This window comes from Dipodomys merriami, unplaced genomic scaffold, assembly GCF_024711535.1.
Source record: "Dipodomys merriami isolate MVZ:Mamm:240054 unplaced genomic scaffold, mDipMer1.0.p SCAF_150, whole genome shotgun sequence".
In the NCBI taxonomy this organism is placed as follows: domain Eukaryota; kingdom Metazoa; phylum Chordata; class Mammalia; order Rodentia; family Heteromyidae; genus Dipodomys; species Dipodomys merriami.
Window position 1 is genome coordinate 547,268 of NW_027202827.1, and position 72,047 is coordinate 619,314.

General features: G+C 45.7%; 3 long non-coding RNA genes across 4 annotated transcripts; 2 read left to right on the forward strand and 1 right to left on the reverse strand.

Annotated features, from left to right (window-relative positions):
* Positions 1 to 10,407: 10,407 nt before the first annotated feature.
* On the forward strand, positions 10,408 to 11,873 carry LOC138827086 (uncharacterized). Its single transcript, XR_011371950.1, has 3 exons — positions 10,408 to 10,548; positions 10,978 to 11,263; positions 11,651 to 11,873. It is a non-coding gene; the product is annotated as an uncharacterized lncRNA (long non-coding RNA).
* A 28,178-nt stretch (positions 11,874 to 40,051) lies between these two features.
* On the reverse strand, positions 40,052 to 46,367 carry LOC138827087 (uncharacterized). Of its 2 annotated transcripts, none has more exons than XR_011371952.1 (3): positions 46,153 to 46,367; positions 41,905 to 42,140; positions 40,052 to 40,362 (listed from the first exon to the last, which is right to left on the reverse strand). It is a non-coding gene; the product is annotated as an uncharacterized lncRNA (long non-coding RNA). The 2 variants fall into 2 exon arrangements; XR_011371951.1 differs by having other exon boundaries at positions 41,872 to 42,140.
* Positions 46,368 to 46,721: 354 nt separating this feature from the next.
* Positions 46,722 to 49,825, forward strand: LOC138827093 (uncharacterized). The gene is made up of 3 exons (XR_011371958.1): positions 46,722 to 46,854; positions 49,078 to 49,196; positions 49,724 to 49,825. It is a non-coding gene; the product is annotated as an uncharacterized lncRNA (long non-coding RNA).
* The last annotated feature ends 22,222 nt before the right edge of the window (positions 49,826 to 72,047 follow it).

Consider the following 72,047-nt stretch of genomic DNA (forward strand, 5'->3'; position numbering starts at 1 on the left):
GAGCTTAAATGCCCAAGCCAGGAACAGCGCCCCTGGGTCAAGACTACCAACAGTAGAAGAAATTTGAACTGTGTCCCCCAGGCTGTATAACCTAGGTGGTATACACATCAGCACAGGCCTAACGAGTGCACTCCAGGCTGCATAACCTAGGTGGTATACACATCAGCACAGGCCTAACAAGCGTGCTCCAGGCTGGGGCCGGAACCAGGCCCGGGGATCTGGCGCCTGAACAACACAACCAACTCCTCCCAATTGAAGTAAAAAGCTGAGCATACGCCTCAACAGAGGGGAGAAAACCAGGAAACAACACTCCCCCGGGAAGCACGCCTGTGACAACAAAAGACCTGGAGGCCCAGGACAAGAGAAGCCCAAACCCCACCAAAACTCCACCCATATACCCTAGACTGGGAATTGGGCAACACAGGCTGCCAGCACCTGATAGTAAGCAGGAGCTCAGACTGTTAAGGCAGCTCAGCAATAGAGTGATAGTCTTGGATGTATGAGGCCCTGGATCTGATTCCTCAGCATCACAAAAGCAAAAAGGGTCAGAAGTGGTGCTGTGACTCAAACGGTAGGGTGCCAGCCTTGAGCTGAAAAGCTGAGGGACAGCACCCAAACCTAGAGTTCAAGCAAACAACCAGCCCAAAACAAATTAACAAAAACACATCAGGAGCCCATAGCAGACTCCAGCATTTGGGAGAATGCATCCAGAGCATCTGTTCTTCACAAGAGCACCCGTAGGAGCAAACACAAGCAGTCTAGGCTGCTCAACCCTTCCAAAGGCGGGAACTGCCAGCAATGTACAGCAGAGAGCTGAGAATCCTAAGTAAGTCAGAATAGCAGCTAGAAATAGGCTCCCAACAGGACCCAGATCAGGCACAGACTCTCTCTACCAATACAGAATCAGCAACCAAGCAAAGACAGACACACCAAAACAAAATTGAAGAGCAGTCTCCTGAACCTCCATGCGAAAATCACAGAGAAAAATCACAAGGTTTACTATCACCCAGGACAGCAAGCTCACCTCAAAAGCCAGCAGCCACACAGGGGAGAGCCCCAGTGGGAGCAAAGCAGAAATGGAAGACAAAGGCTACTTCCAAGGGTTGCTGGAGGCAATGACTCAAGAAATAAAGCGAGAAATTGAACAGAAATTGAAAGAGCACAAGGATGAACTATCCAAAGAGATACAGGGTATCAAACAAGAGATGCATGCAAAAATAGAAGCTGCACAAACCTCAGTAAGAAGTGAGATAAACGCCAAATTAGAGGTAATGCATACCTCATTGAGAGGTGAGATCAGTACTCTGAGAACCAACATTGAATCCAGAAAGGGATCCATTTCCTCCATGCAAACCACAATAGAAGCCACTGTCAACAGAGTGAATGAAATGGAAGGTAGAGTGTCAGATACAGAAGACAGAATACACCAACTGGCCCAAAAAGTGACAGATATGGAAAAATCACTCAAATTAAACCAAAGGGATATTCAAGAGCAAGCAGATAATGCTAAAAAATTTAACCTTTGCATAATTGGAGTGGACGAAGGTGAGTAATTCCAGAGCTAGGGAATGCAACACCTGTTTAACAATATAATCAATGAAAATTTTCCCCACCTCAAAAACGACCATCTTAACTACATCACAAAAGCTTATCGAACACCCAACAAGCAAGACCCCAGGAGAAACACTTCTAGACACATTATAGTAAAAATGATAGATCTGAATAATAAGGAAACAATCCTGCATGCAGCAAAAATGAAGAAGGAGCTATACTACAATGGGAAAAAAATAAGAATTACTGCAGATCTCTCCACACAAACAATGAATGCAAGAAAAGCCTGGGAAAGCACCATACGAGCCCTGAGAGCCCATAACTGCCAACCCAGACTGATCTACCCTGCAAAGCTAGCATTCACATTTGATGGAGAACTGAAAACTTTTAATAGCAAAGAAAAACTAAATGAATACATAAACATTAAGCCAGCATTACAAAGAATTCTAAGAGGGGGGGGGCACAACCTGAAGAAAGCAGCCAGGAATTGGGGCCTGCCCCAAACAGGCGTTACTCAAAGTCTAACTGAGCAAGCACAGGAGGAAAGGAAAGAAGAAAAACTTAGGAAAACGGAATGGCAGGGACAACAATGCATCTCTCTATACTTTCTCTTAATATAAATGGGCTGAATTCGCCAATTAAAAGAAAACGAACTGAGGACTGGATAAGAAAACAAGAACCATCCATCTGTTGCCTTCAGGAGACCCACCTCTCAGCCAAACATACAAACAAACTCAGAGTGAAGGGGTGGAAAAGGATCTACCAATCAAACGCCCCCAGTAAGAAAGCAGGTGTAGCTATCCTGATATCTGACAAAATAAACTTTTCATTAAAATCAGTACAGAAAGACAAGGACGGACACTACATATTAATAAAGGGAACAATCCAAGAGGAGGATATAACCATCATCAACTTATATGCCCCAAATATTGGTGCACCCAGATATGTCAAACAAATGCTCTCAAACTTACAGAATAAAATAGATCCCAATACGATAATACTAGGAGACTTTAACACACCATTCTCACCAAAGGACAGGTCTACCAACCAGAGGATTGGCAAAGAAGCTACCAAATTAAGAGAGGCCATACTCCAAGCGGAATTAAGTGACATCTACAGAGTATTTCACCCTAAAACAACACAGTACACATTCTTCTCAGCAGCTCACGGAACTTTCTCCAAAATAGACCATATCATAGTTCATGCAAGGAACTTAATCAAATACAAAGGGATCGACATAATCCCCTGTATCCTATCTGACCACAGTGGAATCAAGCTAGCTCTCAATAACAAAGCATACCGCAGAAATTTCTCCAATACATGGAAATTGAACAGCACACTCCTTAACAATGCCTGGATAACAGAAGAGATCAGAGAAGAAATAAAGCATTTCCTACAACTCAGTGAAAATGAAAACACCTCACAAAGAAACTTGTGGGACACAGCAAAAGCAGTCCTGAGGGGCAAATTTATTGCCCTCAGTGCCCACATCAAGAGAATGGAGACAGACCAAGTAATTAATCTCATGTTGCAATTAAAACAGCTAGAAAAACAGGAAAAAATGGGACCTAAAGCTACTAGAAGAAGCCAGATAACCAAATTAAAAGCAGAGATTAACCAATTAGAAAATCAGAAAACCATAACCAAAATAAACCAAACAAAAAGCTGGTTCTTTGAAAAAATAAACAAAATTGATGGCCCATTGGCTAGATTAATTAAACAAAGAAGAGAGGAAACCCATATTAATAGGATTAGGGATGCCACGGGAAACATCACCACACGTACCCAAGATATCCAAACAATTCTAACAGACTACTTTCAAAAGCTATACTCTCTAAAGGAAGAAAATCGGGCAGAAATGGATGCATTTTTAGAGAAATACAAGTTGCCCAAACTGAGCAAAGAATAAGTTAACCAATTAAATAAGCCAATATCCTATAATGAGATACAGGAAGCTATCAAAAGTCTTCCAACAAAAACAAGCCCAGGACCAGATGGATTCACAGCAGAATTCTATAAGACCTTTAAACAAGAACTAATACCCATACTCCTCAAGCTCTTCAGAGAAACAGAGAAGGAAGGAGCTATCCCAAACTCATTCTACGAAGCCAATATCACACTCATCCCCAAATCAGGCAAAGACCCAACCAAAAAGGAGAATTAAAGGCCAATCTCCTTGATGAACACAGATGCAAAGATCCTTAACAAGATTCTAGGTAACAGAATCCAGAAACACATAAAAAAAATAATTCACTATGACCAGGTAGGCTTCATCCCAGAGACACAGGGATGGTTTAACATACGTAAGTCAATAAATGTAATCCAACATATCAACAGAGCCAAGGTCAAGAATCACATGATTATCGCCACAGATGCAGAAAAGGCCTTTGACAAAATTCAACATTCATTCATGCAAAAAGCTCTGGAGAAAATAGGAATAGAAGGAACATTTCTAAAAACAATAAAAGCCATTTATGACAGACCAATAGCCAATATTATACTTAATGGGGAAAAGCTACAACCAATTCTCCTAAAATCAGGAACAAGGCAAGGATGCCCACTGTCTCCACTCCTCTTCAATATAGTCCTAGAACCCTTAGCCAGGGCAATAAGGCAAGAAAAAGACATTAAAGGGATCCGCATAGGGAAAGAAGAAGTTAAACTATCCCTTTTTGCAGACGACATGATACTATACCTCCACGATCCCAAAAACTCCATCCCCAAACTCTTAGAAATCATAAATCACTTCGGCAAAATAGCAGGATACAAAATAAACCCACAAAAATCAGTTGCCTTCCTATACACTGATAATGTACAGGAAGAGAGGGAAATAAAGGGAGCAACCCCATTCACAATAACCTCCCGAAAAATAAAATATTTAGGAATTAACCTAACCAAAGATGTAAAAGAACTATTTAATGAGAACTATAAAAAGTTAAAGAAAGAAATTGCAGAAGACACTAGGAAATGGAAAGACCTCCCATGCTCCTGGATAGGCCGACTTAATATAGTAAAGATGGTAATACTTCCAAAACTAATATACAAATTCAATGCAATTCCTATTAAAATCCCAATGACGTACATCACTGAAATACAGAAAACAGTCCAAAAATTCATATGGAACAACAAAAGACCTAGAATAGCCAAAACAATTCTATTGGATAAAGACAATATGGGAGGGCTATCCATGCCGAACTTCAAACACTACTACAGAGCTATAATAACAAAGACAGCATGGTACTGGCACAAAAACAGACCCGAAGACCAATGGAACAGAATAGAAGATCCAGAAATAAATCCACAGGCCTGCAGCCAGCTGATATTCGACAAAGGAGCCAAAGACATACAATGGAAGAAACACAGCCTCTTCAACCGCTGGTGCTGGGAAAACTGGGCAGCCACAAGCAGAAAACTAAAAGTGGACCCCAGCCTATCACCATGCACCAACATCAACTCAAAATGGATTAAAGACCTTAACATTAAACCTGAATCTCTGAAACTACTGCAGGACAGAGTAGGAGAGACACTTGAACTAATAGGCACAGGAAGGAACTTCCTGAACAGAGTCCCAGGGTCACAACAAATTGGAGAGAGACTCGACAAATGGGACTACCTTAAAATAAAAAGCTTCTGCACAGATAAAGCTATCGCAACCAAGCTAGAAAGACAACCAACTAATTGGGAAAAAATATTTACCAGCAATATATCAGACAAGGGGTTAACAACCTGTATATACAGGGAACTCAAGAAACTAATCCCTCCCAAACCCAACAAACCAATTACTAAATGGGCAAGGGAACTAAAGAGGGACTTCTCAAATGAAGAAATAAAAATGGCAAAGAAACACATGAGGAAATGTTCATCATCCCTGGTGGTGAAGGAAATGCAAATAAAGACAACCCTGAGATACCACCTTACCCCAGTCAGAATGTCCCACATCCACAAATCAGCCAATGACAAATGCTGGAGGGGATGTGGAGAACGAGGAACGCTATTACACTGCTGGTGGGAATGTACACTCATACAACCACTTTGGAAAGCAGTCTGGAGGGTCCTTAGAAAGCTAAAGATTGACCTCCCTTACGACCCAGTCATACCACTTCTAGGCATCTACCCTGAACAACAGGAACCAATATACAAGGACACGTGCACCTCCATGTTTATTGCAGCACTGTTCACAATAGCTAGGATATGGAAACAACCTAGATGCCCCACCACAGATGAATGGATCCAAAAATTGTGGTATCTATACACAATGGAATATTATGCAGCCATTAGAAATGACAAAATAATGGCATTTTCAGGGAAATGGATGGAGCTAGAAGGAATCATGTTGAGCGAGGTAAGCCAAGAACGAAGAGACAAACAGTACATGGTCTCCCTGATAAGTGGATGATGAATCCAAAATGTTAGGTGATATGACAAAACTAACAGGACTTAAGAAACAAAGAACTCCCACTCATCTGGTTGAACCACTACTAAATATCCCAATGCTGCTGATCACATATATGGTATATAACATATGAGCACCGTTATATATTATAGACTGTGATAGACAATTTGCTCCAGGAAAGTTAGAATGAACTTGTGACTTTAAATGAGCATCATTATTCCACAATACTGTGAATTTCCGGAAATTAAGTAACCACTTAATCACAATAAAAAAAAAAAAAAAGAACCTTGGGGAAGGGAGGGCGGGAGGGGATGGTAGGGGGAAAACAATGGAGGGGGTAACAATGTTCAAGAGGAAGTGGAAGTATACTCATTACCTCACTCATGTAACTGTAACCCTCTGTATAGTATCTTTACAATAAAAAAAATTTAAAAAAATAAAATAAAATAAAAAAGCCGGAAGTGGTGCTACGGCTCAGGTGGTAGAGCGCTAACCTTGAGCTGAAGAGCTGAGGGACAGCGCCCAGGCCCAGAGTTCAGGCCCCATGACCGGATCAAAAAAAAAAAAAAAAAAAAGAAATGTACCAGTTTTCTTGCCCATGTAATTGTAACTCCTCTGTATGGTATTCTCACAATTAAAAAAAAAAAGAAAGACTGAAAAGCTCAGAAGACATTTTGCTTTTACAGGCATGGTTCAACTAAAACCAGAAAACAGTTCTTTACATTTATATAAACTATTATATCTAGTGAGGATTTAAAAAGTTTTAGCATATATATTTTAAATTTTATGTCAAAATATTTGTTTATTTTTAATTTTTGTCAGTTGTGGGGTTTGAAATCTGGGCCTGGACGCTGTCCTTCAGCTCTTCACCTCAAGACTAGTCCTCTACCATTTGAACCACTGCCAGTTTTCTGGTGGCTCATTGGAGATAAGAGTCTCACGGACTTTCCTGCGTAGGCTGGCTTTGAATCATGATTCTCAGCTCTCAGACTCCTTACTAGCTAGGATTACAAATATGAACCACTGGCACCTACCTACATAATTATATTTTGCACATTTATGAGGTATGGTGTGGTAATCCCATTCATTTATATCTTGTGCAATTATCAAGCTATATCATATCCATTAGTTTCTGTGTGTAACATTTCTTTTTAATGAGACTGCTCAACCCTTATCTTTTCACTGTGATGAAATATATATTCTTAACTATAATCACTTTGCTTCTTGTGGTATACAATTAATATATTTACTTTTAGTCATGGAAGTCCGCTAATTAAGGTTATATAAAACATGAATTGTAAAGTGAAAAAAATGGTTCCATTACTTGTTTTATCAAAACAATTATGCCCTTTTTCAATTATATTTCTGTGGGAATGTGTAATATTCATTGATTTAACAGTTAAAATTGATAACAGTTGATTCAAACTTGTATTTGAAGATTGCACACAACAAAAATATACTTCCACTTTCTTCTACCACATAATTAAAATAACAGTATAGCAAAGCTTGGTGTTAGAGGCTCATGTGTAGAATCCTAGAAACTCAGGAGGCTAAGAACTGAAGATTTTGTTTCAATGTCAGTCTAACCAGACAAAATTTGAAAACTTGACTCAGACATATACTAGATATAAGGGAAACCATGGGACCTATGCATCTTTGGGCCTGGCTTACTTCACTTAATATAATTTTTCCAAGTCTTTCTATTTCCTAAAAAATGGGGCAATGTCATTTTTTCTGATGGAGGCATAGAATTCCATTGTGTATATATACCAATTTTCTTGATCCATTCATCTACTGAGGGGCATCTGGGTTGGTTCCATATCTTAGCTATGGTGAATAATGCTGCAATAAACATAGTCGTGCTGGTAGCTTTAGTGTGGTCTTGTTTGTGATCATTTTGGTAAATGCCCAAAAGTGGGATTGCTGGGAAACAGGGGAGCTCCATGTGGAGTCTTTTGAGGAACCTCCATACTGTTTTCCAAAGTGGTTGAACAAGTTTACACTCCCACCAACAATGCAGTATAGTTCTCTTCTGTCCACATCCCCTCCAGCATTTGTTGTCATTAGAATTCTTGATTATAAACGCACTCATTATCTTGCCCATGTAATTTTAACCCCTCTGTACAATATTTTCACAATAAAAAAATAAAAAATACAAAAAAAATGTGAAAACTTATCTCCAATTATCCAGCAAGAAGGAGAAGGTAAAGATGTGGCTCAAGGAATAGTGTCATCACCCATGAGCAAAAAATACAATGGAGACCATTAAACATAGAGTTCAAGCCCTAAAAATTGCATATACACAGAAGACAACAATAAAAAGTACTGTGAACATCAATAATGAAAACAAAATAGTAGAAAAGATAATGAGAAATGTTGTGTTAACATCTGGAGGACAGAAAGCATTTGACAGAATTTTGTTTCATGAGAGGGAAAAATCAAAGTCTCATTTGTACAATCTCATTGTATCTATTTGTGTTGAAACCTGGCTATTGGGTAACATGTGAAAGTGTAGATTGGATTACCTGACATAGCAGACATTGCCTGTGACTATACACCTTCCCACTCTGCAAAAATCTAAACTTGTGCTTGTTAATTTAAATAAAACCTCATGTTAGAGACTGTTTGGTTCACATAGACAAGGGTCCTTATTTTGAGGCTTCAGACCAGTGCTTTTGTTTATAACAACTCCTGCTTTACGCCCTTCTTAGCTGGCACCAAGCCAAGACTTTGAGCTATAGACCCCACTGCCTTAATCCCTCCCTTTCTCCAGCTAAAACTCAATTCACATGCTATCTATGTCTTTCTAATCCCCACCAGAAAACTCTTATATACATGTAAATCTACTATAAATAACCTAGGTAGAAAAGGTAGTAAGTGTTTAGCATTGGCTGAGGCTCTCATCTGTAGATTTGCTCCTTAATAAATCTGTGCTACACTATCTCTTCTCCATGGCTTTTGAGTCTGACAACTGATTGGTTTGGTTTGATGTAATCCCATTTATCCAGACTTACTTTGATTTGTTGTGCTTCGCGATCTTTGGAAGTTTTGACCTATGCCAAGGGGCCCTCGTGTTTCCCCTAACGCTTCCTATAACATTTTCAAGGAATCTGGACTTACAATGAGGTCTTCGATCCATTTGGAATTGATTCTGGTGCAGGGGGATATATAAGGATATAACTACAGTTTTCTGTGTACAGCCAATTCTACCAGCACAATTTTTTGAAGAGGCTGTTGAGGAGCTTGAGGCCTGAGTGACTCCATCTTGAGCTAGATGTCATCTTCTGAAGTATGAGTTATGCAGCTGACCATGAGCCCAGCCTGGGAATGAACAGAAGAAGCAATTCCTTGGCAACTAGGAACATAAACTATCCTTGGGGAAACCGCAGGCAGGCAGGTGCTGGAGGGCATGGTGACCCCCACAGTTAGGCCACAGATGGTGTTTGTTTAAAAAAGGAACCCTGCAGTTTAGCAAGTGTGTCCTTGAGACTCCCTGTGGTGCAAGCCAACCAGTTTAAAGTACTTCAACCCTCTGATCTAACCAACAACCTGTTTCTGCTTTGTAGTGCGCCAATCATACTATAAAATTGTATTAAGAGTTTCCCCGCGATGTCTTATAATTTGTTGTAAGATGCTATGATGTATACAAAGTCCCTGCCTTCCCTAAAAATTGTATAAAAAGTACTATAACCCTGGTCTTGGGGCCTCTTAGCGTCATGGGCTGTGGGGGGACCAAGTTCCAGCTTGCAATAAAGACTCCTTTGCTTTTACATTGTTGATGGTCTCTGGTGGTCTTTTGGGTAAGGATTTCCAAATTCAGTTTTACATTTGGTGCATTGGCCGGGAATCCCCCCAAAGCCCACCCAGACGCCTTAACCAAGGAGTCATGAGAAGCCCGGCAAGTAAGTAGAGGCATTGCCATTCTGAAATCATCTGGTATTTGAGTTCCCTGCAGGTTCTGTATTGGGGTTGGCAAGAGGTCTTGGCGGACGTGCTATAAGACAGCCAACGGGGCCAGTGGGAGTTGTCCCTCAGATCTCCTGGGGGGTAAACTATCCACTAGTGCAGAAGCTTGAGTCTGGCACTTTCTGACTGATAGTTTACAGGGTAGGCTATCCACTAGTGCGGGGTCCGGCACTTTCTGACTGATAGTGTACAGGGTAGACTGTCCACTAGTGTGGACATTTGGGCCCATTTGTAGTCCAGCACATTCTGACTGACAGTCTACAATGCACATGCTGTGAACATGTCTTGTCTCAGGGTTCAGTGTTTTGTCTGTGTGTCTTTTGGAATTCTTGGAATGTTTCTCCTCCCAGATTCATCCTGATGCAAGGGCTCAGAGGAGACTGGCTAACACCCCCTTAATATCTGTTTCTCTGTAGCTCCTTCTTTTTTTATGAAACTGCCACTGACCACCTGCAAGTGGCACCAGCAAGATCTGGCCTTAGCCCAGGGGGTCTGAGTACGGGGGAGAACCTGTCAGTCTGAGGGGACAGCCACTAGGAACTTCTTTCCCTTGCCCCAAGATGACTGGGAATTCTCCTCTGCCTTGGAAGGCTCCTGGGTCAATGTTTGCAGGAATCTAAAAGAAAAATCCTCCCGAGGTGAGTAGAGGGGGTCCGAGTCCCCTGGTAAGTGAGTGGTGTTGAGATGTTGCCCCATTCACTGAGACCTGATTTCGTCTTTGTGGCCACTTGTCTGTCTTGTTTACTTTGGTGTGTTTTCTGTTCTATGTTTTCTGAGGTAGGGAAGTTCTGGGTGAGAGTGGCAGGCTCACTCAGCAAACTCTGGATTCAGCTTGAGAACAGCACAGATTTCTGGGGGCCCATTAGTCCCCAACTCAGCCTTTGGTTGTTGTTTTGTCTAGTTCCGTTTTAGAATTGGTACCAGTTTTAAATGTGAATCCTTGGTTTTTGTGTTTATCAGTGTTTTTGATATTTATTTGAACATCTCTGGGGGAATAAAAGTCTCAGCCTCTGGCTGGGCTTGGTCACAGACCTGCTAAGTCTCCCTCCCCCCTTCTTTTGTTACAGCAGCCAAGAGGAGGGGCATGGACAAGCCTCAGGTGCACCTTCTCCTGGTGGAGGCTGCTGGAGAGGTTAGGGTGTAGATAGCAGTGAGCCTGGTCTGGACTTTCAGCTGCTCCAGACAGCTTAACAATTTGTAAAGTGCTTTTGTCAAAATTGGGTAAAAATCAGGCCCGTTCAGTTTCAGGTGACCCCCTCACCCAGCCCTCCTCCAACAGAAGGGATTCAAAAGACTGATTAGTGAAATACCTTGCTAAACAAGCAAGCCCTGGAAAAATGAAGCTCAACAAAGGTACTTCGTTTAAAAGAAATATTGTCTTAAAATTTTTTAAAAAACTTTAGAAAATGTACGTACAACTGATTTTGATTTTTTGTGTGCTTTAAGATCTGTGTGAGTGTTTTGTATGTGTTTATGAACATGTTCAAGGTAATAGTTGTCAGCATGCTGTAACAATGGGAGAGTTTAAGTTTAAAATTCAAAAGGTTATGAGGTTTGGACATAACCAAAAATTTTAAGGAATCTTCACATTGTTTTTAACGGTTTTTAAAAGATTCTTTAACTTAAAAATTAGAAAATCTGGTGTTGAGTTCTAATTTTATTCCCTTGTGGTCAGAGAGAATGCAAGGTTTCTGAATTTGGACAAGTTTGCTTTGTGGCCTAAAATGTGGTCTATTTTAGAAAATGTTCCATGTGCTGTTGAGAAAAACGTGTATTCTTGTGGAGAGCTGCGGGAGCCACGACCAAAGACAGCCAGGCAGTAAGGCGTGGCCACAAAAGCAACATTGTAGCTCCTTGGTAAGATGGCGCTGGCTCCCGCCTTCTGTCTTCCCGGTGACAAGTGCTCTCTGTAAAAACAACTCCTTATATGGCTATGACTTGGTTCCTAGTTTGCTTCCGTGTTTGCGACCCTATCGGTATATGCCAAGTGGTGCTTCAGGATTGGCCATCCAGGAGACTTATAACCAGAGCGTGGGGGCGGGGGGGGGGGGACAGAGAAGCAGGAAGAAGCGGGCAGAAGAAGCAGGAGAGAAGATGTTGTAAAAGGTCCTGAATAAACCACATTGAGAAGAATCCCGGGTCGCGTCTTCCTTGCTGGTCCAGGTGGTCGCGACATATTCTTATGCTGCTGGGTGAAATTTTCGGCAGATGTCTGTTAAATCTAGTTCATCTTTGCAGTTGTTTAGATCTGCGGTTTCTTTGTTGAGTTTTTGCTGAGTTGATCTATCTAGTTGGGAAAGTGGTGTGTTAAAATCCCCAACAATTAATGTCTTTGGATCTATGTAGGATTTGAAGGAAAGTAGTGTTTCTTGGATAAATTTGGGTGCTCCGTTGTTTGGTGAATAGATATTTAGAATTGTAATATCCTCCTGAAGGAGAGATCCCTCAATTAGTATGTAGTGACATTCTTTGCCTCTTCTCACGAATTTTAATTTGAAGTCTATTTTATCTGATATTAGGATTGCAATTCCTGCCTGTTTATGGGGGCCATATCACCTTGCACCAGAATCAACTCCAAATGGATCAAAGACCTCGATTCAAAGCAGACACTCTGAAAACATTACAGGATGCAATAGGAGAAACGCTAGGTCTCCTTGGCACAGGCTGAAATTTTTTTTTTTAATTTAATTTTATTTTATTTGAGAACATACTGTACAGAGGGGCTACAATTACATGGGCAGGATGATGCATACATTTCTTACCAAGCATTGCAGCCTCCTCCTTTGTTTACCCTTCACCTCCCTTCCCCGCCTCCCCCCTCCCCCCACCCAATTATACCCCCTCCCCCCCCCCCACACCGACATTGTAAAGCTGGTTTTGACATGACATTTTGTACTTCTCATTGTTGCAACAGGTCCACCTGAATCCTTAAACAACTTGTTTGTCCCCATCTCCTCAACATGTTATACTGACATCAAATATAGTGAAAGCAGGGATTACACTGTGGGGGAGGGACATACAAAGCAACAAAGAAATAATCTTATAAATGCGTTAGAAACACATGCATGAAAGAAACGAAAACATTAAAATACATATTTAAGGGTTCATTTTCCTAACATCACATTATCTGACCTTTTCCGCTTGACTCATACCTATACTATATATTGCAAATAAGGGAAACCATGGGAACTATGCTTCTTTGGGCCTGGCTTACTTCACTTAATATAATTTTTTCCAAACCTTTCCATTTCCTAACAAATGGGGAAATGTCATTCTTTCTGATGGAGGCATAGAATTCCATTGTGTATATATACCACATTTTCTTGATCCATTCATCTACTGAGGGGCATCTGGGTTGGTTCCATATCTTAGCTATGGTAAATAATGCTGCAATAAACATAGTTGTGCTGGTAGCTTTAGTGTGGTCTTGTTTGTAAACATTTGGGTAAATGCCCAAAAGTGGGATTGCTGGATCATAGGGGAGATCTATGTGAAGTCTTTTGAGGAACCTCCATACTGCTTTCCAAAGTGGTTGAACAAGTTTACATTCCCACCAACAATGAAGTAAGGTTCCTTTCTGTCCACATCCCCTCCAGCATCTGTTGTTGTTAGAGTTCTTGATTTTTGCTGTTCTAACTGGAGTGAGGTGATATCTCAATGTTGTTTTGATTTGCATTTCTTTTATTGCTAGGGATGTTGAACATTTCTTCATGTGTCTATTGGCTATCCTTCTTTCTTCTTCAGAGAAGCTTCTCTTTAAGTCTTTCGCCCACTTATTTATTGGGCAGTTGTTTCTTTGAGGATTTGTTGTTGGGTGGTTTAATTTTTTGAGTTCCAAGTATATTTTAGATATGAGACCCTTGTCCGTTGTATGGCTAGTAAAGATCTTCTCCCAATCGGTGGGCTTTCTATTGATCTTGCCAGCTATGTCATTTGCCCTGCAGAAGCTCTGCAATCTTATGCAATCCCATTTGTCTAACCTTTCTTTGATTTGTTGTGCTTCCGGATCTCTATTCAGAAAATTTCGGCCTGAGCCAAGGAGACCTAGGGTTTCTCCTATTCCATCCTGTAATGTTTTCAGAGTGTCTGCTTTGAGTTCAAGGTCTTTGATCCATTTGGAGTTGATTCTGGTGCAGGGTGATATATAAGGATCTAGCTTTTGTTTTCTACATGTAGTTCACCAATTTTGCCAGCACCATTTACTGAAGAGGCTGTCTTTCTTCCATTCTATTGTTTTAGCTTCCTTATCGAAGATTAGATAGCTATAGGTCTGTAGGTTCATTTCTGGGTTTTCAATTCTATTCCATTGGTCCTGAGGTCTGTTCTTATGCCAATACCAAGCTGTTTTGATTACTATGGCTTTATAGTAGAGTTTGAAATTTGGTATTGATATTCCTCCAGCAGTGTTCTTTCCGTTGAGGAGCGTTTTTGCTATTCGGGGTCTTTTATTGTTCCATATGAATTTTTGGATTGCCTCTACTATTTCCTTGAAGAATGAGGGTGGAATTTTGATAGGTATCGCGTTGAATTTGTAGATAGCCTTGGGAAGTATTGCCATTTTCACGATGTTAATCTTGCCAATCCAGGAGCATGGGAGGTTTTGCCATTTTTTAAGTTCTGTGTTGATTTCCTTTTTCAAGATTTTAAAGTTTTCATCATAGAGGTCCTTCACTTCTTTGGTTAAGTTAATTCCTAGGTATTTTATTTTTTGTGGGGCTATTACAAATGGAGTTGCTTTCCTAATTTCAGCCACACTTTTCTCATTGTTGGCATATAGAAAAGCCATTGATTTTTGGGGGTTAATTTTATAACCTGCTACTTTGCCAAAGTTTTGAATCAGCTTGAGTAATTTGGGAGTGGAGTCTATGGGATTCTTTAAATACAAGATCATGAGGCTGAAAATTTTTTAATAGAGACCCAGAAACACAACAAATCAAAGAAAGGTTGGACAAATGAGATTGCATGAAGTTAGAGAGCTTCTGCATGGCAAAGGACATAGCTAGCAAGATCAATAGAAAGCCTACGGATTGGGAGATCTTCATTACCCATACAATGGACAAGGGTCTCATATCTAATATATACTTAGAACTCAAAAAATTAAATCCCCCGACAACAAATCCTCAAAGAAACAACTGCCCAATAACTAAGTGGGCTAAAGACTTAAAGAGAAACTTCTCTGAAGAGGAAAGAAGGATGGCCAATCAACACTTGAAGAAATGCTCAACCTCTCTTGCCATAAAAGAAATGCAAATCACAACAACATTGAGATACCACCTCACTCCAGTTAGAATGGCTGAAATCAAGAACTCTAAAAACAACAGATGCTGGAGGGGATGTGGACAGAAGGGAACCTTACTGCATTGTTGGTGGTCATGTAAAGTTGTTCAACCACTTTGGAAAGTAGTATGGAGGTTCGTCAAAAGACTCCACATAGAGCTCCCATATGACCCAGCAATCACACTTTTGGGCATTTACCCAAAAGTATACAAACAAGACCACCAGCACGACTATGTTTATTGGAGCACTATTTACTATAGCTAAGTTATGGAACCAACCCAGATGCCCCTCAGTAGATGAATGGGTCAAGAAAATGTGGTATATATACACAATGGAATTCTATGACTCCATCAGAAAGAATGACATTGCCCCATTTGTTAGGAAGTTGAAAGACTTGGAAAAAATTATATTAAGTGAAGTAAGCGAAGCCCAAAAAGAAACATAGGTCCCATGGTTTCCCTTATTTGCAATATCTAGTATATGTCTGAGTCAAGCAGAAAAGGTCAGATCAGGTGATGTTAGGAAAATGAACTCTAAGATATGTATTCAAATGTGTTTTTTTCTTTCATGCATTTGTTTCTAATGCGTTTATAAGATTATTTCTTTGTTGCTTTGTATGTCCCTCCCCCACAGTATAACCCCTGCTTTCACTGTATTTGATGTCGGTATAATTTGTGGAGGGGAAGGGGAAAAACAAGTCGTTTAAATAAGGATACAGGTGGACCCTTTGCAACAATGAAAAGTACAAGTTTTCATGTGGAAAACCAACTTTACAACTTTGTTGCGGGGGGAGGGGCGGGAAGGATTGGGTGGGGGGGTGGGGGGAGGCTGGGAAGGGATGGAAAGGGGAAACAAAGAGGAGGCTACAATGCTTGATAAGAAATGTACTCATTATCTTGCCCATCTAATTGTAACCCCTCTGTACAGTATTTTCACAATAAAAATAAATAAAAATTAAAAAATTAGAAATCGTATTTTAAAATCTAATATTTTAAAATGCATAAGGCTGTTTATACTGTAATCAAGATATCTGGCTTAACACAAATACATTGGCTGTTTGGAATTTAGTTCCTTGGCTAAAATTTGGGGATAAATATTAGAAATTTAAGTGTAAAGGTTAGTTTAACACTGTCAAAGATGTTACCTGTTCTGTCTGTCTAAAACTGTGTCTTTCATTCGAGAACCAAGAGATAAGAAAAGGGAAAACTTAGAAACCAACAGAAGACCTGTCTTTAGGGGTGAGGAGTGAACAGGCAGAAGCGCAGTTCAGCTGGTCATGTATGGTGGGACAGGCCCTGAGGAAGTCCACAGATAATGGGACAGGCCCTGGAAGGAGTCCATGCATGGTGAAAGGGGGCAAACTGGCACAAAGGCAGTTCACCTAACACTAAAGAGTTGGCTTAGGTACGTGCCCATTCCATAGGAGGGGCCAAGTGGCCCATCTTTGTTCTGTCCCTTTTCCCTACAGATTGACACTGGAAACATGATTGTTAAAATGAGTGATGTGATGATCTGATTAGTATTGCTAAAACTGCCCCTTGGACTTAAAAAAAGGATTAAAAAGTTTATTTGTATAATGTGATTTGCTTTCAATGATGTTCTACAAGTAGTATATGTTTCTAAAAGTCATAAGGGTGTTATGTCTAGCTTCTTGGTACAGTGATGGTGATTGTAATTCTTGCATTAAGGAAAAATTGACATTTAAGTTTAAAAGTTTTAGTGTGTATCTGTTTTAAAACAAGCAGCCAAGAGACAATGAATGACACTTTGCCTCAAGATTTTAAGAGATTTTTTAAAATGCAACTAAAAACTAATGTATAGAATATTAAAAAGGAGATTAATAGGAGGCTTAAAAATTAGGAATGGATTTTTGGATATAAAGTTTAAGAGTAAAATTGTTAATATTTGCCTCAAAGTGCACAAAGGAAAAATTAGGATTACCAAAATAATTGCTATTCTAGTTTGCTCTTAAAGGTTTTTTTAAACAGTTTCCAGCAAGCCCAGAGCAAAGTACAAAGGATTCTTACAAGTTTGTTAGATGTAATTTTGGCTTTTATAAGTTCCAGGTAAGAGCATGCTTAAAAGCTACTTCTATGTTGACCACCTTGTTGCTTTTAATTGGAATAAAGTGGCCTTCTATAAGACTCATTGATCTGCAAACTAGTTCGAAGTCAGCCCAGGGAAGAAAAAGGTCCCTGTGAGACTGTCACCTCTAATCATCCAGCAGAGTGCTGAACGAGCAAGCAGAGTTGCTTTGGGACTCAAAGTGGCAGAGTGCTAACCTTGAGCTGTAGAGCTGAGGGACAGCACTCAGGCCCTGAGTTCAAGTTCAGGACCAACTAAGGGAAATGCCAATGAGGCATTTTTTCCAGTGTGGAGAAGACACTCCTGGAACGAAAGCAATGGTGGAGCATCCAGAGGTAGTAAGCCACTGCTTGGATGGCAGAAATGTCAGATCCTAGAGTCATTTGTGCATGGCCCTTCAAGAATTGATCAGAGCCAGGAGGTCATGCGAAGACAGTTTGTAAGCATGCCTAATGTCCATGACTATTTACCTCGTAAGGGACAGGAACTTGCCATCCTGTGACAGTAGTAAAAAGCTAAAGTTATAAAATGTGGGGGATAGTTTAAATCCCAACCCTTGTATGTGCCAAAAATTCTAATTGGCAATAATTTTTGAGCTGACACCAGCTACATGAAATTCATCTCCTCAGGAAAAAGTTTGTAAACCTGTAAGTGTGTTTCTATTGATATCTCTCTGAAGGTCTGCATAAGTAACTGGGGCATCATTAGAGACCACATTCCTAAGCCATCCAGAAAGATGCTTTTGCAAACCAGAAGGCTTGTTTACAAGCTACACTGCTGTAGCCAGAGAAAAGGTTTGTGCATTTGCCAAAAGTTAAAATATTGTTCTTTGTAAAATAGGCTAAGGTTATAGGTTCCTGGCTAGGTAGGATCAACACCCCTGAGTCAGCTTAAAGAAGTTACAGAAGATGAATATTCACCCATCTTCTGCTTTTAAGAACAAGGGACCAGAGTCACTTTAAAAAGTTGTGTCCAAATAGACAGAAGGAAAAGGCATGGGAAATAGTTCAGGCCTGAGCCCTCTATATCTGCCTAGAAAATCAGCCTTATTAAAAGAACTATCTAGTTTAAAAAGTTGTCATCTTGGTAAATTGTCGTGGGCTATTGTCTAAATAGTCTTAAAAACTAGTGGGGTCACAGCCTGCCTAGCCTATGCAATGTATCCTTAACCAGTCTGTGTAGGAATTTGCAGCCCAGCAGGAGGTGTGACAGTCCCTTGAAGCCACTGAAAGACCCTGCTGCTGCTGCTACAGCTTGACAGTCCCCTGGAAGAAATCTACATTGTTACCCTGACCACCTCCACTGTGAAAAAAGTAGAGTGAACTGCCTGATTCCATCACCTGAGACTGCATCCTGGTTGAAAGCTGCTAAAACTAAGATCTTGTGGGACATTCTTTTGGGTGATATCCAGAAACCTTCTCTATTCCCACAGTGGATATTGGGGGCAAGGATATCACTGGCTTGCTTGCCTTAGGCACTTCAGTGCATAGTGACTGAAAATCCACTCTATAGTCACAGCCAAGTTTGGCTCTGGTATGGTAATAACCTGAGTTTGTTTTCAATACAGGTAGTAATGAGACCCAGCCCTGCTCTTAGACTTAAAATCTAGCAAGTTTCTGCATCCCAGTGGTGACTTGAGGCTGCTCTGAGATAACTTGGTTCTGCAAGCCAAAGGAAAAATGGGCATTTTAAAACTCTAGCCACAAAGAAGTTCAAGGAATTGCAAACAAGAGGAGGGTAGTAAAGAAAGCCTTGGGAAAGGAATTGGGAAAAAATTAGTATCCTCTTTGGATAAAAAAGGATTTGAAAAGTAAGGATTGTCTTAAAACATTAAGTCATTGGAGTAAAGAAGACAAACCTCAGACAGTTTAAGTATGTAGTAAATGGTATGAATATGTCTTAATATTGGAGCTTCATGAGTACTGCTGGTATAAAATTAAGTTAACTGATATACAGAGTCAGGACTGGTGGAAAAAAATGTAAGGGCCTTTGGTACTGTTAATTTTGTTACTCACAGTCGGGTCCAGTGTTGTAAACCGGCTAGGGATGTTTGTTAGAAAACGCATTAACACTGTACAGCTGATGATCTTAAAGGCTCAATATCATCTGGTACCCAATGGAGAACATGATGTGTGCCCATAAGGACCATGATTGGCCCTTAAGGCCTATCAGAAAGGGGGAAATGAGGAGCCTGAGGCCTGAGTGACTCCATCTTGAGCTAGATGTCATCTTCTGAAGTATGAGTTATGCAGCTGACCATGAGCCCAGCCTGGGAATGAACAGAAGAAGCAATTCCCTGGCAACTGGGAACATAAACTATCCTTGGGGAAACCGCAGGCAGGCAGGTGCTGGAGGGCATGGTGACCCCCGCAGTCAGGCCACAGGTGGTGTTTGTTTATAAAAGGAGCCCTGCAGTTTAGCAAGTGTGTCCTTGAGACTCCCTGTGGTGCAAGCCAACCAGTTTAAAGTACTTCAACCCTCTGATCTAACCAACAACCTGTTTCTGCTTTGTAGTGCGCCAGTCATACTATAGAATTGTATTAAGAGTTTCCCTGCGATGTGTTATAATTTGTTGTAAGATGCTATGATGTATACAAAGTCCCTGCCTTCCCTAAAAATTGTATAAAAAGTACTATAACCCTGGTCTTGGGGCCTCTTAGCGTCATGGGCTGCTGCCATGTATGTGGTGGGACCAAGTTCTAGCTTGCAATAAAGACTCCTTTGCTTTTACATTGTTGATGGTCTCTGGTGGTCTTTTGGGTAAGGATTTCCAAATTCGGTTTTACACTGTCTTTCTTCCATCCTGTTTCTGGCTCCCTTATCAAAGATTATGTGCCTGTAGGAGTGGATTCATTTCTGGATCTTCAATTCTGTTGTATTGATGGAATTCTGTGCTTCTATCGGAAAGAATGGCACTACCCCATTCCTGAGGAATTGGAAAAACTGGAAAAAATGATATTAAGTGAAATAAGCCAGATCCAATTAAATATATACTGCATGATTTTCCTCATTTATAATAACTAGAATATGCCCATAAATCTAAAGTTAATCCAGTATGTAGTAAAAGACAAATAATTATACTTGGGCATGAATAACTAACAGCAATCTAAGCATTCACATGGTGAAAACAAGGGCAGCTATTTTTAGGAGAGGATCACAATGGCTCAATACCTATGTACATATGACCATATTGCAATGAACTCTAAGAATCAATCATGCATATGAAATACATATATCTGTATATAATTTAATAGATGTCATAAAATAACCGACTTCCCTGTAATCTCAAAGCAAAATTGTAGGTTTAGAAGATAAAATTGAGGAATGTTTTCAAAACAAAAACTAAAATATATAGAGGAAAAAGTGGGAGAGAAAAGATAAGATGAAAAGTAGAGTAGCTATCTATTGAAGAATTCATAAAAAATTTCCAAAACTATACAAGAGAGCTGGGGTACAGCTCAGTTGTAGGACTAGACTAATATATACAAAGCCATGGGTTCAATCTCCAAGAAGGCATAATAAGGTAATAAATAGTAATAATAAAATAATTACTTGAAATAAATGCTTTCATGTTAGAGAGGCCTGATTCTTAAAACAGTATACAAATTACTCTCAATTCTTGTATCCAATGACATAAAACCACAAGAATGAAGAGGAAATAGTTTTCCTTTTCTATCCTTTCATTTAGTTTTCTGTTTTCTTCTTTTCTTTTTTCCTTTGGCACTACTGGTGCTTGAAGTTGCTAAGGCTCTGACCACTATTTTTCAGATGAGGTCTTACTTCTTGGCCAAGCCTCCTTTGAGCAATAATCTCTTACCTATTCATTTGATGACTGATGATGCTTTTCTTGTGCTTATTTTTCACAACATGTATTTTGCTGGTTTCTAATCGATTTTTTTTTTAACATTAGGTTTTGAGCATTTTATGTAGAGTCTACATTTGAGGCATTCTTCAGGTACAGGATTTGCAAATATGTTATCCTTGACTATGGGTACCCTTCATCATCATTACCACCACCATCATCATCATCACTATTAGTATTACTATTATTAATTTTGTACATGTATGTATGGTCCTGGGGATTGAAATCAGGGCCCCTGAGATTTGTTGCATTTTGTTAACAATTTGCCATTTGAGGGGCTGGGAAGGTGGCTCAATGTAGAGCGCTTGCCTTGCATGCATGAGGCCCTGGGTTCTATTCCTCAGCACCACACAAGCAAAAAAGAAAAAAGCCAGAAGTGGCACTGAGGCTCAAGTGGTAGAGTGCTAGCCTTGAGCTGAAGAGCTGAGGGACAGCACCTAGGCCCAGAGTTCAGGCCCCACGACTGGACCCAAAAAATAAAAAATAAAAAAAAAAATTTACCATTTGAGTCATGCCTCACTTCTGGCTTTTTTGCTGATTAAGCAGAGATAAGATTCTCAGGGACTTTATTTTGTGGGCTGCCTTCAAACAGTAATACTCAAATCACAGCCTAGCTGTGATGAGATACATGAGCACCCTGCTTCTAAATTCTATTCACTATTTGTATACGAGACTAAATTATTTTAGACTTTTATTGAGTTTTATTGAGTTATACTATATCAAGTTTTCCTTTCCAATAATTTTAATGCCATATTTAAGTATTCTTAAATTGTCAAGACATCTTCCTTTGCTTTATATTTACATCACTCTTTTGTTTTATATGCCACTTTCAAAACCTGCTTGAAGATAATATTTGAATAAATTGTTATATTTAAGTCAACGTTCACTTTTTAATTCTCCCCAATACTGTCTAATCTATCACCACTTATTAAAGAGAATGTCATTCCACAAGTGTTTGGTTTTAAACTCTTATTAAATATTCCTTGATAATATGTATGTGGCTCTAATCTGGTGCCGTCCAGACCCATTGAGCTTTATAATCTTTCCTCTACAAATATAACAATTTTACACTAACACCTTTAATATTAGACAGAGAAATATATTCCAGTTTATTTTCTTTTGTCAATGAGTCAAGAGTGCTGGTCAGGTGTTTCAAGAAATTGTCATAAACTTATAAATAAAATTGTGAAGCTGGGCACTGTCAGCTCATGCTTATAATCCTAGCTGCATAGGAGACTGAGATCTGAGGATTGCGGTTCAAAGCCAGCTGGAACAGGAATGTCTGTGAGACTCTTATCTCCAATTAATCACCAGAAATCCAGAAGTGGCACAGTTGCTCAAGTGGTAGAGCACTCACTTTGAGCTGTAGAGCTGAGGGACAGTACCCAGGCCCAGATTTCAAGCCCCAAGAATGACCAAATAAAAGGAGGGGGATGAAGCAGGAGACAATTAAATAACTTTGCTCAAATGTATCCTCCAATCCACAAAAATTATATGTCTGTATTTACTTAGATTTTTGCCTTTATATTCAGCATTTCATAATTTTCAATGATACTGGGTGAACAACACTGAAATACATTTTGACGATGTGTGGAGATTGCACAAAGACATTAACAGAAAACAGTTGAAAAATAAGGGGCAACGGGAATGGAGAAAGACAGAAACAGGTTAATCAGGCCTTTGATCAATATGTGCATGTGCAAAATATTTCAATAAGATTTCTTCGTACAATTAATATGCACCAATTAATAAATATCTTCCAAAGGCATTGGTATTCATGTATGACATAAAGGATAAATACAGATTCTCTGGTGAAATGAAACAAAGATAGACGCGAAAATACATAATTATAGTAATTGTGTAAACGAACTAAGAAATTTGGTCAACATTCTGAGGGCTCATGGTTCATTAGACTAGAAGGCCATTGGTGTCTAAGATAATACTAAAATGTTAGACTTGAGCCTATCTTTAAGAATGCTTAATGCTAAAGTAAAATCAATAAAGGACATGTTTGGCAAATAAAGTAAAATGATCGCTTATGGACAAATGAAAATAATAATATACATATATAGTTATTTGTATATATACACATATAAATATGAAATATGCATAGGTACACATAGTATGTATAGATATACACTTATTTAAAGAGATTTGAATCAGAAATATATTAAGAGCATATTAATGCCAATGAAAAACTTTAACCATCCTGAATATGTTATCCAAAAATCCAAATACATATCTCTGTAATAATATACCAACAACCAAAGAACATATTAAAAGATCATAGCATACCTAGACATTGCATACATATAGAGATTAGTGGAAATAGAAACAACAATAAGATAGCACTGTACAACCACTATGTAGAAACTGGAATCCTTATACATTGTTGCTTAGCACTTAAAATGATATAGTCAGTTTATTAAACATACTGGCAATCTTTAAGATACTACACATCTAGTTGCTCTATTATCCAGCATTTTAAGTCATAGTTTTATATACAAAATAGATTTCAACACATGACCAATGAGACACATGTACAAGAATATAGATAGCAAAACCTTTTACAATAATATATAATAAAATATTGAAATGCCCATTGAGGACATTATATAATTCTATACATGTATACAAAACAATATGGCCTATCTGTCAGAAAAATTTACATGAACTTACTTGGGAAACACTAATATTACATGGGAGAAATGGATAAAATAGACTGCATTTTCTAATTAAATGAGCTTTTTAAAATTGGTACATCTGTAGTGGTAGACTATGAAGTAATGTTTGGTCAAGTGGAGGGTAGGTTGAAATGATGACAGGAAGTGACTACTAATAAATATTGGAGTATTTTGAGGGGGTAGTAATGATAAAATGTTCTAGAACTGAAGGTGATATTCATAGTCCAACTCTTAACTTTCTATGAATCATTGTACTTTATCGAAGAATTACAGATTGCATTTGCATTAACCTTAGGAAAAATTTTAGAATAGTAGTGGGTGAATCTGAGTGTTAATTTAGCATTTAAAATCACAGAATTCTGTAATGCATAAGTTTAGTATGTTGATGAATGAGACTATCAATAAAATACGAATTGTGACATATCCTCTAAGTGACTATATATGACATTGTGAGTCAGTGAATCTTCTACAAAATTATGTAAATTGAGAGATGAGATAGGATTGAGAAGGATGAGAGACAATGATCATCAAGATGCATTGTACTGGGCTAGGAATGTGGCTTAGTGGTAGACTTACTTAGTGGTAGTGAGAAGCCCTGGGTTTGATTCCTCAGTACTACATAAACAAAACAAGCTGGAATTGGTACTGTGACACAAGTTGCAGAGTGCTAGCATGAGGAAAAGAAGCTCAAGGACAGTGCCCATTGTCAAGGCCCTAAGTTCAAGACCCAGGACTGGCAAAAAAAAAAAAAAAGGAAGCATTGTATTAAGACAGGCACTAGCAGCTCATGCCTGTAATCCTAGATACTCAGGAGGCTGAGGATTGAGGTTTGAAGCCAGCCCAGGCAGGAAAGTCCATGAAATTCTTATCTCCAGTGAAATCTGAGAAAAATCTGAAAGTGCTGCTGTTCCTCCAGTGATAGATTTCTAGTGTTCATCCAAAGGAGCTCAGGGTCAGCTCCCAGGCAAAGAGTTCAAACCTCAGGAGAGAAAAAAGGAAAACAAAATAACTCACTAAACACTATTTATAAACTGCCTGTTCAAACAGCAACCCCCAATCACATACTTAAAGTTAATTAAAAATATGATTAGAATAAAATGCAAGTCATTTTAGGGACCAAACATAGATAGAATACAAAGGTTGTTTACAGGGACAAAGTAAATTTTATATCACGCAGTTTGAGTTGAAATTTGTTCTTCAGTCTTATTAAATCATTTGTGAAATTGACAATAGTGCCAATTACAGATTTATTTCCTTGAGGAAAAGGGTGAATTCTGATGTCTTGTCATAGCAAACCATAGTGGTAAATTTTTTGCCTCTTTTTGAAGTATAACTGATATTTTAAAGTAGATTTGCCCTACTATAATATTAATTTAATCAATCATTTCATTAGGGCAATGTTGGTCAGATTTTTTCCAGTAAATCTTATCCCTTATAATAAATGAGAACATGCTGTGTCAGTCTCCTATTAATATGACAAAATCGTTTATGAAATCAACTTAAAAGGTGGAAAGATTAGTCTTGGCTTCTGATTTTATACATTTCAGTTTATGTTTCTTATCCTCATTGCTTTGGGTTGACACAGTACCCATGTCAGGAACATGTGATGGAGTATGTATATTCGTGGAAGCCAGGAAGAAAAGAAGAGGAGGAATAGGAGTGGGAGAGGGAGAAAGAGGGGTAGAGAGAGAGGGAGAAGGAAAATGAGAAGGAGACAGAGAAGAAAAAGAAGGAAGAATAGGAAAGGACTTTGATCTTAACGTCCTCTGATCACAAGTTCTCAGTGACCAAATCTCTACAGCTGTGCCCACTTGAAAAGGTTCACCACCTCTTTATGGCAACATAGTGAAAACTAATTATTAATCCCAATCCTTTATGATTTCAGATTTAATTTCTAGAATGGTGGGTAGATATTTCTGTACAATTGTGATAACTTCTGTTCCTAAGTATTTACTTCAATTAATCAGAGGAGCTATTTGGCATGGAGTTGGTTTGGTTATACAATTGCTGGAGAGATGAATGAAATATTTAGACTGCAAATACATTTTATTTAACAGATAAGGAAGCTTCAAGAGATTTCATTTTTGATCTTCAAAAATGACTATTTCATCTAACTCATAATGACTTGAATTTTTCATAATTTTATGGCATTATATTCAAGTTTTTTGTCATTTATAGTGAGGTTCATTCTTTCTAGTTGAAGGAAAAATGAATACTATAACTTCTATAGAGAGTAGGTATAATATGAATTTCCTGCCATTCAATAATGTTATATTCAAATATATAGGAATAATTGGATAAGTCATAGAATATTTTGCTTTAGTTAGCTTATATTGAGATTGATTCAATTTCTAAAAATCAGTGTTGACATAAAACATATGAAATTCAGTGTTTCTCTGAAATGACTTGGTACTCAAATCTCAGAAATACATGACCAGTAACTAAGATTTCTGCATATTCAAAAAAATGTATGAATCTAAATTTTTATGTCAAAAAAGTTTAGGGTAAAAAGAATAGAAAATCATGTAGCTGCAATAGATAAAATTTAAAGTTAATGACAAATTGCTTCAGTCAGCCTGATAGATCCTATTGATTTTAGCTTACATGAGACATTTGATTAATGATCCTTTTGTCGCTTTTGAATAATAGAGTATTCAATTTGTCCAAAGATTCTGTCATTGAAACCTTTAGTGCATATTTTTTCATAAAAATGAAAAGTATTTTTCCACAGTACAGGTTCAGATTTAATAACTAAATAAATATCTAAATGTTAATTTGTTAAATTGACCTCTGGAATTCAAATAATAAGAAATTTATTTTATTCTTAGATATATTATATCTGTGCTGAATATGAGTGTCTCAAGCTTCTAATCCTTGCTATTCTGGAAGCTGGACTTCAAAGCCAGCCTTGGCAAGAAAGTTTGTGAGACACATCTCAATTAATCACACACACACACACACACACACACACACACAGAAAGCCAGAAGTGGAGTTGTGGATCAAATGTTAGGGCACTATCCTTGAGTGAATAAAAGTAAAGGATAGGCCTTGAGTTCAAATCACAAGAACAAAACACTCACACACACACACACACACACACACACACTCTCTCTCTCTCACACACACACACACAGACATGTACAATATTATGTCTAAATTCTTATTTTAGTTTGAAGAAATAAACAATGACATGAAAAGTAATATTTGTTACATATCCTGCATTTTTGTGAAGTGCTTTTTAGTGGTTTTTAGTTTTTTTGTTTTAAGATATAGCTTAGGTTATTAAAATTAATATTAATCTATTTAATAGTTATAATTCCTCATAACACATTGGAGTAAAACATTTGGTATTTTTTCTATAGTGTTAAGAAGTATTCTGAGTAAAAAAAAGAAATGAAGAATGGAAGAAAAAAGAAAGAAAGAAACAAAGAAACAAGAAAGAGAAAGAAAGAAGAGAGAAAGAGAGACGTAGGGATGGAGGGAAGGAGGGAGGAAGGAAAGAAGAAAAGAAGGAAGGAAGGAAGGAAGGGACAAAAACAATTTAATTTATAAAATCTGATATTTAGCAGAACATAAATTTCATGTATGTTAACTCTTTAGTAAATGCAAGGTTTCAATTGCCACTTCTCTGCATGTTCTCTATGCATGAATGAAACCAACAAATGAGGGATCATAAATAACCACCTGAATCTGTTTGCATCTGTAGTAAATATGTACACAAATCTTTTTCTCATTTTTTATACATCATTAAATAACTATTTGCAAACAATTTACATTTAGTTATAAATATTCTAAAAATTGATGTAACCAAAGGATGTCAATGTATTATATAATGTGAACTCTGGTATTTATAATGCTAATAATATTACATTCTTCATGTTATATTAATTATAACAATTACATTATGTATTTTTTCAGAGAAATTAGCATCCTCTAATTTTGGTGTCTGTGGGAGTCCTAATAGCAGACGGTAATTAAAATCAAAGGAGATCTGTATTTCTGAAAGCAATTAACTCATTGGAGATTGTTCAAATACATCAGAAGGGCCTTAGAAATATTGCACCATGTTTACATGATTACCTATGATGTGATTCAAGAGCCACTAAACAATCGTACTTCACTTTGCCATTACTATAATTATTCCCATTGTTAAGAAGAATCATTCACATAATTTACACGATATAGGTTTGTCCTTAAGTTATTATTTCTTATGAAATAATATCCAAATGATACACTACACTAAGAGTTAAAGCAAAAGTTGCAAAATATATTGGACGATGTAACTACTTCCAGATACACATTTTGAAATTGTATTCCCTGTCTGGTGACATTAGAATCAACTTTTCAGAGATGACCCTGAAATAATGATCCTGATAAAAGAAGCCCAATATAACTACTCTGCCATGTGAACATCCAGCAAATAAATTATAATGAACCAGAAAGTAGACCCCCCATAAGACAAGGAATTGCTTTGAATAACCATTTTTATAACCAATGTTCAAGCTTCTAGAGTATGGGTAATATACTCCTGATGTTTTTAAGCCACTTACATTGAAGTATTCTCTTATAGCAGCCCAATAGCTGACAAAAAGCAAAGGAATTTTTATTTAAATTTCAAATTTTCAGAAAAAAGATTCATAATGTTTTATTATTGGAATTTGATTCTCCAAACCTCCAGGTTAAAAATATTTTTAAATGGGAATTGACTTGAGGTTAAACTCTCTATTCAACAATCATAATTAAATTTTTGAATATTTTAATATCTTTAACTACTTGTACAAAGGAGTTGCCATTCACTGAAACAGTTTATGGATACAGAGCATCTTGATCAATTTCACCCATTTCAACATTCTCATCCATCCCTCCCAATCAAGCCCAGTCTTTACGTATCTCAATATTATGTTATGTATGGAATTACTTGCCATTTAACAAAGCAGTTTATGTGTACAATGCACCTGGAAATGTGTTACCACTAGAACATCTTCACCCCAATTTCACACTACCCCTTGCTTTGTATATTTCAATTCTGGGAAGTATGCAATGGTTTCTTGCCTCTCCTTTTCCCCTTCAATTTCCTACCCCTCTCACATTGCCCCCCACTGTCCTCTCTTGCACTACACATTTACTGGCATTTATTTTGTTGGGCTTTGACTTAATCTTTTAAGAGAATGATATTTTCACACTACATAGACTCTGACACTTCAGATAATTCATTTGTATCTGTTTGCATACCATCCAGTATGTTTAATAAATGTTTATAAATTTACATTTAGAAGCAGCTGCTATCTACCACAAGTGAGGAAACCTAAGTTTCTCTGGGTGCAGTTAATTTCACTTAACATTATTATTTCTGCGTGTTTCATTTTCCTTAAGAATGGTACAATATTATTGTCTCTGATGGATGAATGGAATTTGAATATTTATGTGTATATATGTATGTATACATACATACATACATACTTGTAAATAGCGATTAATAAAAGCATATATGTCATATAAATATAATTGTTTTTTATCATTAAGTCAATTCAGGGATTAAGGTGTGATAACTTATAATGTTGCTTTCTATTTAATAATGCTCTTTATTTTAACATTAAAGTTGTAAGTAACACAATTCAAGTCCTAGTGAAATTTGTTTTTTTGTTTTTGTTTTTGTTTTTTTTTTGTCGGTCATGGGGCTTGAACTCTGGGCCTGGGCGCTGTCCCTCAGCTCTTCAGCTCAAGGCAAGCGCTCTACCATGTGAGCTACAGCACCACTTCCGGTTTTCTAGTGGTTTATTGGAGATAGGAGTCTCACGGTCTTTCCTGCCTGGGCTGGCTTTGAACCGCGATCCTCAGATCTCAGCTTCCTGAGTAGCTAGGATTACAAGCGTGAGCCACCAGTGCCCGGCGTCCTAGTGAAATTTGAAGGTTCAAATTTAAATTTAAAATTTCAAAATGTCTAATACTTCCACTTTGGCAACCAAAATGAAAAACAGGGATGTTTTATCCTCAAGAATGTAATTATTTCATGTGCAAAAAAATAAAATAAATGTAATATTAATTCAGTGGAAATAATATATCAAATACTTATGCAATGCATCAATTCCATAGATTATGAGATCTATTGATAAAATTAATAAAACTTGTAAAGTTGGTTTTTCGACATAACATCTTGTACATCTCATTGTTGCAATGGGTCCACCTGTATCCCTATTTAAACAATTTATTTTTCCCTTCCCCTCCACAAATTATACCAACGAGGAGATTGGAAGGAATGGGAAGGGGAAACAAAGGAGCAGGCAACAATGCTTGATATGAAATGTAGTCATTACCTTGCCCATGTAATTGTAACCCCTCTGTATGGTATTTTCACAATTTAAAAAATAATAAATAAATAAAGAAAAATAAATAAAACCCAGGATTGGCAAAAATTTATTTTAAAAGAAAAAAATGATTAAAACTCGTATTAAGTAGATTACTTAAGACATGAACCGAGTGATAATTTTCTTTTCTAGGTGAAGTTGATATAGAAATCAAAATCTAAAGATTCCAGAGTTCTGTGTGCTTATACATGTCAATTTATACATATGCTTGACTCACCTCGACATTATATGAAGATAACTGAGAACAGGACTAGAATAAAAAAAAAATCACTCAAATGTTTAGCTTTATTTTGTGACTAAATATGTATTTTTTATCTCTTTATTTTATTTGAAAAATCTGGTAATTTATTTAAGTCACATCAACAATAATGAGAAATACACAGCTCCTAGCTCCTTAAAAGACAATCAATAAGACAAAAAGAAAACAACAAAGAAAAAAATTGAACCTCATTTTGCATGTAGTCTTTGTATATTGTGGTGATTTGTAACTGTAGATTATGTGACTATCCCATGAATCTGGGCTCAAATCACTAGGGCTACTGGAAGAAAATTTCAAATTCTAGAGCAGCTAACACAGCTGTGCAGTTGTTTGTGGGTTTCACTGAAGTAGTAGCTGGGCCTGAACTGTACAAAGGAAATAATTTTAGTGCTTTGAAGGCAAAAATGTGATGAAAAGCATACTTTTATCTTCTTAGATGAAATAATAAGACCACACTTTAAAGCTTACTAAATGATCAGCCCTTTAAAGAACAGTGCCATTTTTAAGGAACTCTAGATCATTCAAGTCCTTCATTCCATCCACAAGCATTGTTGCCATTCACAAATCATTGTCAAAGTGAATTTCCAGTTCTTTTTGATATTTCAAATGGTTTAGGAGTAACATAAACAATAATTCAAGTTGTTGAGAAAATTTAATTTAGAATAAGCAAGCAAATCAGATTCAACTCCATAGCATAACCTTTAGGAAAAATGAACGGAGGAATATGGCATGTCCTTTGTAATTTAATATTAGACATTAGGGCAAAATGCCAGAAGCAGACTCTACAAGGAAACCGAAGTCTTTGATAATATATATAAAAGATTACCCAGGGAAAAGTAATTTTACTTACATTTCCTATTGTATGATAACATTTTTGTCTGCTAATGAGAGACTCAAAAATATTTTAATTATGATATGAAAAATGTATTGACATAAATGAATGAAATCAGGGCGTAGATGGTACAGGAGCTGGGTGATTCTTTAATTATTTTCATTATTTTGAATGATCTGGTATTTTGTATTGTGGAAGTATGAATGTGTCGAGAGCCCTGCAGGGAGTCTATCTGCATGATAGGCTTGACTATCTCACTGGAACATCAGGAGGCTGTTCACAGAATCCGGTCTTTTCATCCTGCCCCATACAAATACCAGTAGCTGCTAACAACCACCTTTTCACCCCCTAGTAGCTGCTAACGACCACCTTTTCACCCCCATACAAACATCCAGTTGTTGCTAACAACCACCTTTTCACTGCCCTAAACAAGCATCCTGCAGCTGCTATGCCCAATGAAAAAGCTTCCTTATTCTAAACATATAAATACCCCAGTGTGAAAAAATAAAATTTGGCAGCTTGATCAGAATCCTTGTCTTGCTGTCCTTCTTCGTGTCTCTTGTCCCTTCATTCCTTCTCGCTTAGGTTCACTGCCCTCGTTGACGTCCTGCGGGTCGGGACATGAATGTATTTTATATCTGTGCAGGAAAGGTTGATTATTAGATAAGTGTCTGATACCCAATGTCAGGAATCTAACCTGAGTCAGAGTGGTAAATATATGTGTGTGTGTGTGTGTGTGTGTGTGTGTGTGGTGTGTGTGTGTGTGTGCCTGCAAGCATGTATTTAGAAGGAAGAATCTTATTTTCCTCAAGGTATATACTTAATTGTATTAGTTATATTAAATTAATGACAGCAGATTAAGGTAATTAACATTTTGACACATATATTTATATTCCTATGATTGCATGAACAAACTAAAAAGTTATTTTGGTGTATGAGTTTTGTGGAAGGTCAGCTGAAAGTATAAACATTTGGAATCTTGAGAAAGATACCAATGGCAATCATTTCAGTGTAGATCAGTTTTAGACAACACTTGCAAGGATATATAATCATATTTGAAAGTGCAACATTGGTTTATTTTCAAAAGCTACACTATTCTATAACTTTGTAGGAAATTTAAATTATGGAAACATAAAAGTAATGTGATTATTTATTGCATACAGTTTTACACTTTAGTTTTGTCAAATCAAAATACCATTTATTTCTACTGTATAGGAGGAAAACCCTAAATATTACAGTTTAAGCCATATTTCATTTTGGGAAGCCTTGTCTGTATGAATAAGTTTATTTCTTTTGTTTCTGCTTTCCTATTCATAATTCTGTTTCTCATAGTATTATTCTAAGGACAAGTTCTTTATCCCAATTTGGGGCTTGAATATAACTCATGCTCAGTTTGCTAACAGTAGTCAGTCTACCATTTGAACCATGTCTCCAGCCCAGAAATTTTTGAAGTTAATTGGAGATAGAACCTCATGAATTTTCCTACCATTCTGAAAACCATTATCCCCCAAGTCTCATCCTTCTTAATCATTAGGATTATAAATTTGAGTCATGGACCCCAAGAGTCAATGACTTTTCATGTCTTATAGATTCCACATGTTTGCTAGTAATTGTAATAATAAACTACCACAGATTGGGTAGCATTAACACTGTAAATACATTCCCTCTGAGCTGGTGGAACTAAAACTCCAAGATCAGAGTTGGCTCCTTCTGAGTCCTCTTTCCTTGGAATATTCAAGGCCTTCTGCTTCTCTTGGAGGAGAGTTCAACTTAAATGCTACCTTTGAGATTCTCTTTCCCAATGCAGTCACTTTCTAAGGCAATGGGTTTTTGATCTTTAGTGTGATTTCAGTAGGACAGTATCCAACACATAATATATTACTTAATGGATAGGAGAAAATCTCTAATAGGAAATTATTTGGTTTGGGCATGGAAGTTATTCTATATTTAAAAAAAATAACAAAAGAGGCAAAGGTTTTATTAGAGCTTGTAAAATGAGTATGAAGTCTTGACCTCAGACATGCCAAATTCTTACCCTGACACACACTTAAATGCCTAGGAATACTGGATGATTGAACCCAAAATCCTATACTTGTGAAACAGCATCTCTTTTATTGCCATACCAGCAGATTGTAATTTGGTTGCTTATTTTGAGGTAGTATCACTATGCCTGGGCCTGCTTCGACTGCGGTCCTCCTAACACAAGCAAAACACATTGCACCCAGCAAATGGTTAGAGTTTCTGAAACTTCTTTTTTTTGTCTGGGCTTGCCTGGAACTGCAATACTCTAATCTCTGTTTTCTAAGTAGATAATATTGCAGGTTTGAGCCACTTTATCCAGTAAAAGTATACAATTTCAAGATATCTTGATATTGTGTATATTTGTGCTTGACATATATTGCTAACTTTAATTTAATTTTCTCCCTCTTTTGTTTAGTACTCTGAGTTGAAAATATTGACTTTCTTGATATACATGGCTTTGTTTTGGGTGGAATCCCATCACAATCCAAAAAATCTCCCAAAAAGTTTATGTCAAGAATCATGGAAAAAAGGCTTCAGGTTGAAAAAAAAAAACACTGATCCTTAACTTATAATTGCAGTATATTTATAATGTTAGTCAATGCTTTCTGAAGTATGAGAAGAGAAGGAAGACAGAAATGTGAAAGGTGTCATCTCTGTAGAATTTCTGTAGTTGTCACTTCATGTTATCTTTCTTCCTTAAGGCTTGCTTTATTAAAACCCTCTGGGGACTGGGAAGGTGGCTAGTGGTAGAGCGCTTGCCTTGCATGCCTGAGGCCCTGGGTTCGATTGCTCAGCACCACATAAGTAAAAAGAAAAAAGCCAGAAGTGGTGCTGTGGTAGAGTGCTAGCCTTGAGCTGAAGAGCTGAGGGACAGCACCCAGACCCAGAATTCAGGCCCCACGACTAGACCCAAAAAATAATATAAACTGAATAACAACAACAACAGTAATAATAACAGGAATAACAATAGTAATAACAATAGCAACAACCACAGTAGTAATAATAGTAACAATAACAGCAATGACAGTAACAATAACAACAGTAAGAATAACAATAATAACAACAATAGCAATAATAGCAACAATAACAACAACAGTAATAATAGCAATAACAGTAATAATAACAGCAGTAATAATAGTGTTAATAATAGCAACAACAACAATAATAGTCACAACAAGAGTAATAATAATAACAATAACAACGATAAAAGTAATAACAGTAGTAATAAGAGTAACAATAACAACAACAATAACAGTAATAATAGCAAGAACAATAGAAATAATAGCAACAACAACAATAACAGTAATAGCAATAGTAATAATAACAGTAATAACAATAGTAATAACAACAGTAATAATAACAATAGTAAAACAATAACAGTAATACTAGTACTAATATAGTAATAACAATAGTAACAACCACAGGCATAATAATAGTAACAATAACCGTAACAACAGTAACAATAACAGTAATAACAACAGTAATAACAATAGTGACAACAGTGATAGTAACAATAACAACAGTAATAATAATACTAACAAGAGCAATAACAATAGTAACACCAGTAACAATAACAACAACAATAATAACAGTAAAAACAACAGTAAAAACAATACTAATGATAACAGTAACAACTGTAATAACAATAGTTTTAATAATAGTAATAACAATAGCAACTACCCCAGTAGTAATAACAGTAACAATAACAACAATAACAATAATAGTAATAGTAATAACAACAGTAACAATAACAGTAATAATAACAGTAACAATAACAGTAATAATAATAGTAATAACAACAGTAAAAACAATAGTAATGACAACAGTAATAATAACAGTAACAATAGTAATAACAATAGTATCAATAATAGTAATAACAACAGTAACAACAATAGTAATAATCGTAACAATAACAGTAACAATAACGGTAACAACAGTAATAATAACAGTAATAATAGAAATAATAGTAATAACAACAGAAATAACAACAGTAATAACAACAGCAATAATAATAGTAACTAATAGTAATAACAGTAATAACAACAGTAACAATAGTAACAACAAGAGTAATAATAACAGTAATAACAATAATACTAATAATAGTAACAATAGCAACAATAGTAATAATAGAACTAACAGTGATAATAACAGTAATAACAACAGCATTAATAATAGTATTAATAATAGCAACAACAACAATAACAGTAACAACAACAATAGTAATAATAGAATTAATGGTAATAACAATACTAATAATAGTATTAACAATAGTAATAACAGTAACAATAGGAACAAACACAGTAGTAACAGTAGTAATAACAACAATCATAATAGAAATAAGAGTAATAATAATAGCAATAACAGTAATAACAATAATAGCAACAGTAACAATAACAATAGTGATAATAGAAATAATAGTAATAACAACAGTAATAATAGTAAATAAAAATAGTATTAACAACAATAACAGAAATAATAGCAAGAACAATAGGAATAATAGTAACAATAACAACAAGAATAGTAATAATAGAAATAACAGTAATAACAAAAGTAATAACAATAGCAATAATAATAGTAAGAACAATAGTGACAACAACAATAGTAACAATAACAGTAACAACAACAACAACAACAGTAATAACAGTAATAAAAACAACAACAATAACAGTAATAGTAACAAGAACAACAATAGCAATAATAGAAATAACAGTAATATCAATAGCAATGTTAAGAGTAATAATAGCAATAACAATAGCAACGACCACAGTAGTAATAATAGTAACAATAATATCAATAATATCAATAATATCAATCATACAAATAATAGTACTAACAACAGTAATAACAATAGTAATAATACTACTAATAGTGGTAACAATAACAACTATAACAATAATAACAGTGATAACAATAATAATCTTAACAACAATAACAGTAACAATAACAATAGTGACAACAGTAATAGCAAAAAGAACAATGGTAATAATGAAATAACAGTAATAACAACAGTAATGATAATACTAATAACAATAGTAATAATAATAGTAACAATAGTATCAAAAACAACAATAGCAATACTAATAACAGCAATAACTATAGCAATGCCAATAACAATAATAGAAGTAATAATAGTAATAATAACAGTAATAACAGTACCAAGAGTAATAATAGTAAAACTGAGAGTAATAATAACAATAATGGCAATAATCGTAACAGGAGTAGGAACTATGTTCATAACCAAAACAATAGGAGTAATAACAATAGTAACAACAATAACAGTAAGAGTAATAAAAATAGTAACAATAGTAACAATAATAATAATAGTAATAATAGTAAAAACAATAGCAACGACAATAACAGTAACAGTAATAACAATATTAATAACAATAGTAACAACAGCAATAACAGTAACAACAACAACAATAGTAATAATACCAATAAGCATCATAGGAGAAATAGGAAGAGGAATAGGAAGTCAGGTGCCTGGTATCCAAGGAAACCACCAGGAAACCAGAAGTGGCACCATCTTGGTATCTCTATGGCTCCCAGGGGCCCAAGGCCCCACCCCAGGGACAGGAAACTCCATGAGGAAACTCTGAGCTCCACCAGCAAACCGGAAGTGGGGCCATCTTGGTCTCTGGGGCTCAGGGTCACTCAGGGGTCCAGAGAACCCAGGGTGCTGAATTCAAGAACCAAGAGAGCCTGCCCCCCTTCCCTACCCCCACCCCAATAACAAACAAGAGTGGATGGATGGATGGATGGATTGGGTTGATGGATGGGTTGATGGAGGGATGGATGGATGGGTGGATGGATGGATGGATGGATGGATGGGTGGATGGATGGATGCATGCATGCATGGATGGATGGGTGGATGGATGCATGGATGGATGGGTGGATGGATGCATGGATGGATGGGTGGATGGGTGGATGGATGGATGGATGGGTAGATGGATGGGTGGATGGATGGATGAATGGATGGATGGGTGGATGGATGAGTGGATGGATCGGTGGCTGGCTGGGGAGATGGATGGATGGATGGATGGATGGATGGATGGATGGATGGATGGATGGATGGATGGATGGATGGATGGATGGATGGATGGATGGATGGGTGGATGGATGGGTGGATGGGTGGATGGGTGGATGGGTGGGTGGATGGACGGGTGGATGGGTAGATGGATGGATGGATGGAAGGATGGATGGGTGGGTGGATGGATGGATGGATGGATTGACAGACAGATGGATGGATGGATGGGTAGATGGATGCATGGATGGATGGGTGGATGGATGGATGGATGGATGGGTGCATGGGTGGATGGATGGGTGGATGGATGGATGGGTGGATGGAAGGATGGATGGGAGGGTGGATGGATGGATGGATGGGTGGACAGATGGATGGATGGATGGGTGTATGGATGCATGGATTGGTGGATGGATGCATGGATGGATGGGTGGATGGGTGGGTGGATGGATGGGTGGGTGGATGCATGGATGGATGGGTGGATGGGTGGGTGGATGGATGAATGGATGCGTGGGCGAATGGAAGGATGGATGGATGGATGGATGGATGGATGGATGGACGGATGGATGGATGGACGGATGGATGGATTGGTGGATGGATGGGTGGGTGGATGGATGGATGGATTGATGCGTGGGCAGATGTAAGGATGGATGGATGGATGGATGGATGGATGGATTGGTGGATGGATGGATGTGTAGATAGAAGGGTGCATGGATGGGTGGATGGATGGATGGATAGATGGATGGATGGATGCATGCATGGATGGATGGATGGGTGGATGGAAGGATGGATGGGTGGGTGGATGGATGGATGGGTGGATGGATGCATGCATGGATGGATGAGTGGATGGATGCATGGATGGGTGGATGGATGGCTGGTTAGACGGATGGGTGGATGGGTGGATGGATGTGTGGATGGATGCATGGATGGATGGGTAGATGGATGGGTGGATGGATGTGTGGATGGATGGGTGGTTGGGTGGATGGATGGGTGGATGGATGGATGGGTGGGTGGAAGGGTGGATGGATGGATGGATGGGTGGGTGGATGGATGGGCGCATGGATGGATGGATGGAATGGTATTATTTTTGTTGTTACTGTTATTGTTCTTGTTACTATTGTTATTACTATTATGGTTATTGCTGTTGTTGGAATTGTAATTGTTAATACTTATTGTTATTGTTCTTATTGTTTGTTGTTAATGTTATTGTTATTATGACTATTATTACTGTGATTGCTGTTATTACTGCTATTATTATTATTGCTGTTATTGCTCTTACTTTTATGATTACTGTTATGGTTATTATTATTGTTACTATTGTTACTGTCATGGTGATTGATGTTGTCTTTGTTCTTATCACTATTGTTTTGCTGTTATTGTGATTCTTGCTGTAATTGTTATTATTGTTACTGTTATTGTTATTATTGCTATTGTTACAGTTATTGTTACTGTTATCATTATCGATGTTATTGAACTTATTATTGTTATTGTTATAGTTATTGTTATTATGGCTACTATTACTCTGGTTATTGCTATTATTGCTTCTATTGTTATTGTTACTCTTATTAATGTCATTGTTATTGTTATTTGGTTGTTATAATGGCTATTATTGTTATTGTTATTGCTATGATTGCTGTGATTGTTGTTGCTCCCATTGTTACTGTTCTTGTTATGGATGATGTGTGATTGTTATTCTTACAGTTATGATCGCTGTTATTGTTACTCATACTATGATTGTTGTTATTATTGCTATTGTTATTCATGTCATTGTTGTTGTTAATACTGTTATTGCTCTTATTCTCACCTTGACCCAGTTGATTCCCAGCCTTCAGCCCCACCCTGGCCTTGAAGAGCAAGAGACTAAGCTATTCTCAGCACAGCCTGATATTTTTAGACCCAAGGCTGATCACCCACCATCTGCAGCACCAGAGGACACAAAACCAAATGGAACAAATCCCACAGGCAGAGGGGGAGAGGAGGGGCCTGGGCAGGATATAACAGCCATCCATCCACCCACCCATCCATCACCCATCCACCCACCCATCCATCCATCCACCCATCCACCCACCCATCCATCCACCCATCCACCCACCCATCCACCCATCCATCCACCCATCCATCCAATCATCCACCCATCCATCCAATCATCCACCCATCCATCCACCCACCCATCCATCCATCCATCCATCCACCCATCCATCCACCCATCCATCAACTCATTAATCCACCCATCCACCCATCCATCACCCATCCATCCATTCACCCATGCATCCATCCACCCATCCACCCACCCCTCCATCCATCCATTCATCCATCCATCCATCAACCCATCCACCCATCCATCAATCCATCCACCCATCTACCCATCACCCACCTATCGGTCCCCCATCCACCGTCCACCCATCCACCCATCCATCCACCCATCCATCCATCCACCCACCCATCCACCCATCCATGTATCCATCCGTCCACCCATCCACCGGTCCACCCATCCACCCATCCATCCACCCATCCATCCATCCACCCACCCATCCACCCATCCATCTATCCATCCGTCCACCCATCCACCAGTCCACCCATCCACCCATCCATCCACCCATCCATCCATCCACCCACCCATCCACCCATCCATCCATCCATCCACCCATCCATCCATCCACCCATCCATCCACCCATCCACCCATCCATCCCCATCCATCCACCCATGCATTTACCCATCCATCCATCCATCCATCCACTCGTGACTCAGTGAGGCACTTCCTGTGTTCATTCCCTTTATTTCCAGAGGTCAGGGAGGCCCTGGGATGGGTCAGGTCTTGGCCTTGTGTCCAGTGTCCTTCTGTCTGTCTGTCTGTCCGTCCGCAGGTCAGTTGAAGGCGGGCAGGCTGAAGAGCTCGGGTTGTATGTCACCCAAGGAGGGCAGCAGCAGGGTGGCCCCGGCCGTTGAGTTCGGGGTCGAGCTGGACGCTGGGCACCATGACCACCTGCATCCCCTCTGCCTCGGCGACCGCCATGCCGTGGGGCGTGTCCTCCAGCACCAGGCACTGCAGGGTCAGAGGGCGAGAGAGACACGCGGAGTGAGAGGTCGGCCGGGGGGTGGGCCGGGTGCCCAGTGTTGGAGGGAAGGAAGGGGGGAAGGAAGGAAGGAAAGAAGGAAGGAGGGAAGGAGGGAAGGAAGGAAGGAGGGAAGGAAGGAAGGATGAAAAGGAAGGATGGAGGGAAGGAACAAGAAGGAAGGAGGGAAGGAAGGAAGGAAGGAGGGAAGGAAAGAAGGATGGAGGGAAAGAAGGAAGGAGGGAGGGAAGGAGGGAAAAAAGGAGGGAAGGAGGGAAAGAAGGAGGGAAGGAGGGAGGGAAGGAAGGAGGGAAGGAAGGAGGGAGGGAAAGAAGGAGGGAGGGAAGGAAGGAAGGAGTGAAGGAAGGAAGGAAGGAGGGAAGGAAGGAGGGAAGGAAGGAGGGAAGGTGACCGTCGAGCCACGGCGTGCCTACTGGCATGTTCTGTGTGTGATTTCGAGGCCTCCCCCACCCAGGGCCTGGTGTGGGCCAGGTGAGCACTGTGCCAAGGAGTCTCCCTCCCTGTTCCCCTGGGGCTGTCTGTCCATCCGTCTCTCCATCCGTCCATCCGTCTGTGTGATTGTGTGTCTGTCCGTGTCTCTCTGTCTGTTTCTGTGTGTCTGTCTGTCCCTATATCTGTCTGTCTGTGTCTCTGTGGTCGGTCTGTCTGGTCTGTTCTGTGTATCTGTCTGTCTGGACTCTTATGTCTGTCTGTCTGTCTCTGTATGTGTGTCTGTCTGTGTCTGGCCAAGTGTCTCTGTGTCTGTCTATCTGTGTGTGTCTGTCTCTGTATCCGTCTGTCTGTCTATATGCCTATTTGTGTGTCTCTGTAGTCTGTCTGTCTGTGTGTCTGTCTGTGTATGTATGTCTATCTCTCTGTCTGTCTATCGGTGTGTGTCTGTCTGTCCGTGTCTCTGTGCTCTGTCTGTCTGTCTGTCTGCCTGGTCTGTGTATCTGTGCGTCTGTCTGTGTCTATCTGTCTGTCTGTGTGTCTATCAGTGTGTCTGTCTGTGTCTCTGTGGTCTGTCTGGTAGGTCTGTGAATCTGTGTGTCTGTCCCGTCTCTTGTGTCTGTCTGTCTGTCTATCTGTCTGGTCTCTGTGTCTGTGTGTCTGTGTGTCTATCTCTCTGTCAGTGTGTCTGTCTGTCTATTGGAGTGTGACTGTCTGTCCGTGTCTCTGTGGTCTGTCTGTCTGTCTGTCTGTCTATGAGTCTGTCTCTGTGTCTGTGTCTCTATCTGGTTTGTCTGCCTGTCGGTCTGTGTGTCTATCTGCCTGTCTGTCTGTCTGCATGTCTGTCTGGTTTGTCCATGTGTCTATCTGTGTCTCTGTGTCCGTCTCTGCATCTATCTGTGTGTTTCTGTGTCTGGCTGTCTGTCTGTCTGGTCTGTGTATCTGTGTATCCGTCCATGTCTGTCTGTATGTGTGTCTCTCTGTGTGTGGTGTGTGTCTCTCTGTGTGTGGTCCATGCAGTGGACCCGAGGCCCGAGGCCTCGGTTTACCTGGTTGACGGGGGGGGGGGATGAGGAGAGAACCTGCGGGTGCAGGCCAGGAAGATGTCCGGAGAACCTGTGGGCGCAGGCCAGGAAGATGTCCGGGGCGGGCTTGCTGGCCTTGACCTCGGGGTCATCACCCAGCACCACGTGGTGAAAGGCACCGAACAGCTCCCGGTGTGCGCTGGTCTTGGCCTGGTAGGACTCAGTCCCTGAGCTGGTGGCCAGGGCAAAGAGGATGCTGTGCTTCTGTATGTGGAGGATCAACTTCTCTGCACCTGGAGATAGAGAGACAGGAGGAGAAGAACTTAGGTCTTTGGTGGCCTAGGGGGGAAATCCACAAATCCATCCATCCACCCATCCATCCATCCATCTACCCATCCACCCATCCATCCACCCATCCATCTATCTATCCATCCATCCATCCACCCACCCATCCATCCACCCATCCATCTATCTATCCATCCATTCATCCATCCATCCATCCATCCACCCATCCACCGATCCATCCACCCATCCATCAATCCATCAATCCATCAATCAATCCATCTACCCAGCCAGCCACCCATCCATCCACTCATCCATCCAGCTACCCATCCATCCATCCATCCATCCATCCATCTACTCATCCATCCACCCACCCACCCATCATCCATCCATCTATCCAGCAAGCCACCCATCCATCCATTCATCCATCCACCCATCCATCCATTCATCCATTCATCCATCCACCCACCCATCCACTCATCTATCCATCCATCCATCCATCCATCCATCCATCCATCCATTGACCCATCCATCAACCCATCCATCCACCCATCCACCCACCCATCCATCCATCAATTCATCCATCCACCCATCCATCCACCATCCATCCATCCATCCATCCACCCATCCATCCATCCACCCACCCATCCATCCATCCATCCATTCATCCACCCATCCATCCATCATCATCATCATCATCATCATCATCATCATCATCATCATCATCATCATCATCATGGTGACCCTGGAAGGATGTGAACTCCGGGCATCATCATCATCATCATCATGGTGACCCAGGGCATTTCCCAGGGCGACCGGCCGGGCCACATGCACGCACACGCACGCACACACGTGTATGAGCAGATGACATCTTGTCCCGAGCACTGGGCAGCGAGTCCTAGATAGGGTGGTGGAGACGGCACCGCGTTCTAGAAGGTTCTGAATCCAACGGTCATGGCAGATGGACCGGTGAAGTCTAGGATGTACACACAGACAGACAGACAGACAGACAGACAGACACACACACACACACATACACACACACACACACACACACACACACACACACACACACACAACGGCCCGGGGAAAGGAGATGGTTCTAGAAAGTTTGTCCCTTTTCAGAGTTCTTCACCCAGACAGACAGACTGACAGATGGATAGATGGATGGATAGACAGATGGGTGGATGGATGGACAGACAGACAGAGAGATGGATGGACAGATGGGCGGAAGGATGGACAGACAGACAGACTGATACATGGATAGACGGATAGACAGATGGGTGGATGGATGGACAGACAGACAGACTGATAGCTAGCTAGATGGATGGATTGATGGACAGACAGACAGACTGATACCTAGATAGATGGATGGATGGATGGACAGACAGACTGAAAGATGGATAGATAAGACGGATAGACAGATGGGTGGATGGATGGACAGACAGACAGACTGATAGATGGGTAGATGGATGGATGGACAGACTGACAGATGGATAGATGGATAGACAGATGGGCAGATGGATGGACAGACAGATAGATGGATAGACAGGCAGACTGACAGATGGATAGATGGATAGACAAATGGGTGGATGGATGGACAGACAGACAGATGGATAGATGGATAATAGATGGATAGATGGATGGATGGACAGACAGACAGATTGACAGATGGACAGATGGATGGATAGACAGATGGACAGAAGGATGGACAGACAGGCTGGTAGGTGGATAGACAGACAGACGGATGGATAGATGATAGATAGATACACAGATAAGATACATGAATAGATGGATAGATGGATGGATGGTTGGACAGACAGAGAGATGTATAGATAGACACACAGACAGACAGATAGGTGGATAGATATAGTAGATAGATAGACAGATAGACATGTGGATAGACAGATGGATGGATGGATCCATGAATGGACAGACAGACAGAGAGTAAGTAGATAGACAGACACCTGGATAGACAGAGGGATGGATGCATAGATGGACAGACAGACAGATAGACGGATGGGTGGATGGGTGGATAGATGGGTGGATAGAAGGGTGGATGGATGGATGGGGGATGGGTGGGTGGATGGGTGGATGGATGGGTGGGTGGATGGATGTTGATTGAATATGGATGGGATTAACATTTACACACTTGAGTGACTTGGACCCAAGTCCTGATACAATATGGGTGGGATTAACGTTTGCACACTTCAGTGAGTTGGACCCAAGTCCTCATCTGGATGGAGGAGAGACGGAAGGGATTAACATTTGCACAATTGAGTGACGGACCCAACTCATCTCCATGGAGGAAGGAGGGAAGGGATTAACATTTGCACACTTGAATGAGTTGGACCCAAGTCCTGCTGTTGATGGAATATGGAAGGGATTAACATTTGCACAGTTGAGTGACTTGGACCCAAGTGTTCATCTCAATGGAGGATGGATGGATGGGTGGATGGATGGATGGATGGGTGGGTGGATGGATGAGTGGATGGATGGGAGGGTGGATGGATGGATGGATGGGTGGATGGATGGATGGGTGGATAGATGGGTGGATGGGTGGATGGATGGATGGATGGATAGATGGGTGGATGGGTGGATGGATGGATGGGTGGATAGATGGATGGGTGGATGGATGGATAGGTGGACGGATGGGTGGATGGATGGATGGGTGGATCAGAGGGTGGATGGGTGGATGGATGGATGGATGGATGGATGGGTGAATAGATGGGTGGATGGATAGGTGGATGGGTGGGTGGATGGATGGGTGGATGGATGTTGATTAAATATGGGTGGGATTAACATTTTCACACTTGAGTGACTTGGAACCAAGTCCTGACCTCAATGGAGTAGGTCAAGCTCTGTCTCTGTCTCTGTCTGTCTGTCTGTGTCTTCTTCTGTCTGTGTCTGTCTTTGTCTCCTCTGTCAGTCTGTCTGTTGGTCTGCGTGTCTCTACCTGTCCATGTCTGTGTCTGTCTGTCTTTGTCTCTCTGTCTCTGTCTGTCTCCTCTGTCAGTCTGTCTGTGTCTCGTTCTCTCTTTCTTTGTCTGTCTGTCTGTGTCTGTCAGTCTACTTCTGTCTCTGTCTTTCTGTCTGTCTGTCTCGTCTGTGTCTGCCTGTTGGTCTGCCTGTCCATGTCTGTCTCACTGTCTGTCTGTCTCTGTCTCATTCTGTCTTTGTCTGTCTCGGTCTGTCTGTCTGTCATCAGTCTACTTCTGACTTCTGTGTCTGTCTGTCTCTTTGTCTCTCTGTTTCTGTCTCCTGTGTTTGTCTGGGTCTCGTTCTGTCTTTCTTTGTCTGCCTGTGTCAGTATCTGTCTGTCTGTGTGTCTGTCTGTCTGTGTCTCTCTGTTATTCTCTGTCTTTCGTGTCTGTCTGTCATTCTCTGTGTCTGTCTGTCTTTCTCTGTGTCTGTGTCTGTCTCTGCCTATGTCTGTCTGTCCATCTGTCTGTGTCTCTCTCTGTGTCCATCTGTGTGTCTGTCTCTGTCTGTCTTTGTCCCAGTGTCTGTCTGTCTTGCTCTATGTCTGTCCGTCTCTGTCTGTCGGCCTGTGTCTGTCTCTCTCTGTCATTCCCTGTCTGGCTCTGCCTCTGTCTGTCTGTCTCTCTGTCTGTCATTCTGTGTCTGTCTGTCTATGCCTGCCCATGTCTCTGTCTTCTCTGTGTCTGTCTGTGTCCATCTATCTGTCTGTGTCTCTCTGTGTCCATCTGTGTGTCTGTCTCTGTCCCAGTGTCTGTCTGACTCTGTTTCACTGTCCCTGTGTCTGTCAGTCTGTCTCTGGGAACCGCGCATGCTTGTTGCAGGGCAGCGCAGCCCAATCCCGCGCATGCGCAGATCCGTACCTCGCAGAGCCCGGGGAGCACACGCATGCGTGTTCCTGCTCGGCGGGGGGGGGGGGGGGGGAGGGACGGGGCGTGCTGGCTCATGCATGCGCGGTACAGCGCGGAGGACCTCCCCCCCCCAGGTGGCACGCATGCGCAGTACCAACCAGACCAACCGAGGGAATCCCACGCATGCACGCACCACACGCTCGGCCCGGACGGTGCCGGACGACTCAACCAGTGCGCATGCGCAATGCGGACGGAACCTCGATCCTCCGGAGTCCCCTAGGCACCTCCCGGCGGACTCACGCTGTGCGCATGCGCAACTCGACCCTCCAGGGTCCGCTCTGCGCCTCCCTGCCGATTCAACCTGTGCGCATGCGCCGTGGGTCCACACGCGGGAGGGCAGTGGGAACAAGCAGCCAAGGGACGCGCATGCGCAGCGGCGCTCCGCCGGGAGCGCTAGGCCCCTCCCTGCTGACGAACCCTGTGCGCATGCGCATTGGCGCAGGCTGGCTCAGCCCCTCCCAGCTGCCTAACCCTGTGCGTAAGCGCAATGGCGCTCCGCCAGGCCGGCTCAGCCTGTCCCCGCTGAAGAACACTCTGCGCATGCGCAATGGCTCTCCGCTGGGAGCGTTCGGCCCCTTCCCCGCTAACCCTATGTGCATGCGCAGTGGCGCTCCGCCGAGAGCGCGAGCATGCGCGCCCGCGTCTTGGCGCCGGCTGATGACATCGATGCGACGGCGCCGGCGGCCGCGCCCGGAAATGCAGCCGTGGCGGGGCCGCGGAGCGTCGCCGCCGCCGCCACCATGGCCACCACTATGCCGTCCGGATCCGGAAGCGGAAGCGGAAGCGCGCAGGAACCCCGAGGACGCCGACCCGGGCGGCCCCCGGGTCACCGTCGGTGCGTGGAGGCCTCCAGGACGAGGCGCCTTTAAGAGGCGGGGACGCTGGAGGGCGTGGCTTTCTGATGGGCGTGGCGTCGCGGTGGGCGTGGCCTGCAGGGCGTGGAGCTGACAGGAGAGTCAGTGGGGGGCGTGGCCTGGAACAGAGGCCATTGGGCCGCTGGGGTTTGGGGGCGTGGCCTGGAAAGACGCCATTGGGCGGCTGGACGTAATGCCATTGGTCGGCTGGGCTGGGGGCGTGGCTTGGAAGTAAGGCCATTGGGCCGCTGGGCCTAGGGGGCATGGCCTGGCAGGAACTAGGCTATTGAGGGTCCTGGCTTTGGGGGTATGGCTTGGAAGTAAGGCCATTGGGCAGCTGGTCCTGGAGGGGCGTGGCCTGGCAACAGTGATGCTATTGTGTAGTCTGGCTTTGAGGGCGTGGCCTGGGTGTGCTGCCATTGGATGGCTGGCCTGGGGGGCGTGGCCTGGCAGGAACCAGGCCGTTGGGTGCCCTGGCTTTGGGGACTTAGCACCCACCACCTCCCCATGGTGACTCAGGGACTGAGCACCCAGCACCTCTCCATGGTGACCCAGGGCAGGGACTGAGCACCCAGCACCTCCCCATGGTGACCCAAAGTGGGGACTCAGCACCCAGCACCTCACCATAGTGACTCAGGATGGGGACTGAGCACCCAGCACCTCCCTAAGGTGCGCCAGATCCAGCAGTAAGCACCCAGCACCTCCCCATGGTGACCCAGAATGGGGACTGAGCACCCAGCACCTCCCCATGGTGACCCAGGATGGGCAATAAGCCCCCACTACCTGCCCATGGTGACCCAGGACCAAGACTAAGCACCCAGCACCTCCCCATGGTGACCTAGGGCCAGGACTAAGCACCCAGCACCTCCCCATGGTAACCCAGGATGGGGAATAAGCACCCAGCAACTCCCCATGGTGACCCAGGGCCAGGTCTAAGCACCCAGCACCTCCCCATGGTGACCCAGGGCCAGGACTAAGTACCCAGCACCTCCCCATGATGACTCAGGGGAGGGACTGAGCACCCAGCACCTCCCCATGATTACCCAGGGACTGAGCACCCAGCACCTCCCCATGGTGACCCAATGTGGGGACTAAGCACCCAGCACCTTCCCATAGTGACTCAGGATGGGGACTGAGCACCCAGCACCTCCCCATAGTGATTCAGGATGGGGACTGAGCGCCTAGCACCTCCCTATGGTGCCCCAGATCCAGGAGTAAGTACCCAGCACTTCCCCATGGTGACCAAGGGCAGGGACTAAGCACCCAGCACCTCCCCATGGTGACCCAGGACCAGGACTAAGCACCCATCACCTCCCCATGGTGACCCAGGGCCAGGACTAAGCACCCAGCATTATCCCATGATGACCCAGGGCTGGGACTAAGCACCTAGCACTATCCCAGGGTGACCCGGGGCCAGGACTAAGCACCCAGCACCTCCCCATGGTGACCCAGAGTGGGGACTAAGCATCCAGCACCTTCCCATAGTGACTCACAATATCCCCCAAGCACCCAGCACCATCCCATAATGACCCAAGACAGGAACTAAGCACCCAGCACCTCCCCAGGATGATCCCCAAGCACCCAGCACCACCCCATAGTAACCCAGGGCTGGGACTAAGCACCCAACACCTCATCATAGTGACCTAGGATGATTCCCAAGCACCCAGCACCATCCCATGACAACCCAGGGCTGGGACTAAGCAACCAGCACCTCCTCAGAGTAACCCAGGACCAGGACTAAGCACCCAGCACCATCCTATGATGACCCAGGGCTGGGACTAAGCACCCAGCACCTCCCCATGGTGACCCAGGGGAGATACTGAGAACCTAGCACCATCCCATGATGACCCAGGACAGGGACAAAGCAACCAGCACCTCCTCAGAGTAACCAGAACTGGAACTAAGCACCCAGCACCACCACCTGGGGAACAAGGACTGAGCCTAAGCATTCAGCACCTCTCCATGGAGACCGAGGATAGGAACTAAGCACCCAGCACCTCCCCATGGTGACCCAGGAACGGGACTTCACACCCAGCACCTCCCTACTGTTTACATGAGTCAGGTACCAAGCACCCAGCACCTGCCTATTACTAACTCAGGACAGATACCAAGCACCCAGCACTTCCCCACAGGGACTCTGGATAATCAGCAAGCACCTAGCACCTCACGTGTGTGTCCTTTCCCTCCCCCTGACCCCATCCCAGGTTCTCCACGTGGCGCGATGACCGCTGGTTGTACAGGATGATGGACTATGTGCCTGGTGGCCAACTCCTCAGCTACCTGCGCGCCCGCCAAGATCCTGTGCGCACTGGCCTACCTGCAGGTGAGCGGACCAGCAATGATGGGGGCCGCCCATCCATCCATCCATCCATCCATCCACCCATCCATCCACCCATCGATCCTTCATCCATCCACCCACCCATCCATCCATCCACTCATCCATCCATCCACCCATCCACCCATCCACTCATCCAGCCACCCATCCACCTATCCATCCATCCACCCATCCATCCACTCATCCACCCATCCATCCATCCACCCATCCATCCATCCATCCATCCATCCACCCACCCATCCATCCACCCATCCATCCACCATCCATCCATCCAGAAAGTTCCAGAAAGTTCTCCCAAGGTTCCAGAAGGTCCCAGAAAGCTCCAGGTTTCAGAATAACTCAGCACATTCCCCAGGCAGGTGATCCCTCCACCCAGACACACCCCAACCCTCCCACCCCCCTTCCTTGGCCCAGGAATGATTTTGGGGGGGAGGGGGGGAGGGAAGGAGGGTATTGATGATATTGGTATTGGTGTTGGTATTGATACTGATCCTCTCATGGTCTATTGATGATAGGTTTTCCCAGGGGATCTGTTTGATCTAAGGACTTGAGACGCTTCCAGGACAACCCATGGAAGGTTCTAGAAAGAAGCCAGGGCTGGGGCTGGTTTCTATTTCCTCCCCACCCCCCCCCATTCTCCCCAACATCTGGGACCCAGTTGCGTTCATCCCTTGGGATTCTCCTCCATGGGAGAAGTTGAGGATGGATGATGACATCACCCCTTCCCATGATCCTTTGCGGTGACTGGTCCAGGGTCCCTTGACTATTCTTGTTGTTGTTGTTGTTGTTGTTGATTTATTATGATGATTAGCTCATGTGCATGGTCTTGTCTTTCCCTTCCCCCCGCCCCAACCAAGCTTCTAGAAGCTTCTGGAACAAATTGCTGATGGATTTCCTGTGTGTGTGTCAGACTCAACCAGAACCCAGCCAATGGCTTCCTCTTCTCAACGCCTGGAAATCTGCCCAACACTTCCTGGAAGGGGGGAGGGGGAGGGGGAATGGAGGAAATGAATAATGAATGAATGAATTCCCTCCTTCCTTCCCTCCTTCCAATCCTTCCTTCCCTCCATCCTTTCTTCCTTCCTTCCCTCCTTCCTTCCTTCCTTCCTTCCTTCCTTCCTTCCCTCCTTCCTTCCTTCCTTCCTTCCTTCCTTCCTTCCTCCTTCCTTCCTCCTTCCTTCCTCCTTCCTTCCCTTCTTCCTTCCTTCCTTCCCTCCTTCCTTCCTTCCTTCCTTCCCTCCTTCCCTCCTTCCTTTCTTCATTCCTTCCCTCCTTCCTTCCTTCCTTCGTTCCCTCCACTCCTTCCTTCCTTCCTTCCCTCCTTCCTTTATTCCCTCCACTTCTTCCCTCCTTCCTTCCTTCCTTCCCTCCTTCTCTCCTTCCTTCTTATGTCTTTCTGTCTGTCTCTGTCTCTGTATTTCTGTCTCTGTCTGTCTCTGTGTCTCTTTCTGTTTTGCAGTCTGTTTGTCTGTCACTCTGTCTCTGTCCATTTGTCTCTATGTCTCTGTGTGTCTGTCTCTGTATCTGTCTGTCTGTCTCTGTCTGTCTGTCTCTGCCTCTGTTCATCTGTCTGTCTGGCTAGCTATGTCTGTCTCTGTCTCTTTCTGTCTCTGTCTGTCTGTCTGTCTGTCTGTCTCTGATTCCATTTTTCTGTCTGTTTCTGTTTGTGTCTGTTCATCTGTCTCTGTGTGTCTGTCTGTCTGTCTCTGTGTTTCTCTGTATTTTTCTGTGTCTGTCTCTGTCTGTTCGTCTGTCGGTCTCTCTGTGTGTCTGTCTGTCTTCATCTGTCTGTCTCTGTGTGTCTCAATCTCTATCTGTCTCTGTCCGTTTGTCTCTCTGTCTATGTCTCACTCTGTATTTGTCTCTGTCTGTCTGTCCATCCGTCTGTCTGTCTCTGACTCCTTTTTTCTCTTTTACCGTTTCTCTGTCTCTATGGTTCTGTCTGTACGTCTGTCTGTCCCTGTCTGACTCTGTGTCTCTCTGTGTCTGTCCATTTGTCTGTCTCTCTGTCTGCCTCTGTCTGTCAATTTGTCTGTCCATCTGTCTCTGTCTGTTTCTCTGTCTATTTCTCTGTCTGTCTGTCTGTCTGTCTGTCTCTGTTCATCTGTCTCTCTGTGTCTGTCTGTCTGTCTATCTCTATTTCTGTCTGTCTCTATTTCTCTTTGTGACTTTCTGTCTGTCTGTTTCTCCGTCGGTCTGTTTATCTCTGTGTCTGTCTGTCTGTCTCTATGTCCATTTGTGTCTTTGTCTGTGTCTGTCTGTCTCTGGTTATCTGTCTGTGTCTGTCTGTCTCTCTGTCCATTTGTCTGTCTCTGTCTGTGTCTGTCTGTCTGTCTCTCTGTCTCTTTCTGGGTCTGTCTGTCTGTCTCTGACTCCATTTTTCTGTGTTTGTGTCTGTGTCTCTGTCTGTTTGTCCCTGTATCTGTGTGTTTGTCTGTCTGTCTCTGTCTTTCTCTATCTGTGTGTCATTCTCTCTCTGTGTCTGACTGTCTCTGTTCATCTGTCTCTCTGTGTTTCTCTCTATATATTTGTCTCTGTCTCTTTGTCTATCTGTCTGTCCCTGTCTGTGTGTCTCTCGGTCTCTATTTGTCTCTTTGTCTATCTCTATGTCCATGTCTGTCTCTGTATGTCTGTCTCTGTTCATCTGTCTCTCTGTGTCTGTCTGTCTGTATCTCTCTGCCTATCGCTCTGTGTCTATTTTTCTGTTTCTGTCTGTGTGTCTGTCCGTGTTCATCTACCTCTCTGTGTGTCTGTCTGTCTCTTGTGTTTCTCTGTATTTGTCTCTGTCTCTCTGTGTCCATCTGTCTGTCTATGTCTGTGAGTCTGTCTGTCTGTGTTCATCTGTCTCTCTGTCTGTTTGTCTCTGTCTCTGTCTGTCCATCTGTCATTCTCTGTGTCCGTCTGTCTCTGTATCTGTTTGTCTCTATCTGTGTCTGTCTGTCTCTGTGTCTGTCTCTCTGTCCATGTCTGTCTCTGTTCATCTCTCTCTCTCTGTCTCTGTGTCTGTCTGTCTCTCTCTCTGTCTCTGTCTGTCTGTCTCTATATTTATCTGTCTGTATCTCTGTGTGTCTCTGTCTGTCTGTCTCTATATTTGTCTGTATCTCTCTGTCTGTCTGTCTGTGTCTGTCTGTCTATTTTTCTCTCTCTGTCTGTGTCTGTCCCTGTTCATCTGCCTCCCTGTGTGTCTGTCTGTCTCTTGTGTTTCTCTGTATTTGTGTCTGTCTCTCCATCTCTGTCTGTGTGTCTCTCTGTGTCTCTGTCTCTCTCTGTTTATCTGTTTCTGTCTGTGTTTTGTCTCTCTGTCTCTGTCTGTCCATCTGTCATTCTCTCTGTCTGTCTCTGTCTCTCTGAGTCTGTCTGTCTGTTCATCTCTCTCTGTGTCTGTCTGTCTGTCTCTCTGTCTCTGTCTGTCTGTCTATATTTGTATGTCTGTATCTCTCTGTCTGTCTTTCTGTGTCTGTCTATTTTTCCCTCTCTGTCTGTCTGTGTGTCTGTCCCTGTTTATCTGCCTGTCTGTGTGTCTGTCTGTCTCTGTCTCTCTGTCTCTCTCTGTCTATCTGTGTGTCTGTCTGTGTGTCTGTCTCTGACTCCATTCCTCTGTCTTTCTGGCTGCGTTTCCTCTCTGTCTGTCTGTCTGTCTATCCCCCCTCCTCCCCCGCCCCCCCACACCCCCTCTTTCTCAGCTCTGTGCCCCCCAGCCCACAGGTCCGGCCTTTTCCCCTTCCTCTCCCCTCCTCCTCCTCCTCCTCCTCCTCTTCCTCCTCCTTCTCCTCTTCCTCCTCCTCCTCTCTCTTTCCTTCCAGAACTTTCTCTTCGGCCATTTCTCCCTCCCCCTCCCCAGCATCCCCCCCTTCCCCGCCTGGCCTGGTGGGGGGATTCATGGTCTCCCCATCCCCCTCTCATCGACCCCCACCCCCTCTTTTTCTTCCCTGATTCCCCTCCCTCCTTTTCCCACTGACACCCCCCCCTCAGCCCAGGCTGTGTGGGGCGGAGCTGAGGCTCAGGCCGCAGCATGGCGGGGTGGGGACATCTGGGCCTGGGCGGATAAAAGAGGAGCCCGCAAGCTGTGCTGTGCTGTCTGGAGATACAGGACAGAGAGACAGACAGACAGACAGACCAGGTGAGGGGGCCTGGACGAGGGGTGGAGGGGGGTGAGGGGATCTTGGGGTACAGGGGATCCTGGGAGGGGGGAAAGGGAGAGGTGTAGGGATTTGGGGGTTCTGGGGGTCAAGGAGGAGAGGTTAGGGGTCAGGGAGATGCAGGGGGAAACATGGTCAATCCTGGGGTTCCCAGGACCCCAAAGTTCATTGGGGGGAAAGCACAAGGATTCCTGGGAAGAGGGGGTCAAAGGCCCAGAGAGCAAAGGTCCTGGGGTGCAGCCAGCAAAGGAGTTCAAAGGTCAAGGAGGGGGGAGACAGGTCAGGGGAGGGCGGACACCTGGGACATGGGCAAGATCAGGGAGCCAAGGTCCTGGGGTGCAAAGTTCAGGGGTGAGGGAGTCAGGAAGAGGGGGAATGGGAAGTTCAGGGGTGCAGGGATCAGAGGTCACCAATCTGGGGGGTGAGGGAGGGCATCTGTCACGGGGGTCCTGGGTCCTAGGTTCCCCCAAGTTCAGAGGGGAAAAGCCCAGGGAGCAAAGGTCCTGGGGTGCAGAGTTCAGGGGGTGCAGGGGTCACAGGTCACAGGAATCTGGGGTACCAGGGTCCCAGGTCCCAGAGGTAATGGAAAACCCACCTTAGGGGTGCAGGGTGTCATGGTCCTCCTCTTCCTCCTCCTCCTCTTTCTCCTGTCCTCCTCCTCTTTCTCTTCTTCCTTCTCCTCTTCCTCTCTTCCTCCTCCTCTTCCTCCTCCTCTTCCTCCCCATCCATCCATCCATCCACCCATCCATCCATCTACCCATCCATCCACCCATCCTCCCATCCATCCATCCATCCATCCACCCATCCATCCATCCACCCACCCATCCACCCATCCATCCATCCATCCACCCACCCATCCACCCATCCATCCACCCATCCATCCATCCACCACCCATCCATCCATCCATCCATCTGCCCCTCCACCCATCCATCCACCCATCCATCCATCCACCCATCCATCCACCCATCCATCCATCCACCCATCCATCCATCCACCCACCCACCCATCCATCCACCCATTCATCCATCCATGAAGCCACGCCCCCTGTGGCTGGTCCAACCCATTCTCTTCCTCCTCCTTTTCCTCCTCTTCTTCCTCCTCCTCCTCCTTTTCTTCCTCCTCATTGTTATTACTATTATTCTCATCATAGTTATTATTATTACTGTTATTGACATTGTTGTTTTTACTATCATTGTTGTTACTGTTATTGTTAATATGATGGTTATGATCATCATTATTGTCATGGTTATTACTATTATGGGTGTTGTGGTTATTATTGTTATTGTTGTCATGATGTTTGGGTTATTGTTATGATTGTTATTGTTGTTATTGTTACTATGGTGATGGTTATTATTATGGTTACTGCTATTGTTGTCATGATGGTTATTATTGTTATTGTTGTTGTCATTGTTATTATTATAGTTATTATTGTTGCCATGGTTATTACTATTATGGGTATTATGGTTATTATTGTTATCGTTGTTATTATTGTCATTGTTATTGTTATTATAGTTGTTATTGTTGTCATGGTTATTATTGTCATTGCTATTGTTATTATAGTTATTATTATTGTCACAATGGTTATTGTTATTGTTGTTCTTGTTACTGTGGTGGTGATGGTCGTTGGCATATTCTTCGCCAAGCCTTCCTTGTTGCTCAGGAGGCTGAGATCTGGAGGATCGTGGTTCAAAGCCACCTCCACCCCCTCTCCCCACCCCCCCCAGGACCAACCGAGAGACCCGGATCTCCAGTGAACCCCCCAACCTGGAAAGGTAGGTGAGGAGCTCCGGCCCCGCGTTCGCGTCCCGGGGAGGGGGGGCTGATGGAGGTGGGAGGAAGAGGAGGAGGAGGAGGAGGAGGGTGATGGGTGATAGGAAGCCAGGGGGAAATGGGGTGCTGAGTACTTAGTACTTAGTCCTGGGGAGGGGGGAGGGGGGATGGACAATGACAGAAACAGACAGACAGACAGAAGAGACACACAGACAGATGTAGACACACAGACAGACAGACAGACACAGACATGACACAGAGAGAGAGAGAGACACAGACAAACAGACAGACCAAGATGTGCAGACAGACAGGGAGAGACAGAGACAGGACAGACAGACACACAGACAACCATACAGACATACAGAGACACAGAGACTGAGAGAGAGACAGAGACAGAAGAGACAGACAGGCACAGACAGTCAAACTGAGCCAGGACAGATAGACAGAGACACAGAGACAGGAAGTGACAGATGGACACAGGCACAGACAGAGACAGAGACAGAGAGACAGAGATGGACGTGAGAGAAACTGGCACAGACAGACACAGAGAGACAGACAGACAGACAGACAAAGAGACAGAAGAGAGACAGACAGGGAGAGACAGATGCACCGAGACAGATAGACATAGAGACAGACATACAGAGGCACAGAGAGACGGGCAGACAGACACAGACAGACAGACAAGTGACAGATGGAGAGAGGCAAAAGAGACAGACAGAGACAGGAAGATAGAGACAGACAGACAGACAGACACAGACAGACTAATATGAGACAGACAGATGTAGACATGGAGACAGGGAGAGACCGACAGAGGTAAATGGACAGACACAAGAGACAGACAGATGTTAACAGAGACAGGCAGGAAGACACAGAGACAGAACAGACAGACAGAAGAGACACACAGACAGATGTAGACACAGAGACGGACAGACAGAGAGAGACACACACAGACAGACGAAGATGTGCAGACAGACAGGGAGAGACAGACAGAGACAGGACAGACAGACAGAGACACACAGACAGAGACACAGACAGACAGAGACACAGACAGACAGACAGGGAAAGACAGATGGCAGAAACAGAAGAGACAGACAGGCACAGACAGACAAACTGAGCCAGGACAGATAGACAGAGACACAGAGACAGGAAGAGACAGACAGACACAGGCACAGACAGAGACAGAACAGACAGACAGAGATGGACATGAGAGAAACCGGCACAGACAGACACAGAGAGACAGACAGACAGAAAAGACAGAGAGAAGTGACAGATGGAGAGAGGTAGAAGAGACAGACAGACAGAGACAAGAAACAGACAGACAGCTGTAGACACAGAGACAGGAAGGGAGATGAACAGACATGGAGAGACAGCAACAGACAGAGATAGACACAAGCACAGAGAGACAGACAGAGACAAGAGACAGACACAGAGACGGACACAGACAGAGACAAACAGACAGAGACAGAACAGACTGACAGACAGACAGATGGAGACAGGGAGAGACCGACAGAGGTAGACAGACAGACAGACTGAGACACAGATGTGAACACAGAGACTGACAGGAAGAGACAGAGACAGGACAGACACAAGAGACAGAACAGACACAGACAGACAGACAGACAGACAGAGATAAGAGACAGACAGACTCAGAGACAGACAGAGAGAGACAGATGGACAGACAGAACAGATAGACACAGGGGCAGACTGACTGACAGAAGAGTCAGACACAGACTGAGACAGACAGACATCAACATACAGACAGACATGAGACAGAGACAGACAGACAGACAGAGACAGAGACAAGTGACAGATGGAGAGAGACAGAAGAGACAGAACCAAGAAGACAGAGACAGACAGACAGAGAGACCAATGGACAGATAACAGACAGAGACAGAGAGGCAGACAGACAGAGACAGACAGAGAGAGACATGGAGACAGGGGGAGACCAACAGAGATAGACGGACAGACAGACAGATAGGGAGAGACAGATGGATAGAGACAGACAGACACAGACAGAGACAGAGAGACAGAGACAGAGAAAAGACAGATGGACAGAGACAGGAAGACAGACACAGACAGAACAGACAGACAGACAGAGGCGGATGTGACAGAAACAGGCACAGACGGACAGAAAGACACAAGAGACAGACATATGAATACAGAGACATACAGGAAGAGATAGAGATAGAACAGACAGACAGACAACAGAAGAGCAGACAGATGTAGTTACAGAGACGGAAAGACAGACACAGACATGAGACAGAGAGAGACACACAGACAGACGAAGATGTACAGACAGACAGAGACACACAGAACACACACACACAGAGACACAGAGACAGACAGATGGACAGAGACAGAAGAGACACAGACAGAGAGACACAGACAGACATGAGCCAGAGACACAGACATGACTGACAGACAGACGGAGACAGTTAGACAGAATCAGAAGAGACAGACAGGCACAGACAGACAAACTGAGCCAGGACAGATAGACAGACATAGACACAGAGACAGGAAGAGACAGACAGACACAGGTACAGACAGACAGAGAGACAGACAAAGAGAAGAGACAAAAGACAGACAGACAGACAAACAGATGTACACAAAGAGACATACAGGGAGAGACAGATGCACCGAGACAGACAGACAAAGAGAACAGACAGACACAGGCACAGAGAGACGGACAGACAGAGAGAGACAAGTGACAGATGGAGAGAGACAGATGAGACAGACAGACAGACAGAGAACACAGACAGATGTAGACACAGAGACAGACAGGAAGAGACAGACAGAGAGAGACAGACATGTAGACACAGAGAGAAGAAACAGACTCAGACAGACAGACAGACAGACAGAGGACACAGATGTAGACACAGAGACAGACAAGAAAAGACAGACAGTCAGAGACAGACATGTAGACACAGAGATAGAGAAGAAACAGACAGACGCAGGCACAGACAGACAGATGGGCAGACACAGAGGAGACAGATGGACAAACAGACACAGATAGAGACAAGTGACAGATGGACAGAGACAAGAGTCACACAGACAGACAGAGACAAAAGACAGACAAGTACAGACAGAAGAGAAAAGAGACAAACAGACACAGACAGGAAGACAGACGGGGACAGACAGACAGACTGAGACAGAAGAAACCGACACAGGTACAGAAAGACAGACTGAGAAGAGACAGACAGACACAGAGAGACAGAGGCATGAGAGCCAATGGACAGACAAGAGACAGAAGAGACACAGACAGACAGACATATACACAGAGACAAAGACATGAGACAGGCAGACAGTTGGAGACACAGAGACAGACGGACAGAGGGAACAGACACAGACTGACAGACATGAGACTGATGGACAGACAAGAGACAGACACAGAGATGAGAGACAGAGCCAGACGGAGACACAGACACAGACAGGGAGAGATAGATGGACAGACAGAACAGACAGACAGACAGATGTAGACAGGGAGAGACCGACAGAGGTAGACGGACAGACAGACAGACTGAGACAGACAGGAAGAGACAGAGATAGAATAGACAGACAGACACAAGAGACAGACAGAGACAGAACAGAAACAGACAGAGATAAGAGACAGACAGACAGGAAGACAGACAGACACAGGCAGACACAGAGACAGAGAGACAGATGGACAGACACAGAACAGATAGACGCAGGGGCAGACAGACCGACAGAGAGAAGAGTCAGATACAGACAGACAGACAGACAGACGTCAACACAGAGACAGACATGAGACAGAGACAGACAGACACAAGTGACAGATGGAGAGAGGCAGAAGAGACAGACAGACGAGCCAGGAAGACAGAAACAGACAGACAGACAGACAGACAGACAGACAGACAGACAGACAGACAGAGGACACAGATGTAGACACAGAGACAGACAGACAGACACAGATTGAGACAGAAGAGACCCAGACAGACAGACAGACAGATGTACACACAGAGACACACAGGAAGAGAAACGGATAGAGACAGACACAGGCATAGACAGACAGACATAGAGACAAGAGACAGATGGACAGAGACAGAAGAGACAAAGAGACAGACAGGCACAGTCACAGACAGACAAACTCAGCCAGGACAGATAGACAGACATAGACACAGAGACAGGAAGAGACGGACGGACACAGGCACAGACAGACAGAGACAGAACAGACAGACAGACAGACAGACAGACAGAGATGGATGTGAGAGAAACTGGCACAGACACAGAGAGACAGACAGACAAAGAGAAGAGACAGAAGAGACAGACAGGGACAGACAGACAGATGTACACACAGAGACAGACAGGGAGAGACAGATGCACAGAGACAGATAGACAAAGACAAGAGACAGACAGACAGACACAGACAAAGACAAGTGACAGATGGAGAGAGACAGACGAGACAGACAGATGGAGCCAGGAAGACAAAGACAGACAGACAGAGGACACAGACAGATGTAGAGACAGTGACAGGAAGAGACAGACGGACACAGGGACAGACAGACAGAGACAGGGACAGACAGACAGATAGAAGAGACAGACATGTAGACACAGAGACAGAGAAGAAACAGACTCAGACAGACAGACGCAGGCACAGACAGACAGATGGGCAGACAGAGGAGACAGATGGACAGACAGACAGACACAGAGACAGGCAGGAAGGGAGATGGACAGACACGGAGAGACAGACAGACAGAGACAGAGACAGACAGGAAGAGACACAGACAGATAGACAGAGACAGGAAGACAGACAGACAGACAGAACAGACCAACAGAGATAGACACAGGCACAGAGAGACAGACAGACAGAGACAAGAGACAGACTGGGACAGACAGACTGAGACAGAAGAGACACCAAGACAGATAGACAGAGACAGACGGACAGACAGAAACAAAAGACACACAGAGACAGACTGAGACAGAAGAGATCCAGACAGACAGATGTACAAACACAGACGGACAGGAAGAGAGTCGGACAGAGACAGAGACAAGAGACAGATGGACAGAGACAGACAGACATGAGACTGGTAGACAGACACAGGGAGAGACAGAGATAACAGACAGACAGACGTCAACACAGACAGACAGAGACAAAAGACAGAGACAAACAGAGATGTGGAGACAGACAGATGTCAACACAGACAGTGATGGAACAGACAGACAGACAAGATCGATGGACAGACAAGAGACAGAGATAGAGAAACCCAGACAGACAGACGGAGATGTACAGACAGATGGAGACACAGAGATAGACAGGGAAAGACAGAACAGACAGACAGAGAGACATGAGACCAATGGACAGATAACAGACAGAGACAGAGAGACACAGACAGAGACAGACAGACAGACAGAGACACAGAGACAGGGAGAGATTGACAGAGGTAGATGGACAGAGACAGGCAGATGTCAACACAGACAGAACAGACAGACAGAGATAAGAGACAGAGACAGACACAGAGACAGACAGAGACACAGACAGACAGACACAGACAGACAGACAGACAGGGACACAGACAGACAGATACAGACAGACAGAGATAAGAGACAGACAGAGGGAGACAGACATAAGAGACAGACACAGACAGACAGACACAGAGGCAGACAGGGAGTGACAGACCAGACAGACAGACATGAGACCAATGGACAGATAACAGACAGAGACAGAAAGGCAGACAGACAGACAGATAAGAGACAGACAGACAGATGTCAACACAGAGACAGACAGACACAGACAAAGACAGAGAGATAGACATGGAGAGACAGATGGACAGAGACAGACAGACAGAGCAGGTCTTCCCGGTCTCTTTTTCCTTGTGTCTCTCGACTTCCTGATCATATTCCTGTTGGTTGGTGTTTTCCTTCTTCCTCTTCTGTCTCCTCTTCCTATTCCATCTTCTCTTCCATCTCCTCTTCTTCTTCCATTTCCTCTTCCTCTTCCATCTCCTCTTCCGTCTCCTCTTCCATCTCCTCTTCCATCTCCTCTTCCGTCTCCTCTTCCCTCTTCTCTTCCTCTTCCGTCTCCTCTTCCATCTTCTCTTCTGTCTCCTCTTTCTCTTCCATCTCCTCTTCCTTTTCCGTCTCCTCTTCTGTCTCCTCTTCTGTCTCCTCTTCCATGTCCTCTTCCGTCTCCTCTTCCGTCTCCTCTTCCGTCTCCTCTTCCATCTCCTCTTCCATCTCCTCTTCCTCTTCCATCTCCTCTTCCTCTCCTCTTCCTCTTCCATCTCCTCTTCCTCTCCTCTTCCTCTTCCATCTCCTCTTCCTCTCCTCTTCCTCTTCCATCTCCTCTTCGATCTCCTCTTCCTCTTCCATCTCCTCTTCCTCTCCTCTTCCTCTTCCGTCTCCTCTTCCATCTCCTCTTCCTCTTCCGTCTCCTCTTCCTCTTCCGTCTCCCCTTCTGTCTCCTCTTCCTCTTCCATCTCCTCTTCCGTCTCCTCTTCCATCTGCCCTTCCGTCTCCTCTTCCTCTTCCATCTCCTCTTCTGTCTCCTCTTCCTCTTCTGTCTCCTCTTCCATCTCCTCTTCCATCTTCTCTTCCATCTCCTCTTCCATCTCCTCTTCCATCTCCTCTTCCATCTCCTTTTCCTCTTCCATCTCCTCTTCTGTGTCCTCTTCCATGTTCTCTTCCTCTTCCATCTCCTCTTCTATCTCCTCTCCGGCCTCCTCTTCCATCTCCTTTTCCTCTTCCATCTCCTCTTCTTCTTCCATCTCCTCTTCCTCTTCCATCTCCTTTTACTCTTCCATCTCCTCTTCCTTCTCCTCTTCCATCTCCTTTTCCATCTCCTCTTCCTTCTCCTCTTCCATCTCCTCTTCCTCTCCCATCTCCTCTTCCATCTCCTCTTCCATCTCTTCCGTCTCCTCTTCCATCTCCTCTTCGTCTCCTGTCTCCTCTTCCATCTCCTCTTCCGTCTCCTCTTCCATCTCCTCTTCCATCTCCTCTTCCGTCTCCTCTTCCGTCTCCTCTTCCGTCTCCTCTTCCTCTCCCGTCTCCTCTTCCTCTTCCGTCTCCTCTTCCTTTTCCATCTCCTCTTCCGTCTCCTCTTCCATCTCCTTTTCCTCTTCCATCTCCTCTTCTGTCTCCTTTTCCGTCTCCTCTTCCTCTTCCATCTCCTCTTTCATCTCCTCTTCCTCTTCCATCTCCTCTTCCTCTTCCCCTTCCTCTTCCTCGTGTCCATGTCCTTCTTCCTCTTCCTGTTCTTCTGATACATCTTCTTCCTCTTCCCATTCTCCTTCCTCTTCCTCCCCGTTGTCTCCCTGACCCCCACAGGTCGCCTCACATCCTTGAACCTCCATCCCCGGGCCTCCAACTTCCAGCCTCCATCCCTGGCCTCCATCCTTGGGCCTCCACCCCCTTGGACCTCCATCTCCAGCCTCCACTCCTGGCCTCCATCCCCAGCCTCCACCCCATTTGGCCTACTTTCCTCTATCCACAGGGCCTCCATCCCTAGCCTCCACCCTCCTGGGCCTCCTTCCCTGGGCCTCCAACTTCCAGTCTCCATCCCCAGCCTCCACCCCATTAGGCCTCCATCCCTGGGCCTCCATCCCCAGCCTCCAATACCTCTGGGCCTCCTTCTCTGGCCTCCAACTTCCAGTCTCCATCCTCAGCATCTACCTCTGGCCTCCACCTTCCTGGACCTCCATCCCCAGTCTCCATACCTGGCCTCTAACCCTGAGGCCCCCATCCCTGGACCTCCACTTTCCTTAGGCCTCCATCCCTGGGCCTCCAGCCCCTGGGCCTCCAACTTCCAGTCTCCTTCCTCAGCCTCCACCCCATCCTCCACCCTGTTGGACCTCCATCCCCAGTCTCCACCCTGGCCTCTAATCCCTAGGCCTCCTTCCCTGGGCCTCCAACTTCCAGCCTCCATTTCCCTGGGCCTCCACCCCTGGGCCTCCATCCCCAGCCTCCCCCCCTCCATCCCAGCCCCAGGATGGGGGGCCCCCGCCCCTGGGCCTCGCTGCTGCTGCTGCTCCTGTGTGGCCCCCACCCAGCCCCTGCCACCCGCTGCCCCAGGACCTGCGCCTGCTACGTCCCCACCGAGCTCCACTGCACCTTCCGCAGCCTCAGGGCCGTGCCCCACGTGCTGGACCCCAAGATAGAGAGCGTGAACCTGGGGTGAGGCCTGGGGGGGGAAGGGGGGAAGGAAGGGAAGGAAGAGGAAGGAAGGAAGGAAGGAAGGAAGGAAGGAAGGAAGGAAAGAAGGAGGGAAGGAGGGAAAGAAGGAAGGAGAGAAGGAGGGAAGGAAGGAAGATGGAGGGAAGGAAGGGAGGATAGAAGGAAGGAAGGAAGGAGGAAAGGAAAGAAGGAAGGAGGGAAGGAAGGAGGGAGGGAAGGAAGGAGGGAGGGAGGGAAGGAAGGAAGGAAGGAGGGAAGGATGGAAGGAAGGTAGGAGGGAGAGAAGGAAGGAAGGAAGGAAGGAAGGAAGGAAGGAAGGAAGGAGGGAAGGAGGGAAGGAAAGAAGGAAGGAAGGAAGGAAGGAGGGAAGGAGGGAGGGAAGGAAGGAAGGAGGGAGGGAAGGAAGGAAGGAAGCGAGGGAGGAAAGGAAGGAAAGAAGGAAGGAAGGAAGATGATGATGAGTAATGATTCATTATTCTTGACCCTGACCCGGAAACAAAAGTCCTGCCCTCCCAGCGCTGGTTTTCAGGCTGGTTTCCTGATTTCCTCTTCCTGTCCTCTCATCTGTTGAATTAGGTTCAACCACATCCGGGTCCTGACGCACGCTTCCTTCTCCGGTCTCGCGAGACTTCAGCTGCTGCTGCTGCACGGAAACGAGATCGCGGACATCACCGAGGGCGCCCTGAGCGACCTGGGTGCACTGCAGGTGCGCAGGGAGCGGGCGGAATTGGAAGGAAGTGGAAGGAAGTTTGGCAGGAAGTGGGGCAGAAATACGCAGTGAAGTGGGACAAAGTAGGGGAGGAAGTGGGGTGGAAGTTTGGGGAAATAGATACGGAAGTGGGAGGAAGTAGGGCTGGAAGTGGGAAGGAAGTTGGAGGAAGAAGGAAGTGGGAAAAGAGTAGGGAGGAAGGAGGGGGGAAATGCGGAGGAAGACAGGCAGAAATGGGGATCAAATAGCAAAGGAAGTGGGGAGGAAGGAGGGAATCAATGGAGGAAGTAGAGACGGACATGGAAGGAAGTCGAGGCAGAAGGGAGGCGGAAGTGGGGCAGAAGTGAGACGGAAATGGATAAGGACCTGGGAAGAAGTAGGGCCGGAAGTGTAGCCGGATGTTGAGTGGAAATAGGGAAGGAAGTGGAGCAGAAGTGGGTCGGAAGTAGTGAGGATATGGATCTGGAAGTGGAAGTAGGGCCGGAAGTGGGGTGGAAATCGGGAAGTAGGGAGGAAGTGTGAGGAAGTAGGGACGAAAATAAGCCGGAAGTGGGGAGGAAGTGGGAGGAACTAGGGGTGGAAGTGGGTCGGAAGTGGTTAGGATAGGGTTCCGGAAGTGAGAAGTGGGTTGGAAATAGGGAAGGAAGTGGGGAGGAAGCAGGACGAAGTAGGGGCGGAAGTAAGGTGGAAGTGGGACGGAAGTGGTGAGGATATGGATCCGGAAGTGGAGTGAAAATAGGGAAGGAAGTGGGGAGGAAGTGGGGGCGGAAGTGACCCAGAAGTGGGGAATGATATATAGCCGGAAGAGTGGAAGAAAGTGGAAATAGGACCATGGGTAGGATCGGAAGTGGGGCAGAAATAAGGAAGGAAATGGATAGGAAGTGGGAGGAAGTCGGGGCTGAAGTGAGGCGGAAGTGAGCCAGAAGTGGGGCAGAAGTGGTGAGGATATGGATCCAGAAGTGACAGGAAGTAGGGCCATAACTTGGAGGAAGTAGAGGCGGAAGTCAGCCGGCAGTGGGGAGGAAGTGACCCGGAACTGGGGCGGAAGTAAGGAGGAAGTGAGACTGGGGCAGAAGTGGGAATGGAAGAAGTGAGGAAATGTACTCGGAAGTGGGAGGAAGTAGAGGCAGAATTCGGCAGAAGCCGGATGTGGAGCAGAAGTGTGACAGGAAGTGGTACGGAAATAGGGCAGAAGTGAGACCGGAAGGGGGTGAAAGAGACCGGAAGTGGGGCGGAAGTGACCCCGAAGTGGCCCTTCGGATCCCAGAAATGCCCTCTTTGACCCACGCAGGTGCTGAAGCTGAGCTACAACCAGCTTCGAGCACTGCACACGGGCTCCCTGCGGGGCCTGCGGCGCCTGCCCGGCTGTACCTGGACCACAACCGGCTGGGGTCGGTGCACCCATGGGCACTGCTGGGGCTGGCATCGTTGCGGCTGCTGCGTCTGGATGGGAACCGGCTGGTGGCGCTGGCGCCTGAGGGGCTGGCCACGCTGCATGTGCGCGGGGTCCCGGCCTGCACGCTGGGCATGCTGCACCTGGCTGGGAACCGCCTGGCAGCGCTGCCTGCCGGCACCCTGGCCCGCGCACCCGCGCTGCGCGCGCTGCATCTGCAGGATAACCCCTGGGCCTGCGGCTGCCGCGCGCGCTGGATGGAGGGCCTGCAGGGGCGGGGCCGAGGTGAGCAGAGGGGGCGTGGTCATGTGCAGGCCAATGAGAGGGCGGGGCGGGGCTGAGGCGATGCAGAGAGGGAGCGTGACCAAGATACAGCCAGTGAAAAAGGACGGGGTCGTGGCTGGGCGTAAGTGAGTAGCCGAGCTCCCCGAGTCACGTGGGGCAGAGGCGTGGCTGAGGTGCCCAGGGGGGCGTGGCCGAGCTCCAGCCAGTAAAAAACGGCAGCAGTGTGGCTGGGCGTGGCTGGGCATTAGTGAGGAGCTGCAGGGGGCGTGGCCAAGGTCTAGCCACTAAGGCGGGGCGGGGACGTTGCTGAGGCTCCACAGGGAGGGTGTGGCCCAGCTTCAGCCACTCAGGCAGGGGGAGGGTGTGGCTAAGACTCCACGGGGGCGTGGCCGAGGTCCAGCCAGTCAGGTGAGATGAGGACGTGGCTGAGGTGACACTGGGGCATGGCTGAGCTCCAGCCAGTCAGGCAGGGCAGGGGTGTGGCTGAGGCTCGGCAGGGGGTGTGGCCAATCTCCAGCCAGTCAGGCATGGCGGGGGCGTGGCTGAGAACCCCTAGGAAGGGCGTGGCTGAGCTCCAGCCAGTCAGGCGCGGTGGGAGCGTGGCCGAGGCTCCCCAGTGAGGCGTGTCCCATGTCAGCCGGCCCCTCTCCCGTCCCCCCCTGCAGGCATGCTGCGCTGTGGGAAGGAACAGGCGTGCGCGGCCTACGCCAGCCCCACTGACCGCCGCGGCCTGGACCTGCGTCGCCTGCCGCCACGCATGCGCTGTCGGTCGCCGCGCATCCTCACTGACCTGGCGGATGGCGAGGAGCCGCCAGAAGCGGAAGTGGAGGCAGAGGAAGAGGAAGTGGAGGACGGGGAGGATGTGGGCGAGGTGCGGCTGAGGCTGACAGACGCCCGTGGCTGCACTGCCCACCTTGCCTGCCGCCTGCGGCGTGCGCCCGTCATGCGCGACCTCGACGTGCGGCCCGGCCTCGTCCCCGACACCCCTGCGCAAGTGCACCTGATGCTCAGTGCCGCCCTCGTCTGCTATGCCGACCCTGCCCACCTTGCACATGCCCGCCGCCTGGTGGGAGGCGATGACACTGATGACGTCGCGCTGATGCTGCGCTTGGACCCGGAGGCGCCGCGCCATGCCCACCTGGATGGGGACCTGGGAGATGGATCCGGGGAAGGCCACGCCCAACCCTCGGGCGGAGACCCTGATGGGGATGAGCTGTATCAGGACAGGCACCCGGATGTAGGCCACGCCCACCGTCAGGGCGGAGACCCGGATGTGGACCATATGTATCAGGCCACAGACTCAGATGTAGGCCAGGCCCACCATCGAACCAGGAACCCTGATATAGGCCACGTCCACCAGGGAGCCAGAGACCCTGATGTAGGCCCTGCCCATGCTCAGGACAGAGACCCGGTTGTAGGCCACACCCATCTGCAGGACAAATACCCGGATGTAGGCTATATGTATCAAGCCCGAGACCCGGATGTAGGGCCCTCCCGCCAGCAGGACAGACACCCGGATGTAGGCCATGAATATGATCAGGACATAGGCCCCGCCCACCCTCAGGACAGAGACCCTGATGTCAATGACCCGGATGAGGGCCCCGCCCACTCTGAGGACAGAGACCCGGATGTAGGCCCCGGGTATGACCAGGATGGAGGCCACGCCCACCCTGAGGCCAGTTTCCTGGATGTCCATGACCCGGATGTGGGCAAGGCCTACCGCCTGGTTCGTGGCCCTGGTGCGTCGTCATCTTCGCCGATGTCACTTCCGGGCGTGGTGGCCCGGCTGTGGGCGCGGCCTGCCTGACTTCTGCAGCCCGAGCTGACGCTGCGCTGGGCCGGGCTGCGCGGGCCACACATACATCTGACGTGGACGGTGTGCGTGCGTGGCCCCGAGGACCCGGAGGACGCGCCCTGTGTGACCCTCGACCCCCGTGATGACCCCGATGACGTGCATGTGGTGACCCCGGGGCAGACTCTGCGGCTGCACTGTGCGGCGCAGGGCTCGGAAACGCCATGCGTGGCCTGGACGCGGCCCGACGGCTCCGTCCTGCTGGGCGATGAGGACGGCGGCCATGACGGGGGGACAACGCTGGAGATCCGCGGGGTGCACCAGGATGATGCTGGATGGTACCGCTGCGAGGCCCGAGTGGGGCGCCGCGGGGAAACCGAGGCACGGCACGTGGCCTACGGCGGGGACGGAGCCACGGGGTCCGGGGCCTACATGGAGGAGGAAGCCATGGAATCTGAGGCCTATGGTGTGAATGAAGCCATAGGATCCAAGGCCTACGCTGAGGAGAAAGCCACGAGATCTGAGGCCTACGCTGAGGAAAAAGCCACAAGATCCGAGGCCTACCCTGAGGAGAAAGCCACAAGATCCGAGGCCTACCCTGAGGAGAAAGCCATAGGATCCCAGGCCTATGCTGAGGAGATAGCCATCAAATCTGAGGCCTATGACATGAATGAAGCCATAGGATCTGAGGCCTACACTGAGGAGAAAGCCAAAGGATCCAGTGCCTATGGCTCAGATGAAGCCATGAGATCCGAGGCCTACACTGAGGAAAAAGCCACAAAATCTCAGACCTATGGTGAAGAAAAAGCCATAGAGTCCGAGGCTTACGCTGTGAATGAAGCCATAGAATCCGAGGCCTATGGTGCAAATGAAGCCATAGAATTCGAGGCTTTCACTGAGGAAAAAGCCATAGGATCTGAGGCCTACACAGAGGAGAAAGCCATAGGCCCCGCAGCCTACACCGTGTCTGAAGCCACAGGCCATGCAGCCTTTGACACCTCTGAAGCCACAGGCCCCGCAGCCCCGTCTGCAGCCCCAGGCCCCGCCGCCTTTGATGCCTCTGAAGCCACAGCCCCCTCGGCCTACGCTCTGTCTGCAGCCCCAGGCCCCGCAGCCTTTGATGCCTCTGAAGCCACAGCCCCCACGGCCTATGCCCCAGCTTCAGCCCCGGGCCCTGTGGCCTACGGTGGCTTTGAGGCCGCCATGGCAGGCCGGGCGCAGCGTGTGTTCGTGGTGGCGTCGGGGGCGCCAGCGGCCACGGCTCTGGCGCTGCCTGTGGGCGCCGCGCTGCAGCTGGGCTGCCGGGCAGAGGCGGAGCCGGCGGCGCGCGTTGGCTGGCTGCTGCCCGGTGGGCGCTGGGCCTGGGCGGGGACGGAGCTGGGGACGGACGGCGTCGGGGACGGGGCGGACGGGACACTGACGCTGCCCGCGCTGGGTCCGCAGCACAGTGGACGCTATGTGTGCGTGGCCGCCAACGCGCTGGGGATGGCACGCTGGGATGCGGACGTCAGCGTGGGCGGGGCAGCGAGGGACAAGATGGCCTTCACTTCCGGCCTGGAGAACGCCCAATTCCGGGTGCTGCCAGATGGGCGTCTGCGCCTGCGGGGAGCACGGCGGGCCGACGCAGGCACGTACACGTGCGTGGCGGGGCAGGGCCGGCGCGCCACCGTGCGCCTACACGTGCAGCTGCGGGCGCTGCGCATCCGGGTCACGCCTGACGTCCATGACGACGTGAACAACGACATCCGGGTCTCCCCCGTGGTGCGTCTGCGCATGCGCTGCCAGGCGGATGGCATCCCGGAGTCCCACCTGCTGTGGGAACTTCCGGGCGGGCTGGTACTTCCAGTCCCGTATCGCAGTCGCATGGGGGGGAGGGATCAGCGTGGATGCGCGCGGGACATTGGAAATCCCGGATGTGCATGTGCTGCGCAGCGGTGGCAGCAACGCCGTGGCGTGTGTGGCGCGCAACCCGGCGGGCGAAGCCCGGATGTCGGTGCGGCTGCCGCCATGGTGGGCGCGGGCTCTGCCCACTGTGGCGTCGGCTCCACCCTCTGAGGCGTTTACTCCGCCCCCTGGTGCGCCAGCTCCGCCCCATCACACGCCTGCCCTGCCATCTTGGGCGCTGGCTCCGCCCCCTGGTGTGCTGGCTCCGCCCTCTGAGGCAGCTCCGCCCCCTGGCCCGCCTGCCCCGCCAACTTGGGCGCTGACTGCGCCCCTGATGCGCCGACTCCGCCCTCTGAGGCACTGACTCCGCCCCCTGGGGAAGTGTCGGGAGCGGCGCTGCGTGTGGCGCTGGGCGGCAGCTTCCGGCTGCGCTGCCCCACCTCCACGCTTCCGGTGTCCTGGCGCCTGCCCGGGGGGCTGGTGCTGTATGGGCTGCAGAGGCGAGGCCGCTTCACGCTGGGCGCCGACGGCAGCCTGGAGGTGCGCGCCGCCTCAGAGCGCGACCGCGGCGCCTACGTCTGCCACTCCCACCCCAGGGCGCCGCCCGGACACGCCCCCCGCGTGCTGGAGACCCGGATGTTCAGCTTCATTCCCGCCACTAGGCCGCTGGGTGCCATGGCAGGGCAACGGACTGAGGAGACCCGGATGTGGGGCTTCATTCCCGCCGCTAGGCCGCGGCGTTCGGTTGCCAGGAAAGCGCGTGAGAACCAGATGTCCAGCTCCAGCAAGACTCCTGGGCCCCAGCCGGAAGATGCCTGGATGTGGGGTTCCGAACCTGCGCGCGCTGTACAGAAGCTGCGGTCCGACCAGAGGCCATGGAGAGGCTAGGACCCAGATGTGGACTGGGAGGGACCCAGATGTGGACTGGGAAAGACCCGGATGTCACCTATCTCTGGGTCCACTGAGGGGCCAGGACCCGGATGTGGGGACTAGAAGGGACCCGGATGTCACTTTCTTCCATGTCCACTGACCCGGATGTGGCATGGAGGAACCGGATGTCACTTTCCTCCAGATGCACTGATGGGTCAGGACCCGGATGTGGACTAGGAGGGACCCGGATGTCACCTTCCTTCATGTCCACTGAGGGGCCAGTACACGGATGTGGACTGTGAGGGGCCCGGATGTCACCCTCATTTGTGTCCACTGACCCAGATGTGGCCTGGGGAACCCAGATGTCACTTATCTCCAGGTCCACTGAAGGGCCAGGACCCGGATGTGCACTGGGGGACCCGGATGTCACCCTCCTCCATGTCCACTCACCTGAAGGTGGCGTCAGGGACCCGGATGTCACTTATGTCCAGGTCCACTGAGGGGCCAGGACCCGGATGTGGACTGGGGGACCCGGATATAACCTATCTGCAGGTCCACTCAGGGGCCAGGACCCGGATGTTGCGTGGGGAACCCGGATGTTATGTAAGTCCACGTCCATTAACCCGGATGTGGACTGTGGCACGGACCCGGATATATGCTGGATGGGACCCGGATATCACATCCATGGGCATAGCTGTGGCGTGTTGAGTCCCAGATGTCACGCTCCTCTCCTTCTACTGACAGGGTCTAGGACCCGGATGTGGTGTGGGGATCCCGGATGTCAGGTCCCACCACATCCACTGATGGTCCAGGAACGAGATGTGGAATGGGAACTACCCGGATGTTAGGGACCTCCAGGTCCATGAACCCGGATGTGGGCTGGGTACCCGGATGTTAGGGACCTCCAGGTCCGTGAACCCAGATATGGGGTGGGTACCCGGATGTTAGGGATCTCCAGGTCCGGGAACCCAGACGTGGAGGCGAGTACCAGGATGTCACTTATCTCCAGGCCCACTGGGAGGCGCCAGGACCTGGATGTGAGGGGTTTGGACCCGGATGTGAGGGTTGGGACCCACATGTGAGGGGTTGAGACCCAGATGTGAGAGGTGGAACCCAGATGTGGGCGGAGCAGGCGCTCCACACCTTGGCTCCGGGCTCCAGCTGCGCTTTGGGCCGTTGGGGTCCTTTCCCAGAATCGGAGGCAATAAAGCAGCCGTGCTGCTTCTGGATGGAATTCTTCCTCACTTCCGCCCCAGCGCAGGCCACGCCCTCCTGAAACCCTCACTTCTGCCCCAGCACAGGCCACACCCTCCTGAGACCCCTCATTTCTGCCCAGCATAGGCCACACTCTCATTTCCGCTCCTAGCACAGGCCACGCCCTCCTGGGGCCCTCATACATTCCCAGCACAGGCCACGCCCTCCTGAGACCCTCACTTCCTTCCCAGCACAGGCCACGCCCTCCTGAGACCCTCACTTCCGCCCCAGCGCAGGCCACGCCCACATAGGTCCCTCACTTCCGCCTCATTGCAGGCCACACCCTCCTGAGACCCTCACTTCTGCCTCATTGCAGGCCACGCCCTCCTGAGACCCTCAGTTTAGCTCCAGCACAGGCCACGCCCTCCTGAGTCCCTCACTTCCTCCCCAGCACAGGCCACGCCCTCCTGAGCACAGGCCACGCCCTCCTGAGACCCTCATTTTCTCCCCAGCATAGGCCACGCCCTCCTGACCACAGGCCACGCCCCCTGAGACCCTCACTACATTCCCAGCACAGGCCAAGCCCTCCTGAGTCCCTCACTTCCTCCCCAGCCCAGGCCACGCCCTCCTGAGCTCTGGCCACGGCCTACTGAGCACAGGCCATGCCCCCTGGGC